Genomic DNA, 60948 nt, shown 5'->3' with positions numbered 1-60948 from the left:
CCAAGAACATCGATATCTTTATTCATCGTATTTGAGATTTGTGGTCACGAGTTGTTTTATTATACATCGTGACCAAAAATCCCAAATATGGAGAAAAAAATATTGACGTTCATTGACTATTTACATTGAGATTTAGCAGTTCTATTATGATTCTTGTACACATGTCTCATTGTTTGCATTATTTTGACTTTTCTTATAAATATCGGAAATTTCACAAAGAAATTTGCCAAATCAATTGGTATCATTTGTTTTTGGTAACTGAAACTGATTTCTGAAATGATGTTTCGGAATGTCAAATAATACACTTTTGTCAGTCATTGGCACGAGGTTTCATATATTTGTAGTACTACTAATCTCCCGATACTATACTTTCACATGGAGATAAGACTGGTTAATAGATAAGTCACATTACATATACATACATGTATAAAAGAGTCGCTATACGATGAACGAAATAGTTAAATTATCATTATATGTCTTTTTTCAAATTTACTTTTTTACAGGTAAGAATGTTTACTCAATAGTATTTCTTCAGACCAACAATTGTTTTAAACGTCAACTGTAAATACTTCACATTTTTATATACAAGCACAATATGAGGAAGACTAGAGATTTATATTACACATGTGTAGTCTCTGCACATGAAACACTATCGCAAATCAACAGAATTAAGACTGTTTCTTGCAGTCTAGATTAATTTTCAATAACTACGTAAAACAATATAAGAAAAACAAGGAATAGTTGAAGTTTTGACCGAAATGCAAACTCCCGTTAATTCATCATGTTTAATTATTTACCATGCATGGTTCATTCAATATATCTTGTTCACCGAATGGTCGTTTTTTCTGTTACTGAAATCAGAAACTGTTTAAATTTCTGTTTATTGTAAGCGTAGTATCATGCTGTTCATGGATGTAGCTACTTGAAAATAAATTAATAAATTGTAAGCAGGGTGTCTTAGGGGGTTGATTGGGAGATTGCCCCCTTCAGCTGAACGATTACAGTAAAACTATTATTGAAAACAAATGTTTCATCACTTGGTTGGAATAACTTGGAAAGATCGTCGCTGGATTTTACCTTGGAGGGTGGATTTGTCCATTTATAGGGTGTGACGCCACTATTGGCGTCTATTTGTACACCTTCAATGAGCCGCATACGATTAAATGTAATGTGTAATTTCTCACCTACATGTATGTGCAGCAGTTTCAAGTCCTGAACCTGACCTACTGTATGGAAGAATGAGAGAGAATTCAAGTATTCCGAAAAAAATAACGCGTCCGTTTTTAAGGATGTGTCGTCCACTTTTAAGGATATCCATCCATCTTGGCGATAAACTCATCATAGATGTACTTGTCCAACTAAAGGGTATGGTGTGACTATAAGCGTCCTGTGTCAACTTTCGAGGGTAGAATGGTCTAACAATATGGTATGGCGTCATTATTGGCGTCCGGTGTCCACTTTCGAGGGTAGAATGGTCCAACAATAAGGTAGGTCGTCTGCGTCCAGTGTTCAGCTTCATTGGGCCTCATTCGATCATATATAACTACTTTTGTATCTTTAATCATGCAAATGTATTGCAAAACTAATGTCCGAAAATCAGTCAGGTAATTTCTATTTGGAAATAAACATATTTGAATTACGATTAAGCAAGTGCAAAAAAGATCATTATATCCTGTGGAAAGTTCGAAACATGCCTATCCTTTATAACAAGGATTATTTGGTTGGGATCAAACGACTTAGGGTCGTCATATAGGCGAAACTACTGACTATCCGTAACATTTTTAATTATTCTTATTTCACATTTGTTTAATTCTATTAGTATTCTGTAACTGTCCAAGCGGATGGTCAAGATACGACCAATCATGTTACCACGTCAGTAGAGATTCAGCATCGTGGGCAGAAGCCATGGTAAGTATAATAACCACGAGGGAAAGTTATAAATAGTAGAATTGCATATCAATCATCAGAAAAGTTAACAAAACAATAAAATAAATAAAGCTATAACTTCCAAGGCATATAGCGGCCGTTTAATTGTTTCCCCATTTGTTGTCCCGGATATTTTTCTAATTAACTATAAGTACGACAAGGGCTTTACTCATTGTTGAAGGCCATGTAGTTATCTGTAGTCTTTTTTGTCCTTTTGTCATTGGCATGATAATTCACACGTCATTTGCCTTTTTTTATGTTATGATCATAATTACATTAGTAACCGTCTTCTGCTGCAAGATATCATTATCATAACTGTGTTTTAACAAATGCCTGATATTGATGAATTTTTAAAAAGTCATTAGATTCCATGACGCATTAAAAAATCATCAATCGGAAACTATCCGATAACACCAGAACTAAAAATGACAAAGGTTAACAAAATTCCACATATAAAGCTACAAAGTCAATATGAAACTAAAAAACAACCCAAAAGATGACCACTCACGTAACCTGGAAGGGAAAGGTTTTTTTATTGACAGTTACCAGTTTGAAGGGAATGCTACTAGATGCTTAGCACATACCTACTACAGAATAAGGACAAACGTAATCATTAGTGTAGAGGTATCAAGTATACTGCGATCATATGTTTAAAAACGTATAGAAGTATTTCTGCTAAATTATATATTGTTTTATTATTTATTGTTATCGTTTAGAAAATGTGTGAGATACACGGGAGTTTCCTTGCAAGCATTGAAACTGTTGCTGAAGACCAGTACATGAAAACCCTACTTGGAGCTCAACGCCATAGTAAGTAAATAATAAGAACATGCAGATCTGATGAGTTATGCTATTTCCAACTGGTTTGTTCTTATGTAGTTCTGTAACACAACTGAATGAATGACTCGATTTGTCGATTCTGAAGAAATTTGATTACACGGGTTAACTGAATGAGTAACTCAATTTGTCAATTTTCATAAATTATTTCAATCAAATATTAACTTAAAAGATTGTCACCTTAACTCAGTTCAGTGGCCCACATCTGGATTACATTGTGAAAAAAACCTAACGTTATTATCAACCGATAGTTGTAGTTCACCTTGTTAAAAATACTTTCAGCTTCCAGCTTTTGGTTAGGTGGATCAGATTGGGACAACGAAGGAGAATGGAAATGGGAACCACATGCAATTCAAATGAAGTTCACCAACTGGCACAAAGGACAACCAGACAATAGTGGAGGCAAAGAGCATTGTTTATCTGTACACAGATCCTACCGTTACGAGTTTGTCGATAACAACTGTCACGATTCACAACACTACTTGTGTGAAAAACCGTACGTACTTGTGCATATAGAAACTGATTATCCAAAATTTAGGGTGCTGTCAAAGGTTACATTTCATTTTCATTTTAGTTTTAATTCAGATATGAAGGACTCTAAAGTGCGATGAGGACACTAAAGTACGATTATCACGTTAAAGTGCGATGGTCTGCGCTAATTAAAGTGCGATATTCTGCGCTAATTAAAGTGCGATGCCTCTATACGCTGAAGTCCGATGGTCTGCGAAAGTATAGACATAAGAAACGTTGGATTATGACTCATTAGACACATTATTTGCCATGTCTGGTTTTATTCCATTCAGTAGTTTAAAAGACAACATTTATATGTATTACACAAAGGGACCTATGTTAAACTATTTCCACGCCGGCGGCCATCTTGGATGATTGATCGTCTACAAAGTTACAACACTTGGTCAGCACCTCATAAGGAACATTCATGCCATGTTTTATTTCATCCATTTAGTGGTTCTTTAAAAGAAGACGTTTGTATGTATTTAATCCCATTGGGTCCTGTGTTAAACAAAGTCCCTCTTTGGCAGCCATCATAGATGATGAATATAGGCTTCAAAGTAACAACACAGCATAAGGAACATTCATTACATTTTTGGTTTCATTCCATTCAGTGGTTCTCTAAAAAACGACATTTGTATGTATTGTCCATAGGGTCCTATGTCAAACGTAGTTCCCTGATGGCAGCCATCTTGGATGATTGATCGCCTACAAAGTTCCAACAATTGGTCAGCACCTCATAAGGAACATTCATGCCATGTTTGGTTTCATTCCATTCAGTGGTTCTCTAAAAGAATGCATTTGTACGTATATTCCATAGGCCGGTCCTATGTTAAACGAAGTACCTCGCTGGCGGCCATTTTGGATGTTGGATCGATTTTACGGTACAACACTTGGTAAGCACCTAATAAGGAACTTTCATGCCATGTTTGGTTTCATTCCATTAAGTGGTTCTCTAAAAGAAGACTTTTGTACCATCGTACTTGAGTTTAGACAATCGTACTTTTGTTTTCCCGTTTGTATGGTTTTAAACTACTAATTTTGGGTCCTTTATAGCTTGTTGTTCGGTGTGAGCCAAGGCTCCGTGTTAAAGGCCGTACATTGACCTATAATGGTTTACTTTTTTTAAATTGTTATTTGGGTGGAGAGTTGTCTCATTGGCACTCATACCACATCTTCCTATATCTATTTAGCGTAAACCATCGCTCTTAAGCGTGAGAAACGATTGTACTTAAGCGTAAACCATCACACTTTAGCGTGATCATCGCACTATAGAGTACCATCGCACTTTAGAGTCATATATATATACATATATATAGAAATACAACTCGTCTAAACATCATATATATATATAGCGTCTGAATAGTAGTCAACGATTTTCCCCATGAGGGCGCTGGATCGTTAGGAGTAACGATACATGTACACAATAAATAAATTATATAAACGCCTAAAAAAGTGTACAAAACAACACCAAATTCAAAAAAAGGTAACTATAAATATAATATACAATAAAAAAGTCAAACCGAATGTTCGGTTTGACTTTTTTATTGTATAAATTTCAAGATTGTAATAGTTTAATCTAAGAAGACTTAAAGATGATTCGTTTAACATCAGAATCTTGCTGAGGAAGGATATCTGTTATCCGAAATATTTATAAATAATTACATTTATAGTTACCTTTTTTTTGTATTTGGTGTTGTTGTGTACACTTTTTTAGGCGTTTATATATATATATATATATAAATATACTTTTTCACTTTTTTGATCTTTTGAAAAATGTTGTTTGTGCTGTATTTAGACCCTTCTTCGACGAAATTTGTTTTACAAGCACACGTATAAAAATTGCGGTTTTTATCCAACGCAAACATAGGTTTGAACGTAGTTTTCAATTTAGACTTGTTTATATTTTTTCGTTTGGGCTTGTATCATATTTTTCCTCTTATTCATATGATCCGTTCATCCTATATTGACTCTTAAAATTCAAGAGTCTATCTAAAATTGAGGGTAAATTATATGGCTTTCCAAATAACGTTTCGATTCCTAACATCACTGAAGAGACATTTATTGTCGAAATCCGGATCTGGTGTACAAAAAATATATTGACACCTTATGTTTGTGGCATAACATCTTGGCCACAAGTTAATTGTTTTCTGTTTAGTATTAAATTTATATTATGATCCGTTTTGTTACATCTTGTGATCAATTTTATTTGGCAATCGCCAATGGCAGTCAGCAGGGTTAAAGAACATCAGTTGTTCGACCTGTTAGTCAAATGCGTTTTGTTGAAATATACTTTTTCACTTTTTTGGTCTTTTGGAAAATGTTGTTTGTGCTGTATTTAGACCCTTCTTCAACAAAATTTGTTTTACATGCACACGTATAAAAATTGCGGTTTTTATCCAACGCAATCATAAATTTGAACATAGTTTTCAATTTAGACTTGTATATATATATATATATATATACATATATAAAGATCTACTTTCACACTTACCTCAATGAAAATTTTACACAGGATATCATGAATAAAAACGCAGGTGGAAGTTATTTGATAATTAAGTGTAAGCTTAACGCCCAACGTCATATATGTTTCAAGCATATCCAGTACAAGATAAAAAAAAATTAAAAAAACAACATGGGCACTATAGTTGAATCATCCCAAATATCTCATCTCATTAGAATTTGTTCCAAATTTTTAAATAATCTGAATTATTTTTGTTAGGTGACGTCAGTGACTCCCTGCTTGAAATTGATCTCAACTCGATTTAACTCTTAAAAGATGATTTTCGTGTGCTAGAAATAGCAAATGAGCTCATCATTTGCCAAGTTTTGTGAATTTTCACCTAACAAAATTATGATGTTTATAAGAGAAAAGATTCAGTAAGATACATTTGTAAGCATCACGTCTAACAAAGAAGTTAAAGGAGATCCTTAATTAAAATAACACCCCAACCATTTCAACAATAACATCATATTAATGTTTGTTTTTTTTAGGGACACCAATAGCACAGAAACAGAGGTTCTTGGAAAATGATAACACATTATTACTATAAATTATTTTTTAATATCTTACTTATTTATTGATAAATAAAGGCAACAGTAGTATACCGCTGTTCAAAACTCATAAATACATGGACAAAAACAAAATCGGGGTAACAAACTAAAACCGAGGGAAACGCATTAAATATAAGAGGAGAACAACGACATAACACTAAAATGTAACACACATAGACAAAATCCCACGAGAATAACAAATATAACATATATATATATATAACATCAAAACCAAATACATGAATTTGGGATAGACAAGTACCGTGACACGTCTTATCGCAATGTGAATTTACACTCAAAAATAAGAGAAAACAAATGACACAACGTTATAATGTAATACACACAGAAACGAACTATAATATAACAATGGCCATATTCCTGACTTGGTACAGGACATTTTTTTTTTTAAATGGTGGGTTGAACCTGGTTTTGTGGCATGCCAAACCTCCCTCTTTTATAGCCATGTGAAATATAACATTAAAATGACATGCTTCATTTATGGGCATTATGTTTTTTGGTCTGTGCGTCCGTTCGTCCGTTAGTTTTCCGTTCGTTTGTCCTTCCGTCTGTCCCACTTCAGGTTAAAGTTTTTATTCGAGGTAGTTTTTGATGAAGTTGAAGTGCAATCAACTTGAAACTTAGTACACATGTTCCCTTTGACATGATCTTTCTAATTTTAATGCCAAATTAGAATTTTACGACAATTTTACAGTCCACTGAACATAGAAAATGATAGTGCGGATGGGGAATCCGTGTACTATGGACACATTCTTGTTTTAAATCCTTATTTGGAATTATTTGCCACGAATTGGTACGCCATATTATCCATATATTTTATTGTGAAATTATAACTGGCATCACGTTTCTTAAGTAGCCGTAATATCGTAATATAGTATGGCAAAGCAACGACGATATCTTTATCCACCGTATTTAGGAATTTTTGTAAAGAGTTGCTTTATAATATATCGTGACCAAAAATCCAAAAATATGGTGCATAAAGATATAGAAGTTCTTGGTCTACATACCATGAGATATAGTAATTTTAATTTTGTTCTTCTGTATATTTCCCATTGTGTGAAATATATTTACTTTTTTTCTTTAATATAAATATCGAAGTTCCCAAAGAGGCCAGATTTGACAAAATAATTTGATATCACTTGTTTTTGTATAAACTGTACCTCATTTAAGAAAATGCTTCTGAATGCCAAGTAATACACTATTGTCAATCATTGGCCCTATGTTTCTTATATCTGCAATCCTTATCTCCTGGTGCTATACTTTCACATACAGATAAGACTGTTTGATAGATAAGTCGCACTACATTTATAAATCGTTATACAATGAATGGGATAGTTAAATTATCATTATTTGTCTTTTTTCAAATTTACTTTTTTACAGGTAAGAATGTTTAGTCAGTAGTATTTCTTCAATCAAGGATTGTTTTAAACGTTAACTGTTAATACTTAAGCATTTTATGTATAAGTTTAATATGAGGAAGATCAGAGACTTCTATTATACACTACGACTCATTGTCTGAGAAAAGACGCAAATGAGACACTAGCGAAACTTAAACTTGAAGATGTCTCTTGAGGGGCAATTTCTTTTCAATAACTACATAGAACAATGAACGCTGTGAATAACTGGAGGCCACATTAACAAATTAACAGACATTTGACCGAAACCCACAATCTCGATCATTTATCATGTTATTTGGTTTTGCTATTCAGGTCCAATTCGATAGCTTTAATAAGATTGGAGTAATAGTTACTTGTTGACTGAATTGATGTGCACCTTTTTAGTTTTCTGCTACTAATTTAAAGTTCTGTTAATCTTGAATGTATTGAAAAAAAAACAATCAAAGGTAACGGATTAATAGATTATGCTGCTTTGACGAAAATCATTGTTTCTCTTCCGATTATTTACCCGATGAGGTTAAGTTTTGCGCAAAAGTTCAAATCTAAGAAACTACTTACTTTTTATTTTTTTTTATAGAGGAACGATCTGTTGTCAGTTGAAGCAGAAGACAAATAAGCGAGCAAATAAGATAATTTTGCATTTTTTTCACTCACTTAAATGCATTTGGTTGATTTGTTTTGCGTAATGGGCAATGTGTAAGAGCTGAGTATTACTATTGAATTCTCAGTCAGTTTGTGTAATGCAGGTACAAATCAATGCGTTCATTGTTAATAAACAAATTCATCAAAGATACCAGGACTAAATTTTATATATACGCCAGGCGCGCGTTTCGTCTACAAACGACTCATCAGTGACGCTCGAATCCAAAACAGTTTTAAAAAACCCAAATAAAGTACGAAGTTGAAGAGCATTGGGATCCAAAATTCCTAAAAGTGTTGCCAAATACAGCGAAGGTAATCTATGCCTGAGGTAGAAAAGCCTTAGTATTTCAAAATATTCAAAATTAGATTAAACTCAAATAAGTGCGAGGGAATTTAAAGTTCTTCATTTTTTCAAATACAAAAATGTATATGCAGCTCCTATAAACAATTATCAACGATTATGTATAACGACCAGAACTTGTAATTAAGGTAGCAGGAATAATTTGAACAAATCATCATAAAAGGAAATTTATCAAGTCCGAAAATCAGTTAATAAATAATTTCAAATTGGAAATAAATATTTAGAGCACGATTACATACAAAAATCATAATAATGTTGTTTTTTTACGACGTTATAAGCCTTCAACCAAGAGTATTTAGTTGTCTCCAGAGCAGCGTATATCACTCTGAAAATCGAAACTATAGATAAGGCTTTTATAATTATTCTTATTTTAAAACTTCGCTATTGTTTAATTCTATTAGTTTTCTGTAACTGTCCAAGTGGATGGTCAAGGTATGATAAATCATGTTACCACATCAGTAGAGATTCAGCATCGTGGGCCGAGGCCATGGTAAGTTAATAAGTTAACCATAAGAACAAGTTATAAATAGTGATGTTGTTGTATCTTTTATAGTTGCATAATAATCACCAGAACAGTTATCAAAACATTAAAATTAATAAAGTTATGACTTCCAAACATAAACGCCCGTCGACAAGTTTACTCATCAATGATGGTCATACGGTATCAATCTTATTGTCCTTTGTATGGTCTTTGGTGTACAAGACCGTAAGACTTCACGCCACATCTTATCGTTTAGAATATTATAATGATATTTACACAAGATATACCAGAACACCAGATTCAAACTAAAACGACGAACAGACAAACAACAGTTCACAAAACACCACATAGAAAACTGTAAATACGGCAATATGAACTCCAACAAAAAAAAAAAAAAAACAAACCTGTGGTGACCACTCGGGTAGTCTGGACGGGAAAGCTGCGATTGTCAATATTAAGGCAAAATGGAACTTGGTGATGGTACAGGTAAATACTGACTATAATAGTTAAAACTATGATGCAGAAGCCTTTGGTATAAGAACAAGAATTTAAAACCTTTTGTCTTGATAAACAGTAAATATTTGTTTGTTTTGAGATTTTGACACAGTGATGACTGCTGTACCCATATTTTGACTATTTTATTATGTCTGTTTTGTTAACGTATCGTTGTAAACATAATGGAATATGATGCGACTGTCATACAAGTGAGAGGTTTAGCGCTATAAAACCAGGTTCAATCCACCATTTTAAACATTTGAAAATGCCTGTACCAAATCAGGAATGTGACAGTTTTGTCCATTCGTTTAATTTGTTTTATCATTTGATTTTGCCACTTTCCGTTTTGAATTTTCCTCGGAGTATTTTTGTTGTTTACTTTTTGCAAGTTTGAAGGGAATGCTATGTTTTTAGTAAACTTCTATTACATAATAAAGATAGACGTAATCATTAGTGTGTTGGTATCAAGTATACTGTGATCGTATGTTAAATACGCCCAGAAATAATTTCTCCTAAATTACATACTGTTCTGTATCTATTGTTATCTTTTAGAAAATGTGTGAGATACACGGGAGTTTCCTTGCAAGCATTGAAACTGATGCCGAAGACCAGTACATTAAAACCCTACTTGGAGCTCAACGACATAGTAAGTAAATACTAGTAATAAGAACACAGATAGGAGTGAACGGTATATTAGACGAATTTGACTCAAAACTTTACCTTACATATTGACTATTATTTTAAATCTCGTATTTATATTGATCTCAATATCTTCAATATTTGCAGGAAATTTCAATTCATTGGTTTTGGAAATTTAATATGCAGTGGCCAATATTTCAGACAAAGCCATGGCTAAGATCCAACATTACAAAAAAAAAATCAATACAGACATAGATTCTGAAGAAGGTCGGCTGGTTTTGTTGTTTTTTTAATTCAAAGATTTGTTGATTCAGAGACATATAATATTTATTATGTCTCTGGTTAATTTCATTCACAAATTCTGTCAAGCTGGTTTTCCTTCATGGCAGTTGTTGCTCATTTATGAAAATTCGTTGTTTTGAACTGTTGCCTGGTAAGCAATTGTCATTTATTCAGAAAACGACTTACATACATTCATCACGATTAGGGATCATAGTATCCTACAATTTCATGGTCGAAACCACTTTACTTTATGTGTAGGCATTATTTGTTCGACTAATATCAAACTTTAACAAAAACAACCGTTACAACTTATATCTAATCATATCAATCGTAACAGGATTGAAATGCTATAGTTTGAAACGGTAATTCATGAACCGGAAGCCATTTTAGAGGACTTCCCTTCCTATAAAAGTGAACGAAATAGTCATGTACTTTTAGATGACAGAAGAAATCTTAATACACAGATTAACAGAATATTCGAATGGACGATTTTTTATTATTTATTTCTGTCAAAGAATAAGATTTACACTGCTGTTTCAGCGACCCATTGAAGGATTGAAATGAGAAAAACGACAACTGCCAAAAAAACATATTTACCATCTTGACAGGATTTGTGCATACAACCGTCAATTTAATTTTGAATTTTGAAACAAACATAATATACTTTGAAGTTAAAATCAATTGATAGCAGTAGTTCATACAACCCCTCTGGTAGATAAAACAGTAATTTTGCACCTTTTATATCTAATACATTTAGCTGTAGCCTACTGGTTAGGTGGATCAGACTGGGACAACGAAGGTGAATGGAAATGGGAACCACATGCAATTCCATTTAATTTCTCCGACTGGCAGAGAGGACAACCAAACAATGGTGGAAACAATGAGCATTGTTTATCTGTCCACAGACTCCATCATTATGAGTTTGCAGATGACAACTGTCACTATTCACAACACTACTTGTGTGAAAAGCCGTATGTACTTATTATGTGTTATATTACAACTATATAGGTGCTGTCTCCGGTTACATTTGTCCTTTTCATAAAAGTTTTAAATTAGATACTCACACTAATCCCGGAGACAACTTTACCCATGCAGGTGGAATGCTATTGATAATTTTAAAAGTGTTAACGTTCTAGAAAGTTCAACGGCTTGTCTTTCATGAAACTTTGAATTTTTCGAAAATCTAAGGATTTTCTTTTCCCAGGAGTAGATTATCTTAGCCGTATTTGGCACAACTTTTTTGGAATTTTGGGTCCTCAATGCTCTTCAACTTTTTGTCTTATGTAGATGGAACGCGCGTCTGGCGTATTAAATTATAATCCAGGTACCTTTGATAACTACTTTAGCGTCCAATGCCATATATGTAATACACAGCTTAGCATCCAAGAGAAAAAAAACATGGGCGCTAGCTGAATCATCACTATTGTCTAATCTCATTTAAGTGTAAATAATCTTAATTATTTTTTTTAGCTAACGTCAGTGACCAGCCTGCTTATAATTTAATTCCACTCTATTTATCCCTAAAAAGATTATTTTTATAGTGAGATACAAATAGTTTGGAAAATGAGTTCTTCATTCCCAAAGATAGTGGTTAAAAGTAGTCTTAAAAATAACACCATATCAACAACATCATATTTATGTTTCCTGTTTTATTTTAGGGACACCAATAGCACAGAAACAGAAGTTCTAGGAAAATGATAAATTAATACTATAAATTATTTTTCAATATCTTACTTATTTATTTATAAAGCATTGATTGTTTTTTTTTTTGGGGCAGGTTTTTGATGTGTTGTTTTATGTAATTTCCCCGATTGAGGTAAAAATAAGGCTTAATTTAAAATTACTGGTACTTTCAAAATCACAACATTTCTGGCTAAGAGTGAGTCAGCCATATTTTACTTTTACTTGTACGTTTACTTTTAAGATATGCACATCTCCTTCCCTATAAACACATTGCAGCAGATAAAAGATCTCCTTCCCTATAAACACTTTGCAGCAGATACACGATATGCACAACACCTTCACAATTAACACGTTGCAGCAGATAAAATATATGCACAACACCTTCACTATTGACACATTGCAGCAGATAAAAGACATCTCCAACACCTTCACTACCCACACATTGCAGCAGATAAAAGACATGCACAACACCTTCACTATCAACACATTGCAGCAGTTAAAAGATATGCACAACACCTTCACTATTAACACACTGCAGTAGATAAAAAATAGGCACAATACCTTCACTATTAACAGATTTCAGCATATAAAAGATATGCACAACTTTACTTTTAACACATTGCAGCAGATAAAACATATACATATCACCTTCACTATTAACACATTGCAGCAGATAAGACATGTAAAACACCTTCACTTTCAACACGTAGCAGATAAAAGATATGCACAACACATTCACTGTCAACACCAAGTTTTTATAAAGGATAAATATAGTTCCATCACAAATCAAACAATATTGCCCTATGGTACAACTTTAATATTTGAATGCCATTGAAACAAGTGAAACTGTGAGCTACTCATATGCTACTGCACACTGATGATACCTTCACCTCAAGTGCATAATATTAATAGTGTAAAAATCGTGTGATGAATCTGAAAACTCATCACACAGAAGAGCTGACTTATATAAACCCTGAAACCAAATTTTAGAAATCCTTGTATTGCAGTTCCTGAGAAAAATGTGATGAAAATTTTCCACTTGGCTATCACGTGTAAAATCTTACAAGTGTTCGGTAAACAGGAAGTTGTCGAGTGATGAATCTGAAAAGGCATCACACGGTATAGCTGACATATATAAACCCTAAAACCAAATTTCAGAAATCCTTGCATTGTAGTTTGTGAGAAAAATGGGACGAAATATATTCATTGGACGGACGGACTGAGGGACTGACAGAAGGATAGACAGACAGAGGTAAAACCGTATACCCCCCTTTTTTAAAGTCGGGGAATAAGCCACCACAAATGTTTGTGTCTCTGTGTATATCCCACTATTTGTATGTTATCTTGATATACTGGTACAAAGAAAAGACAATCAAATAACCTCCCTGTTCTAATGTAGGCGTTGTCAAAAGATTTTAACATATATTGATTGAGTAGTATTTTATTGATACTCTTAGTAACAACAAATGTATATATAAACTATCAAATCGTAAAATTTATTTCGAAGTTTTACAACAATTTCACATTAACAACCTCTCATGTTATTTTATCTCTTTAAATATCAATATCAAGAATAATTTCTAATAAACAAACTTGTTCATAACCTCATTTTTTTTCTTTAACTTCAGTTTACATAATGTTTGACTGCACTTAATCTGGGGTTGCAACTCAATCAGGCAAGTTTCACCTTAGATGGTTTTGGCTGTCTTATCAAAGACTTTTTTGTAATTAGATTTTTATGTATCAAATCATAAACATTTTTTGAAGCAACTGCTTCCAATGTATACATTACAGTATCCTACTGGGAACCATTATCAAAAAATGTCTATATAGAACTTATATATAAAATATTTACTGTCAGAAAGACTGGGTTTATTCTAAAACAAAGAGCTGATATTCTGTGTTACTTGTAAAACTATTAAGAAGTGGAGAAAAGTGCCATATTATAAATTTCAAAAACGTAACATTTGTTCACTAAAATTATTTGTTCATATCTTCAGAAGAATAACATTAACTTATATTCACATACATGGATTTCTATATTACTGTTGGGACTTTTGAAGCATGATCAAAATACATGAAATAACAATTTATAAGATACAATACAATTCAGTACTCTTTTGTGAAAAAAATAATCTAAAAGTATAGTAACCTAATACAAACTAAGATGTGGTATGATTGCAACAACTATTTGCCAGAGACCAAATGATAGCAACTATAGGTCACTGTGCCTGTTCCAAGCCTTTACTTCATTGGTGTTTGTTATTGGCGTTTTTATTGTATGAGTATAAACCAAGCTGCTGTATTTTTTCCTCTGAATTTTTCACAAACCTTATATAGTTTACTATATATGTGTTTTGCTTAGTGTTGAAGGTACTGTGATCTAATAGTTGTTTACATCTTGTCCTTTGGTCTCTGTTTGGTAGTTGTGTCATTGCATTGGTAATCATACAACATCTCCTTAGTTCTATAAGGATGTGAATTTAACGCATGATAATTATAAATAATATACTTATTTATAGGAGATATATTAAATATTAATCGTTCAATTCAAATATTCACTGAAAGTTTTATTTTCATTCCTTTTATTATTGGATAAACCATAAAACAGGGCACATTATTGACTTGATTTTGTTAGCCACTATGACAGTAATTTATATTTGTCAAACATACATTTGACTTTTGTTTAAAAAGATAAATTAAAGGAAGTTATGAAATTATGAATATCACAAAAGTTGCCTCTCAAATATTAAACACAATTCACACAATAAATATATAACAGTTCAGTCTGTAATTGTTCAATATGTTTTTTTTAAACTCTAAATGGGCCTAATTCTATGAACTAGTGTTTTAAACAAATACAAGATAATTCTGACAACAATAACAATATTTATATGCCATTCTAGTACATGTATTAAAAATAACAACTCTTTTACATTTATTTTTTATCAATAAAACACAACATAATTTGTATATACTAGAAAAGATATCTGAGTATTATTTCACAACAACTCGGTTTTTGTCAAATCATGAAACTTTGTATAATAATGAAAAACGGTAATAGCATGAGTTTAAACATATGACTTGTAATTGCTTACAAAATAAATCATGATTCTAAGTATTTCACTTCAACAAAACTCTTGAAGTTTCAGAACTATGGACAGTAAAACACTTAATGCACAATCTCTTTATGGTGGTAGGATACAAATTGATAATCTTAACATTTCAGGAATTTTTCAAATCACAATGAATTTTTTTATTAATATTACTTTTCATAAAATTTTTATCAACATTGGTTGTTAGTATAAAAGGAAACAAGGGAGTATTCATTAAATCAAAGCCTTAAAGGCTGTAAAAGCAATTGCTGCCATGTTAATGTTTGGGGACTTTTATTTTTCATCCACATATATACAAGAATTAAACCTGACATGAGTGTTGTCTAGTTAAAAGTAAGAAGGTTTTAACTTTATATAAATAAAAGACTTTAGCAGAAAGTCATTTTTAATATGTTTTATATTTCACAAGGAGACAACACGTTTACCAGGCTAAAGTTGGGGTCAAATATACATGTGCTGAAACATATAACTCAAAAAGAAATCATCATGGATTATCCCCTGGTAGTGTTTGTAACTTCCTTGGCAATAATTTCCTTTATTGATTTAATTTTAACAGTTTTCATTATTAATTTATATTTAACCATTAACACAAATGATTAAGTTAAAACATTTCAACTTTTAACTAGACAACACTCATGTCGGGTTTAATTCTTGTATATATGTGGATGAAAAAACAGGAAAGAAATAAAATATCTTACAAGACATAAACATGTAAAGAATAAATGTATATTTCAGCTTAATAAAAATATTTTCATAATGTTACTTTGTCATCATTTTTAAAACTAAGTTCCAAACATTATTGCTCAGTTAATATGTGTCCTTCTGATACGAGCACAGGCACTTGTTTCTATCCATAGGAAGGTCGACTATCCATATAAATAGTTTTATATGGATAGTCGACCTTCCTATGGATAGAAACAAGTGCATGTGGGTACGAGATAACTACAATTCTCATGCAATCCCGAAAAGGGGGGGTCATCACAGACAAACATGACATTAAATCGTTATCACTGAACTAGTATATATATTGTATAGGGGCCAGCTGAAGGACGCCTCCGGGTGCGGGAATTTTTCGCTGCATTGAAGACCTGTTGGTGACCTTAATTCTGCTGTTGTATGTTTTTCTATGGTCGGGTTGTTGTCTCTTTGACAAATTCCCCATTTCCATTCTCAATTTTATTATACGAACAAGAACAAACAGCTCTACGTTGCTTTGATATTTATCAATTTTCAGGAAACATTGCGAAAAATGATCTTCAATATTTCGAAAACATGTGAAATAAAATTGCTAACACGGGTCAACAAACGTAGTAGACTTGTTCACTGAAAAGACGAGGATAATGGTTTCATCTGACATTTGTTATGCAAACCCAGTTTTGATCATGATATTTAAAAAGACGTACTTTTTTCAATCTATGTATTAATAAACTAGAAAATTCCAAATTGTAAATATCTCTTTATGTGGACCGACTTGGCATCTACTACGTTTGGACGGGTCCATTTCATTAGTAAGGTGATCGATAAATATTACGGAGTTTTGACAGAAAAGGAAAACGAACTTATTGTTATGTGTTTTCAACAAGGGTTTCGTTCCGCTAAATTATTTGCGCAAATAAAGTTTGTCTATTTTTAGATTACAGGTAATAATTTGACACTACGCATTAACCTGTGTAGTGATTTTTACGATAAATGTATGAATGAACGATAATTTTATGAATGAACAAGAGCACCTGACCTCTTAAAGAAACACAAATTAAACATAAAAAACCGTATTTATTAGGAGATAATTCATTTAAATTTTCAATACTAAACCAACAACTGAAATGAATCCATATTTTGTTGAAACATCGTACGAACGGCGGAAAACGGAATCGCATTTATAAAAATGTACTTTTTTTCACTCGTACTTCTATGTTATTTGATAGTCAAACGGTTGACCCTTTAAATACAAAAATACATCTTCAAGAACATATTCTGAAACTTCTTAAATCCACTAACTTTTTTTTAAAGTTTCAAGCTATGTATTGCATTAGAAAACATACATAGGTGTTAAAGAATGACTGACCAGGAGCCTGTTTAACAAAATACTATGGCTTGATCTGGGCGGAGTCTCTGATCTGGGTCACAAAGATGGCCATACGCGACGGCATAAAAGCAATTGCTTTAAAAATATGCTAAACAAAATTCAATGACGTCATCAACTTGATGATTTTTCTTCATGTCAACTCTTAATTTGGAACAACTTGAAATTAAAAAAAAATCAAATAAAAACCACACACACAAAAAACCTGTAAGAAAATCTTATAGATAAACAATCTTAAAGTCATGTTAGTAATATATCTGATGCAAACTAAATTATTTGAATTTTGAAAAATGTATTCTCTCATTTCTAAAGTGTTGTCCCTGGTGTTCTCATTCTAATACTTGAAACTTTGAATGGGGAAAACCTCAAGATTAAGATGCAATAGCAGATACTGAATAAGAAACATTTTACGAAGGATAACATAAAGTCTGTAACCAACAAATCTATCATCCAAATACACTTATGTACCCAAATAAATCAGCTTCAGTTCTGTATGCCACACAACAAGGTTCAGAAAAGTACAATATTCCTGAATTTTGAGTACAAGGGCTGTATTATTTATTCCTGAATTTTAAGTACAAGGGCTGTATTATTTATTCCTGAATTCTAAGTACAAGGGCTGTATTATTGTGAAAATGGTGTCAACAGTACTAATTGATTTATTTTTGATCTTCAACACCACTTTCAGCAAACATGGCTATATTCCAGTTATTTTCCGTGGATGAAGCAAAAGTAGCCTAAGTGAACCACCAATCTTCGGATGGAAAAAAGCCAATCATAGTCAATAAAGATCAGAGCAAAACATACCTTGATACATGTTTGGTTTGATCTGACAACCTCAAGGTTGACAGGCTTGTGATCACTATAAATAAACTACCCAGACCACTCGGTCCAAGAATGATCAGCAACTCATCATTATATACTAAGCAACCAAAAAAAAGATCAAGATTTGTAAGTAAAAATAAATTATGGAAACTATTTTATTTCTGAATGACAGAACTATGGACAGTAATAAAACTTAAATGCACAATCTATTTATGGCAGTGGGATACAAATTGATAATCTAATCATTTCAGGAATTTTTCAAATCACAATGAATTTTCTTATTAAATATTAATTTCCGTAAAAAAAATATATTTTCTACTCAAAAACAAATATACTATAAAATCTTGTGTTATTAAATGTAATAAAGCTTAATGTATAGAGACATCAAAACAATTATATAACAACAAATCTGTATGATGAATTTCTTGATTGAATTCTCCTGAGATCAAATTATCAATAAGGGTGTAACCTGCCCTTCACTTTCCCCCATATTTTGCCAGTATTGATTCTATTTCAATTTCTGCTGTCTTGTCCTTAAAAGAAATACACATCAATCAATGACATAGTAATTATATTTAACACTATAAAGTATGTAAGGATTTCTTATAAACCTATACAACATTAATGAAACAAGGAACTTGCACCTTTTGTATTTAAGAAGTAACATTTGTGACCTATAAGTATTTTTCAGGAAGCAAATAATAGAACAACACTTATTACCAATAACCACCATTATCTTCCATCATCAGCAACCACAATAAACATACTTAATTAAATAAAGTTAATTTAGATTCCAACTTATATTTTTTAAATTTCAGCTTTCTGACTGAAAGTTCATTTTTAGATTTTAATCATGGATGTATGTTTTCACACCACCTTAGTCTCAGAAGTATAAAGGTATAAACTGTACTACATGCTTGGGTCACAGTAATGCTGAACATAATGACATAACCGTAACATAGATATAGGGAGATGTGGTGTGAGTGCCAATGAGACACCTCTTCATCCAAATTACAATTTATAAAAGTAAACCATTATAGGTCAATGTACGGCCTTCAACACGGAGCCTTGGCTCACACCGAACAACAAGTTATAAAGGGCCCCAAAATTACTAGTGTAAAACCATTCAAACGGGAAAACCAACCGTCTAATCTATATAAATCAAAGACCTGAAAGCTCTGAAGAAAAATGACGCCACTGTCTCTAATATTGGGATAGTTTTTATGCAAGTCTTGATTTTCACATACCGTAATTAGTTTAACAATGCAACATGTCTCGTAAGCATATAATTGATATTCGTATATGTGTGTGTGTGAAGTGAAGGTGCCAACTGGCTGGTTTTTTTTAAGACAAATGAATAGGTCAAGACTACCTGAATTGTACAAATAAATACTGTAGAAAGGCTTCTATATTTCTCACTGGTACATAGGCTGAATCCGGGTCCGTTCGCGCCCATTCACGTTTGCGCCAACTCATGTTCGCCCCCTTTCACTTTCACACCCTACATGTTCGCAACTAATCTTAATTGGTTTTGTGTTTAATAACTCTGTAAGCAAGTGTTTTCTTATAAGTATAATTGTTGTCATTGTCTCAAAATAAAGTGAGACAGCATTTTTTTTTGTGTTGAATAAATCTTAATCATGTTTTGGATAGCGTATTGTTAAAGATAATAATAATCCTTTCTAAATAAAGTGGTATTTTGTCAACGTTTTATTTAGCGTGGAATAACTCTTAATCATGTTTTGGTTAGTGTATTGCTATACTTTGTTTCATTGACCTCTTTCATAATGAAGTGAGATTCTGACTATTTTTTTTTCTGTGTGTTGAAAAAATTTTATCATGTTTTGGTTATAATAGTGGATTGCTATATTTTGGTTCCTATATTTTATTGTTTCGTTGTTTCAGATCAAAGGGCTTAAAAACAATTATCTTTTGTGTTTTTCCTTTAAAATCTTCAATGTTTTACTCATACCAAGCTATAAATACATTCAGTATTTACACCAAAGCAATTTAAAACAACAATCATGATTTTCCAATTATTCAACTTGAATTTGAATTAAAATTGGGCGCGAATGAGTAGAGTGCGAACGGACCTTGGGTGTGAACGTGCGAGGTGCGAAAGTGTATTGGGCGCAAACAGACCTGATACCACATAGTCTGAACCCCCTTCTCCCACAAAATATGAAGTAAATTAAAAACAAATTGTTCAGAGAACAATTGAAGTCTTTCCACTAGAAAAGATCTATTTTTATATTGAAATATGAAAAATCAGTTTAAAATGTTAGTTCCTATGGCTTTATGACGTCCTATTAACCTATGACCTTGACCTCAATTTCAAGGTCACAAACCATGGACCTTGAATCAAAATATCCTAGGTCTTTAATATGTTTGGTTAATGAGTACTACCACTTGACGCGTAATTTTAAATGTAAGATGGACAAAAACTCCCTTTTATTGTATGCGCAGCCTTTCAACCAAAATATACAAGTAAGGACATGTCGCAACTAATAATTTATGAAGAATTATTTGTCAAAATGTCATACAGTATTTGAAAAGAAGTGAAAATAAGCCAAAATCAAAATTTATAATATGACCTTGACCTTTGACATTGACCTCATTTTCATTTTTAGTACCAATGACCTCATGAAGACCCTAGGTCTCTATCAGTTATGGTTTACCAGTTGAAAATGCATATCGCTTGAATCAAATGAAAAAGGGGGAATAACTCTCATATGGAGTCCCCATAGAGCTATGGTTCAAACAAATATTCTTATCCTAAATATGTAACGAGCAATTTGGTAAAATAAAATCTTTTACGGTTACGAAGGAGAGGTGGCCACAAGAAAAACAGTGTTTGGGGAGATAACTCTTACAACGTAATGTATTTTGTTATAACTACATTTGATATATGTTTCATTATAATACTTTATTCTGATTGGCTAACTGCACATCACATGTTATTCCTCAAGCAATTGCATCACTCAATAAAACTTTTCATTCATGATAACACGTGGTCCCACAATAAAGTGCACAGATGAATTGAATAAAAAAGTTAAAAAATTCGTGTTTTCATGATCCTAGCTAAAAAAAGTAATTATAAGTATTGAATGTTTCTTTTTGTAACCTCAAAGGGTTGCAAAAGCGTTGACCGTGTGCACATTTTTAGAATGAAGCGCTTACGCTTACGCGCTTCATACAAAAAGTACTTCGGTCAACGCTTTTACACCTCAATGAATTTACAAAAAAAAAGCATTCAATACTTAAATGCAGTTGTAAATTTTTAAAGCAAAAAGAGTTAATACTAACTTTCACTTTTTTGGATGTTCATGTACATTTTGTATGTATTTATTTTTCTCAACTACATGATTTTTTTGGTGTATTTTTAATGATATATATGAGTAGTCCAAATAATTATTACATCTGGCAAGGCTTTTTAAATTTTATTCTGGGACACCTTACGCCTTCTTAGGAAGCCTTCCTACGAACGTCTTAGGAAGGCGTCCCAGAAAAAAATAAAATAGCCTTGTCAGACGTCATTATTATTTGGACTAATACATGAGATATTGGATATTTTTATGCATTATTTAACCAGTTGAGTCTTTTACAGGATTGTTTGTTTAATGCTGTTTAAACATTACTGAAAAAAAACACCTTAAATTTGCTAATTATTTGGCATGAAAGTTTGATTTATTGAAAGGGACTCATAGTTTTCCATTTAATTTTAATAATTGTCTAATGGTTAAAACAATAGCTTCGTTGTTTACTTTTATACACAACAACATATTCACTTTGGTTTCGTTGTTTACCTAATATTCACTATGTACTTGGTAACAGTTATTAATTAATTGAATAGAAAATATTATAATAAATATTATTGGAAGCCGAATTGACGTCAAATAGGTGCCGATTTGACTAGATGCGAATTTAACCAGGTGCCGACTTGACTTGTACGTTTCAATTCCTCTGCGATCGTTTGCGGTATTTTCTTGAGAAAACCTATTTTCCATCATCAAAGAGAAGAAGAAACTGCTTGAAATGATTCCCGAACGCTTCGTGATTGTTAAAATAAGTTTAATTCACTCAAAAAACTATTTTAAAACTTGCGATGTTTAAACAGGAAGTTTCAAAAGCACGTGTAAAAGAAGAAATTAACCGGTGAGAGTGGAAATCCGTACATAACATATATCACTATAGTACGACTTTTAAAGCAAAACAGTTTCATCCTTTTGTAAAACAGTCTTTAATATACCTATCACATTAATGTTTGAAGGGTCTTAAGCTTATTCAAACCATATAAGTCGGTATGAAACACCAAAACGGAATGATAATAACCGATTACGTTTTGTAGTTTACAAAATTCTGGACTGGTTCCTGTCAAACTACAACACTTTGTTCGACTGTAGTGGAATACAAACAGGAACCAGTTAGTTTGTAAACTGGTTCCTGGCTGATTACTACACAATGCTCATGCATATTAATGATAACACAAGCACATTCCAGTTTGTATTGAAATTAGTAAATACGAAACCAAGCGCGGTAGGCAGAGAAATCAGGTCGGCAGTTATGGAACAATGACTGCGTCATTTTCCAAAAACGAGAAACGAGAAACACATATAAATTACATAAACAAACTACAACTACTGTACATGTATGAAGACATTAACCCACTTTAAAGGTCAAGGCCATAGTACAAAGTAATAATAAACATTCTTTAGTATCCACAGAAATTCAAATAATGAGGTGTACAAACAAAATAATTCACTTCATAACAACAAGTGTTAAACTTACATCTTGACTAACTACAGGCAGAAGACTGGCTTTTTCTAACCATTCTACAGCTTCAGGGTACTTTCCTAGTTCTACATAACACTGAAAAGAAAAGTCTGCTGTAATCACTCTTATTACTCAACCAGATATTGACCCCCTCCTTTTAAATTGTGATGCAGGGCACAATTGAAAAAAATAACATAAATACTGAACTCGTAGGCAAATTCAAAAAGGGGGAGTCCATAAATACTGACCAAAGTTTTGTTGTGTTTCATTATCATGTTTTCTAAATGCATTTATATAAATGGTGTTTCCTTAGATTGTTACTGGTATCTTATCTATTGGATTTCCTTGAGTTGTGGTTTTACTGCAGATTCATAAATTTCTATGGATACCAATTTTTTAGGATTGAGAAAATAAATAATGGCATTTTCATGTATATATGTATTCATGGGTTTGCCACATTCTGAATACAAGCTTACAGAAACTTACTTGGTTGAATATTTAACTTCCAGAATTACATCTTCTCACAAAATATTTAATCCTTCATATTATAGTGATATCAAAGTGCATTAAATATTGCAAACTTTATAATTGACTAAACAGGGAAACCTTTTATTTGCTATTAAAATTCATTTAATCAGATTTGTAACAGAGGAATATTGTAATTTCTTAATAATTTTGAATTTTCATAGTGGACGCTAACCTTTCCAATGTATAATAAATTTTCTTTCCATACACCTGGGTTGAGTCTGTCTGCCTGTAATAAAACATTGTATATATTTAATTCTCTAAACATGTGTGTGAATACTGTCAACAAGTCATAGTTTTGTTTCAAAGCTAAAGAACGGATATGGATTTTATAATTGCAAAACTTTTTGTATTTGTTTTAAAATAATAATAACTCCATTTCATTTTTTAAGAACATAATAAGAATGCAGCCTTTCCTGAAATCACAATAATTAATCTCACATTTTTAAAAGTTGTTCAACAATCAACACAAATATTGAACAAAATGATTAGGGGATATGTGCATGGGACACGATAGCATATCATATAAAGTTATAAAGGAACATAACTAACGAGGGAAAAATGACCAAAATTTGTACTTGATCTGAGTATAGTGGTAATAACTTAAATAAGTATTGTGTATAAGCTTCATAACATTTGGTTGAGGCAAACAGACAAAATTTTTCCATTTGAAAAGGGAAATAACTAGCTCTAGAATGGTTAACTTGAGGAAACCAAAATTCAAACTGTATCTGCGTTTTGCGGGAGGGCATAGACATTGTCAATAAGTTTCATAACATTTGGTTTGTACGGACACGGGTAAAACTTAATGCACCCTCCGCTACTGCAGGGGCATACAAAATTCTGAATTTACAGTATTACAAAGTTTACATTGCAATTACAATTATAACATTACAGACAACTATAATATAAGTAAAATTGATGCTTCAGGGTTAGTCAACAAAAGCAGAGAAAATGAAGGTCATTATGAATGCATTTTATGGAATTTTATCTATCTTTTAAATAAAATACTTTGGAATAGGAGTTTAGACAAGTGATAATTTTTTTATGTTAATTAAGTAAAACTTGTACAAATCTTATATAAGCAATAAAAATTATTAATAAACCTCATTGATATCGGATGAAACTTATAATCTTGAGGTATAATAAAATATTTTAACGCAATTAAAGAAAAGATATGATTAAGTTAAGTGTTGAATTTCTGGTTATAAACTACAGATATCAGAAGAATTCAAAAATCATTATATCATATGCAATGAATTAATAACATTGTCAAACATGATGTCACAATATTCAACTTTGCAATTTATCAACAACTAAAATAATTCTATACTTCTGTGATTCTCTATCGTAATTTACTCAATATAAATTAAGCATTCTTCTTCTAAAAAAGTGCCATGAAAAAAAACTGACATAAGATTACCTCTAAAAAGTGTGTCAAAGCTTCACCAGCTGTTGAGGTAGGTGGTGTAGCAAATAAAGTAGCTGCTGCCTTCCTCTCTAACCAAGATAACATATATACCTACAATCAAATGTAAACAGTAAATACATTCCTCTCTAACCAAGATAACATATATACCTACAATCAGATGTAAACTGTAAGAACATAATAAAGTCACAAATGCCTCTTCTAACCTTCATTCAATTTATTTCATAACTAAAGTAAACAAAAGCTACAAAATTATCCCTCTCTAGTTTCCAGACTATACAGGTTTATCTACTAACAAATTCTTAGAAAGTTCAGAATAATTACTGGCTATGTGTAAAGGAGCCAGTATTGAACAAAACACAGTTTTCTTTAATTTTGATATAATTTGTCCTATAAACAGTAGTACACTAATCTGTGAAAATATGATTTGGAAAGTGCAGGTGGAATTTTTTAACTTACATTCATTGTAAAAAATATATATGCTGCATATTAATTGTATTGTCTGGCAATATGACCTGTGCCTGGAGTTCATTTTTAAGAAACAAAAAGAACATTTTTCTCTCTATTTCAAAGAAAAAATTGTAAACTATAGAATTTAAAATAAGAGTAACAAGGACAAGATGTAGTACATGCAAGTGAGGTAATATGTACGTATATATATATTGGAAGGAGATATTTACAATTTTAAATATTTCATTATCAACTATATATATATCAACAGTGTTATAACTTACACCATAGCACCATCTTCCTAGTAAATGATGATTAGAAGGGTCTGTTTTGTTGAGTTCTATGGCTTTCTCTATATGCTCCTGTAAAAAAAAGTATCATAAATTATCAATCTTAATTATTGTGATTATAAGAAGCACCTTCACAGAGATCAACAGAGTATTTCTAGAACACCAAAAAAACTCACAAACTGCACAAAGCTTACCAATTTTTCCTAATCAACTATTGGCACATTACACCTTTTTGTTTGATTGTGGATTAAACTATAGCAGCAGATCCAGATGTCCTATGGTGGGTGGCACATTTTTTCGCCGTTTTACTATTTTTTTCTGTAAAATGGGTGTGACTTTACCCAATATTTGCATTCATAGATGTAAAAGGCTGTTTGTAATGTTTGAACAGCTTATATTCCTCTTTACGCCATTTCCAAGGTTATTTGCGTATATAAAGAAATATCCAGGTGTTTTTAAACTATTTTGGTAATTATGTGAGATTTATTTGGCAATCATGTGCAGTCTTAAAGTAAATATTTGTGAGAAAAATCCTATAGGAAAGATCACTCAAGCTAATCTATGTAATCTATGTAATTACAAACATTTGTTTTTATAATATACCAGGATAATGAGGATGGTAATATAATATATTGCGGCGAAAATGTGTCCCCAATTGTACATGATCAACTTGATTTCCTCTGGAGTTAGCTTTCATTTTTAAAATAATTAACCACGCTTTGAAGATTATTCCTTTGTCAATCATTTTTTTCATATAGTAAAATTTCTAAAACTTACATAAAAGGTTCAAAATATACGAATGTAGGTTGGATGTATGTCAAAATGAAGGAAATATGAAGCGAATACGGGTAACTCGCTCTAAGTCAAACAACTTTAAAATTATCATTTGAGGCACTAGTACTAGCACATGAAAATTTAGTTTTTTCAAACACCTTTAGGTTCAAAAGTGTTTCTATATAGTTGTTAAATTGAGAAAAGTTACATTTTATAAATATTTGATAGCTTATGTCTACATTAAATGTTGGTTTGAATGAAAGATATCTGCTCCAACAAAAACAATCTCTTGAAAAAAAAAATCAAAACACATTTGGAGATGGACAAGGAATTGCTCAGATCTTTTCAAGAACATTTCACAATTAGAAACAAAGAATTTTGATGCTTTTACGTTTAATCGAAAGGAGACCAAAACAAATCAATATCTATTTCTTTTCAGATTCCTCCACAAGCTTACCTTAAATGTGTAGCCATTCTTTATCTTGTTCTGTGTTCCTTCATAGTCACCAATACTTCCTAATGTTATGGAGTACCTTAATAAAACAAAATCAACTTGTGTGAGATTGGAAAGGGAATTTATAATTCATAAACATGTTTAAAACTAATCCTTTGTATAATGGTCCTGGTGATGGTTCTTATTTGATTTGATTTTTTCTTTTAAGTTGGCCTTACAATGTAAGGACATACTACTGTTGTTGTTAATCTCAATACGGAAGAACTCAAACTATTGTTATGGTTAACTAAATTACCACATGTAGTGACTGGAGATACAGATTAAATAATCTTTAAGGTTTTCTGTACAAAATAAAATGTTTATAATTCAAATGTAGTTATAAAAAAATACAGCATCTTAACTTGAAATGATGACAACATTGAAGTTAACCCATGCTTTGATAATAAGATAGATATGATTTGCTAACAAAAAGTGCAGTTGCCACTAGAAAAGGCTTAGCAATCTGTAGGCATTTAGCAAGTCCTTGGGGCCTTGGTTGCCGAGTGGTCTAAGTAGTTACTACTGTACTCACTAGACAGTCAACACTGTGGTTGTGAGTTTGAACCACACTTGTGAGGGTGCACTTGACTCCAATCTTAATTGACTAGGATTGTCAGTTTTCCTATCGCCGGTTTTCTCCATTTTTGTAGATATTTGTCTCCTCAGCAATCGTGCATATCTATATATATTTCATTCATACTGTATGTTCTTGAATAAATGTATTTTTTTTTAAATGCCAGAAAATAAGAAATAATCAATGTTTCAATCTTTGAATTGTTTTACATTTGTCATTTGGGGCCCTTATAGCTGACTATGGGGTATATGGGCTGAATTATCAGTATCAGAACTGTACCAAATAACCATGATGTATATTTGAAATGAAATCCTATGTTATTAGAATACCATTTGTGTGAATTAGCTGATTTCTGATTGAGATGTATGGCCCTTTCAGCTGTATCTTTGGCTGTGTAAAGCATTTCTTTTTTCTTTTCAATATTTCCTTTCGCTCCTTCTATCTGTGCTAACTGATATGTACACTTGGCTAATCTCCAATGGAAATCAGCATCAGTTAAATACTAAAAAATATATAAGATTAGTGGTATATGTGTTCACACTTTACGAACATCAATTTCAACAATTATACTTTGAACAAGAATGTGTCCATAGTACACGGATGCCCCACTCGCACTATCATTTTCTATGTTCAGTGGACCGTGAAAATTGGGGTCAAACCTTTAATTTGGAATTAAAATTAGAAAAATCGTATCATAGGGAACATGTGTACTAAGTTTCAAGTTGATATAACTTTAACTTCATCAAAAACTATCTTGACCAAAAAATTTAACCTTAACTTCACACTATCATTTTCTATGTTCAGTGGACCACGAAAATGGGGTCAAAATTATAATTTGGCATTAAAATTAGAAAGATCATATCATGGGGAACATGTGTACTAAGTTTCAAGTTGATTGGACTTCAACTTCTTCAAAAACTACCTTGACCAAAAACTTTAACCTGAAGCGAACGGACGCACAGACGGACGGACGAACGAACGAATGGAGGCACAGACAAGAAAACATAATGCCCCTCTACTATCGTAGGTTGGGCATAAAAAAAGACTCTTATTGCTTCGATTTAAAACCTGAACTCTGAACATTTTTCCTGAGAGGTATCAAACGTAATGTCTTAGGGGTACTGATTGGCCCATAACATATCTGAGGCAGACCCACTTTTTTTTTCTTTTTTTGAGGTGTCTTTTCTTGTTTTCATTAGTAAATATGGAAAAATCAAGAGTTTTCATGTAGCACAAGCAGGACAAGGAAGACAATTGTATTATTTTATTTTCTTCCTTTTTTCATGTGTGTTCTTGAATAAAATAAGTTGTTAATTGTCATGGAAAACTAAATATCATTGTAATGTCACAAAGGATAATAATGTTAATTACTATACTGCCCCATCCAATATTAATTTTGTTCTACACATCTAAATATGTGACAAATTGTAAATGTATAAATTTGAAATATAGGTGACCATAATGTTTCCATTTTTACATATACAAATACCTTAGTTTTGTTGCTTTGAAGAAGTTCATATGCTTTTAATTTTTCTGTTTCTCCCCCATCTATGAATGTATCAATCTCTGTATACAGAGCAGTAACATCAGCACTTTGTTCAACTTTTACTATATCTTCAGTATCAGAATCCCCTTCTGTTGGAGTTTCAAATTCACTGGAGCTACAATATAAAGCAAATATTTATATATTTCACTGTCATAACTGTTAAAATGTTTAAATCTAAAAGAAGATAGAACAGCTCAGCTCTGAAAATCTTGCCTGACTGGTCATTTTTGTGATTTAAAGTGTGTATTTATCTTCTATAATTTTCCTCATGCAAGGCAGAATGCAAAAGAAAAATTTTAAAATTAAAGGGCAATAAATCAAACAAGGAGTTGTCAGAAGATTTCCTCTATATTGTCTTCATTGTAGATTTTGTTTTGTTGATTATTTTTTAATATTTAAGATTCTATCTATCTATATATATTGTAACAGATTTTCTCAATTTGACAAATTGTAAAGGTTTGCCAAACAATAGTCAAAACTTGCATTTTACCTCTATGTTTTATTTTTAGCCATGTCGGCACCATCTTGGTTGGCAACTTGGCAGACAGGGTCATCAAACACATTACTTAAACTAGAATTGTCTTAAAACAGGAAAATTCCTCCACCTTTTTATGAATAATTTCATATAACTCAAAATCTGAATTTTAAAAAATGAAAGGAGCTAATGTCAATAGTGTAATATTGTAACTTTCATTTATTCATAAATATCTATACAGTTCAGAGTTCACGCACGTGTTGTGTTGATGGACATAGCAGATAAGGTCACGTCGTATTGCTTTATGTATTTGTGTTGATTACTTAGCTAGAACATTATATTAAAGTATGTTAATCAGTACACATGGCTTGTCTCTTAGTTAATATATATAGGCTACCAACGTTACATTGGCGACTAGGATAAAAACAAAAGTTGGAAATGTTAAAAATGTATTTCAATGGATTTATTAATTAGTGACACTGATAATTAAACCATGGCGGCATCTTTACCAATTTTTCCGAGTTTTCCGGTACATGAGAATAATGCTGAAATAAGGTGGCGTAAATGGATAAGAAGACTTGAAAATTTATTCATTGGTTTGAACATTAAGGACAGCAAACAACAAAGAGCACTCTTGTTACATTACGCTGGAGAAGATTTCAACTAAGTCTTTGATACCCTTGACAATACAGGAGAAGACTTTTCTGCCGCTAAACACAAGTTAACCGCTTACCTTGCTCCGAAAAAGAATACGGAATATGAAATCTACAAATTTAGACAAGCCAAACAAACATCTGATGAAACTATCGACAGTTTTCACACGAGATTACGCCAGCTAGTTGTAAACTGTGAATTTACGGAAACATCTAAAGAAGTAAAATCGCAAATTATCCAAGGTTGTCATTCAAATAGACTAAGTTGAAAGGCTCTTCGGGAAGACACGACCCTTGAAGGATTAATTTCATCAGCTAGAGCGTTAGAACTTTCCGAAAAACAGGCAACGGAAATTGAACAATCAGACAAACAATCCGCAAATGCTGTGAGAAAAGGAGTTGGAAATTTTCGAAACGGACCACGATTTCTACAGACACAAACTGACCAAAACGTAAAGAAGAAGACTACATGCAGAAACTGCGGAGGTGATTTTCCGCATGCAAACAAGTGTCCTGCATTTGGAAAAAGCTGTAACTCATGTAAAAAGTTGAATCATTTCGCTTCTGTATGTAGATCCAAACGTATGCACTTTCAAACGAAAAGTAAACAAAGTTGATAATTACGAACATGACGATGCTCATGATAGTAGTTCAGATGATGGTTACGTATTTGGATTGAGAGAAAATACTGTGAATAAAGTACAGAAAGGACAACCGAAAATAAACGTGAAAATTAATAATTCTAATGTGGATATCTTAATTGACACAGGATCAAGTATTAATTTTATTGATGAAAGTACATTCGAGAACATCAAGTGTAAACCCAAAGTTTCTCACGCCGACACTAGAGTCTTCGCATATGGTTCAGATAAAAACTTGAAATTAATGGGAAAATTTCATGCTACGATAGAGACTGACCATAAAATAACAACGGCACCAGTGTATGTGATGAAAGGAAGATACGGGAATTTATTGTGCTATGATACATCTGTTGACTTAAGCATAGTGCCAGTCATTTCGGCAGTAGCAGATAAACATGAAATATTATGTAATAAATATAGAGATGTGTTTAATGGAATTGGAAAATTAAAAAATGAAAAAGTGAAAATTCATATTGATGGAAGTGTAAAACCAGTAATTCAACCACATAGGCGTATACCGTTTCACATTCGCAAGCAAGTAGAAGCAGAACTCGAGAAACTCGAAAAACAGGATATAATAAAAAAGGTGGATGGACCAACACCATGGGTGTCCCCGATAGTTGTAGCCCCTAAACCGAAAAACAAGAACGAAATTCGACTATGCGTGGATATGAGGGAACCAAACAAGGCTATTTTGCGTTCACGTCATATTACACCAACACTTGATGACATGATCTTGGATTTAAACGGATCTAAAGTATTCTCGAAAATGGACCTTCGAAGTGGATACCATCAATTGGAGTTAAACGAAGAATCCCGGAACATCACAACCTTCACGACACACGTAGGATTACGTAGATACAAACGACTCAGTTTTGGTGTTTCTTCAGCCGCAGAGTTATTCCAAAACACACTGAGTAATGCAGTCTGCACCAAAAACTTTTGAGGGTACTAGTCCACTGGACTAGTAAATATTTAAATTTACTAGTCCTCAATAATTTCCACTAGTCTGACACCGGTGATGGCCGTGATGCCCCCCCCCCCCCCAAAAAAAAAATTTTGAAATCTTAGATGCAAAATCCTGCATTTTGAGCATACATGAAAGAGTTTTAGATTAAACAAGAAAAACTTCTGACACTATTTATTTTTAGTGTTGTGTACTGTCCATAAATGATAATAAAAACAATGTCACAGTTTCCAAGTAATTTATAGTTTTTTTTATTCCTCAGTCTTTTAATAATTGCTTCAGTTTTAACTTAGACGTCCCTTAAGCAAAATTGGTTTCCTTATTTTCTATGCAGTACGTGCAAAACATTAAGAATTCAGTTCAATTCAAAGTTTTATTGCCATATAAACTTTACAGTTTGTGACATATAACAACAACAAAATCAAATAAAGACAATAACTAAGTATTTCAATATATATATACTAATTCAGGTAAATATTAAAGGGTCCCCAGTCCTCAGTTCCATTGACTTTTTTTTATAAAGGATGCTAGTTTATTCACTTGTGTTGGTGTTGATGGGTTATCAAGTTAAAGTATATATATAACTTTGTCATTGTCAGTATATATATAACTTTGTCATTGTCAGTGAGATTAGCAAATGAATTATTTTCTCTGTTAATGCAATCAAAATATGTTAATCTGATATTTGAATCGTGAGAACAATTCATTAAGAAATGTTTCTCATAATCATGATCATCTAGTTTTTTGCATTTCTAAATGTTTGCAAAGTCTCTCTTCGCGAGGAATTTGAAAATGCCTTCCTTTTTCAATTATAAATAATGAATGGTCACTGATTCTAAGTTTTGTAATTAATTTTCTAAATTCAAAGTTTGAGTTAGAGGGGTAAGGTTTGATTTTAATTTACTTTTATCATCATTAGATCTCAACTTATCTATCAACTGAACAGGTTGTTGTAGTATGAGTTTATTTATCAAGGATGACGGTCTAATGGGGTTGAACCCTCTGGTCCTGGTTACATCGGATTTTATTTTGTTTAGAAACGTCATCATTTGATCTCTTTCGTTTCATAGCCTTTCCTGGCTTTGCCCCGTCGGTACATTGAAGCATTTTTCCGTTTGATTACACAGTCTCCGGTCTTTCTAATTACCAAAAAAATCGAAGTGTACCAACACCATGTTGTTAAGATAACTCATAATGACATAAATCTATTTTTATAACTTTATTGATTATGTGAAGTAAACTAAAACATTTGTATAACATAATCGGGGAAAAACTTGATAGGCTTTCCGTTTTATAAACAATTGCCGTCATTATCAGAAAATTTAATGTGTCCGTGTTGGTCCACTTTCTACTGGTTATAAGACAAATCGAGTTACCAGAACTAATGCGACTGGTTTTCGTTTCTGTTTCACTTCCTCGGGATAACTGTACAATTATCGATCTTGATAGTTTAGACTTCGCAACACATTGATTTGACGATCTTTTCTGCATTACTTGTCAATTTGAACTTCAAATATGTTCAAATTTCAAATAACATAGAAAGGACGTTTTATTTCTTACTAGTCCAGTCGGGCTAGCGATAAATAAAATTTACTAGTCCGAGCTAAAAATTACTAGTCTGGGGCATCGGGCTAGTGGTTAACATCGCAGACTGGTAATGCACTGGAAGGATTAGATGGAGTCCGAAATATATATCCGATGATATAATCGTATTTGGAAGGAACCAGGACGAACATGATAAACGATTGGGAAAACTATTTTCACGTCTTAAAGAGAAGAACTTAATATTAAATAAGGCAAAATGTGAATTTAATAAGAACAAACTTGAATTCTATGGTCATATTTCTAGTGAAGATGGCATATCAGCCGATCCAAGAAAAATAAGCGCTATCAGGAACACAACAATACCGAAAGACGTAGGTGAAATCCGTAGTTTCTTAGCAATGACCAATTATGTTGGACGTTTCATTCCAAATTACTCAACTATTACTGAACCGCTCCGCAGATTAACAAAGCAGGATTCCAAGTGGGAATGGACATCTGAACAACAGGGATCATTTGACAAGCTAAAGAATGAACTTGTTGCTGACCGTGTGATGTCATACTTTGACCCTAACAAAGAAACAATGTTGATAGTAGATGCAAGTCCCGTTGGATTAGCTGGATTATTAACACAAAATGGGAAAATAATCGCATACACAAGCCGATCATTGACAGATGTTGAAACACGTTCGCAAACAGAAAAGGAAGCATTAGCGATTGTATGGGCAATTGAACATTTTCATCTTTATTTGTACGGACAATCATTTACATTGGTATCTGATCACCAACCGCTTGAAACTATATTCAACAGTCCAAAGGCAAAAACACCAGCACGCATTGAAAGATGGAGATTAAGATTACAGGGATACAATTTCAAAGTGCAGTACAAACCAGGAAAGGTGAACGCGGCCGATTATTTATCAAGACATCCGACCCCGACTACATCTATTGCATGTAAACATTCTCAATTAGCTGAAGAGTATGTTTTCGATACTTAACTGACAACGCTGTGCCGAAGGCAATGACCCTATATGAGACAGCTGATAGTACACAATAGGACAGTGACCTGCAAACCGTAATTACTGCATTAAAATCAAACAGGTGGGACAAGTATGAGAGTAATACGTTAGATACATTCTTAAGATTACGATACGAATTAACGGTCGTTCCCGTTAATGATATGGAGATCATACTTCATGATAATAGAATTGTCATTCCGAAAGATTTACAGATGCGTGTAAATGACCTTGCACATGAAGGGCACCAGGGCATAGTACGTACAAAGCAGTTGTTACGTGAAAAGGTATACTTCCCTGGAATAGACAAACTTGTTGAACAAACGTGTAAATCATGTATACCATGTTTAGCGTCAACCCCAAAAAATGTTTTTGAACCGTTACAAATGTCTGAGATACCGAATAATGTATGGGAGAATCTCAGCATAAACTTTTGTGGACCATTTCCGAATGGATATTACGTTATGGTAATAATTGATGAATACTCAAGGTATCCTGTAATAGAAACCTTAACCAGTTTATCCGCAAAATCTGTCATACCGCTATTAGACAAAACTTTCTTAATTTTTGGAATACCGAAAGAACTGAAAACAGACAACGGATTGCTGTTTAATTCAGGAGATTTCCGAAACTTTGCAAAAAACATGGGTTTTAAGCACCGCAAAATAACTCTGTTATGGCCTCGCGCTAACGCTGAAAGTGAAAGATTCATGAGAACTATAGGGAAAGCAATTCGTGCAGCTCAAACGGAACATCGTAGTTGGAAGCAAGAAATACACACATTTCTTCGCAATTATAGAGCAACACCGCACTCAACAACTAATGTGTCCCCGGCAGAACTTTTATTTGGAAGGAAAATTAATACCAAAATGCGGAACATTTCAACAAATGACCAAGCCGACAGTGAAGTTCGAAAAGAAGACCACATGAACAAAAGTAAAATGAAATTATACTTTGAGAAAAAAAATTCAGTAAAAGTACCTGATTTTACAGTAGGAGATACCGTACTAGTTAAACAGGAAAAGAAAGATAACCTATCTACCCCGTATAATCCTCAACCATTAACAATCAAGAATAAAAAGGGTAGTATGATTACGGCAACGAACGAACAACAAAAAGATAAACTCGAAATTCGTCACATTTCAAAAAGGTTGGGAAATCTAAGCTAATGACTGATGAGGAAATAGAAGAAATCATTGATGATGACATTATACCAAACACACCATTGAGAAGATCATCACGAGAAAAACAAACACCGAAACATCTCGATGATTATGTGCGTTAAAGAGCTGTGTTACAGGCATAATAATCCTGTGCTCTTTCTGATGTATCAGTTAGGTTTGATGTTGATTTATATGTTTGTGAATTTATGATGCAAATCAATTTTGTGGAATTTACTATTCACACTCGTAATGATAGCCTTATCAGCTTGATCAGACGATCCACTAATTATATTGACATTACAGTACGCGTACCGAATAATTTACATTTATCACAGACTATAAAGTTCTAATTTTCTATTGATACAATTTTACGCATCTTATCACTTAATTTGTTTACACAGATAGTTAAATATTTTATGACTACACAGACAGTAATATAACTAATTAAAGTAGAACTTTAATCTGAGAAAAGAAGAGATGTAATATTGTAACTTTCATTTATTCATAAATATCTATACAGTTCAGAGTTCATGCACGTGTTGTGTTGATGGACATAGCAGATAAGGTCGTGTCGTATTGCTTTATGTATTTGTGTTGATTACTTACATGTAGCTCGAGCATTATATTAAAGTATGTTAATCAGTACACATGGCTTGTCTCTTAGTTAATATATATAGGCTACCAACGTTACAAATAGATATATAACAATTCACTGAAGTTTTATGAAAATTGGTTTATGCGTTTTGGAGTAATATTCTAACATAAATTAGGCTGTTAGTTTTTTCATTTGAATTGTTTTACATTGTTATTTCAGCCTTTTATCATGTTTATAGCTGAGTATGCGGTATGTGCTTTGCTTATTGTTGAAGGCTGTACCGTGACCTATAGTTGTTAATTTCTGTGTCATATTCAGGTGCACATTTTGTGCTATATCTAAATGTCTAAGCGGTTGAGCAAAGGAAGTACTTCTTTAGCTCAGTCTGTTTGTGCACTGAATTGTTAAACAGAAGTCCCGGGTTAGAGTCTCAGTGGAGACATATATAAATTTCTATGTAGAATCATGCTCTCCTGTTACATATGTAATATTTTCTACCCCTTTTATCATATTTATAACCTCATAAAATCGTACCCTCCTAGAGCATCTTCATAATTGTCAGTTTCATCACCACTACTTGCACTGATCACTGAATAGTATCCAGATCTCTTTTTTCTCCAGTTTGACTTTCCTTCAAGTTTCTCATTTAGGATACTGATTTCTGCTTTCAAAGTTTCTATTGACGACGACAGTCTATGGATTTCTCTCAAGAAAGCGCTCGTTAATTTGAAATAAAGAATGGTTCCTCCTACACCAACACATAAACCTGTACCTAGCACCATCATGAGGTTTGTATTATGTTTAAAAAAGGCTGACATTGTGTTTGTTTTTATGTTTTTAAGTATTTTTTTAGTTCGAAAAAATCAAAACTTGGGAGGGAAAACCGGAAGTATAAAAGTATTTGGATAAAAACCAACAACGGTCCTAATTGCAAAAACAAAGTGTATTAAATTATTTTAAGACTTTGGAATTTAAAAACTCAAATTAACTACTGTAACGTTTTAAGAAGCTATAAATAACTTGGATGAATATTACACCAATTAAAAAATTGAAATATCTGAGTTGTTGCAAATCCTTGAGACAGGGGAGACAACTAAGACCAGCAAGGGGGAAGGTCTAAAAACAGGACAGATAAAACCAGGACAGTTATTTTCGATACGTTTTTATCTGTAACTTTTGTTTTACCCAACATATTGTTGAAATTTAAATTGTATAATAAAGAACATGGTATTTACTTATATTATTTGTAAAAAAATTAAAAATGAATAATAATTAAGTTAAAAAAATCTGCCAGGACAGTTTAATTTTATGAAATAAATGGCTGAAATTGCCGAGAAAAGTTTACTTATAATTGAAATATTTTCTCCAAAACAACTGTCTGGCATTATATTTTTGTACAATTATAAAGATTATGAAATATTCATTCTAAAAATCTATAATTTAATATTTTTTTCAGCTTTTAAAGGTAAAAAAAACTGCCAGGACAGTAGCCTTTCACGTTGGAAATTTTGTTGAAATTATTTCAAAATACAAATACAAAGTTAAATATCTTCTTCAAAATAAATGTCTGGTAAACAAATGTTAGTTCATTGGAAAGTTTAGAATATAAGCTTTATGAAAATATAAAATTATATGACCTTTTATGTCATTAACACCCAAAAAATCTGCCAGGACAGTAGCCTACTCCGCTAAATTTTAAGAAAAAAATGGCTGAAATTGTCGAGAAGAGTTTACCTATAATTGTTATATTTTCTTCAGTACAACTGTCTGGCATACTATTTTTGTATGATTTTAAAGATTATGGAATAATCTTTCTAAAAACCTATGATTTAATATTTTTTTCGTCTTTTAAAAGTAAAAAAATCTGCCAGGACAGAAGCCTTTTACGTTAGAAATTTTGTTGAAATTTGTTCAAAATCAAAATATAAAGTTTAATATCTTCTTTAAAATAAAAGTCTGGTAAACAAATTTTAGTTCATTTAAAAGTTTAGAATATAAGCTTTGAGAAAATATAAAATGATTTGGGCATTTAATTCATTAACGACAAAAAAATCTGCCAGGACAGTAGCCTACTCCGTTTAAATTATCAGCTGGACATTAGCCTAATATGCTACATGTTTTATAAATGGCAGAAATAAACATTATTTTTTATCATAAATAAAATAGTATATTTATTAACTTATCTGGCTTTTTTTAAAATGATAATTAGGACTAAATCATTAAAAATAAAACTACAAATTAAAAACAAATTTGCCAGGACAGTACTATTACATAGGAAGAAATGAAGAATTCTCAAAGATTTTTTTTTATTCTATTCAAAGTTTTCAGTTTGAAATTTATCCGTGATAGAGTCATTAAAGTGAATATTTCTAGAAAACATAATTATATTGGTGTGGTTATTAAAACACTATTTGTTGATTTAATTCGATTTCTATTCATTGTATCAAAGGCAGAAGATATATATCGGAATTATGTTTTGACAGTAATAAAAACTTCAAAGTCACTGATTGGTGTCAAATACTCAAAAGGTGTTTATTCACTAATAAGTAATGTGTTTAGAGCACAGGAAAGTGTCACTTTTTTTATCCTCTTACATAAAACTGAAGAGTTTCCAAATGTTGCATTTTTTAACTTCTTTTTGCAATTTACACCTTTACATGTTTTCTAATGAATCAAATTTGCCATGCACAGTCACAATTCAGTACATTCCACAACACTAGTTAACCTTTTTCAAAAAAAAAAAAAAAATCACGAGATAATCTATACTAGTTCTAGTTGTTCTACATGTACCCAACATGAAAAACTTGTAAAAACAAAATTATAGAGCATTTGCAATTGCGAATATCCCACAATCTATTGCATTAAATTTTATCTTTAAATATAAAATCAATTAGTTTTCCTAAAATTAAAGCTAAATATCTTCATTACCACGGGAGAGATCCGTTTGCGCCAAAAATGCGTCCTTTTGCGCCACAACTTTTTTTGTCCAATGCTACGTTTGCGCCACCTGTTTTAAAATTACATGGTATCATTTGCGCCAAAAATAAAACATACGATTGCGCCATTTATAGAAGAAAAATCACTTCCCTCCTCCTTTATTCGGACTTGGAACCGGCAGTTTACACGGCAAATATTTCCTTTTCTGAAACATACTTTCTTCTTACCACCTTACTACTTCCCAATTTAATGTATGTAGTAGCTTGTAACTTCACTTTATTGTCCAAAAAGACAAACATTTAAAGATGAAATACATAAAACAGTTCATAATAATTCCTGTGAAATACTTCTGTTCTATTACTGATAGATAGAGTTTCAGCCCAAACGGATGGTGGGATCACAGCACTGTGTCATCAACATATGTGCATGGCTAAAAAAATTATCAGCAAAAGCTTCTATTTTCTTCTCTTTTTTTTTGGCATATCTTGTATTAAATATTCAGCAAAGCAATAATGTTTCTTCTCTCTCTGTACATGGACTGTCTAATGCACTTCAAGTCTCCAGAAGCTCATTTTCATGGTGAAATATATCTCCGAACATATAATACTTTTTAAGCCAAACATAAGAATAAATATTAATCATTAATATTTATGATATACATGTGTACAGGTAAAGTGGCGCAAATGAGTTCCGAATATTGGCGCAATTGATACATTTGGAAAACAAAATTTTGGCGCAAATGATACCCCTGAAAAACGGTAATTGGCGCAAAAGGAGTGTTGCCATTACCACACACTCACTTTACGGTTGACGTGACAGAATATACAAATACACAGATTCGATAACAGATCGTTAAGTTTAGCACGTGCCAACTAAATATTTAGCTATAGGACGACTCATGGGACACTTTTTATGAAATTCATCTATTATCGAATGAATATTTTTATCTTTTCCCAAAATTTAATGCTAAAACTTAACAACGAATTATAACAACATAAAGTAATAATCTATTCAACTTTCGATTTTGATTTGAAACAAATTTGTCCACAAGTTGAGACATCATAAGTAACTGTCCTGGCAAATTTTTTTATTCACTTTTTTTTTTAATTTTATGATTGGGTCTAGCTTTTACTTAATGGTAGTATCAAAATTGTACTTTAGACAATCGCAAAAAAGAAACTATTCCAATATTATATTTAAAAAAAAATAATTGCGTTGTTAATTTTTGCAATTAATTCAGAAATTTAACGGAGTAGGCTACTGTCCTGGCAATTTTTTTTGGCGTTAAGGAAATAAATGTCCATATTATTCTATATTTTCATAAAGCTTATATTTCAAACTTTTAAATGAACTAAAATTTGTTTACCAGACTTTTATTTTAAAGAAGATATTAAACTTTATATTTTGATTTTGAACAAATTTCAACAAAATTTCTAACGTAAAAGGCTTCTGTCCTGGCAGATTTTTTTACCTTTAAAAGACGAAAAAAATATTAAATCATAGGTTTTTAGAAAGATTATTCCATAATCTTTAAAATCATACAAAAATAGTATGCCAGACAGTTGTACTGAAGAAAATATAACAATTATAGGTAAACTCTTCTCGACAATTTCAGCCATTTTTTCCTTAAAATTTAGCGGAGTAGGCTACTGTCCTGGCAGATTTTTTGGGTGTTAATGACATAAAAAGTCATATAATTTTATATTTTCATAAAGCTTATATTCTAAACTTTCCAATGAACTAACATTTGTTTACCAGACATTTATTTTGAAGAAGATATTTAACTTTGTATTTGTATTTTGAAATAATTTCAACAAAATTTCCAACGTGAAAGGCTACTGTCCTGGCAGTTTTTTTTACCTTTAAAAGCTGAAAAAAATATTAAATTATAGATTTTTAGAATGAATATTTCATAATCTTTATAATTGTACAAAAATATAATGCCAGACAGTTGTTTTGGAGAAATATTTCAATTATAAGTAAACTTTTCTCGGCAATTTCAGCCATTTATTTCATAAAATTAAACTGTCCTGGCAGATTTTTTTAACTTAATTATTATTCATTTTTAATTTTTTTACAAATAATATAAGTAAATACCATGTTCTTTATTATACAATTTAAATTTCAACAATATGTTGGGTAAAACAAAAGTTACAGATAAAAACGTATCGAAAATAACTGTCCTGGTTTTATCTGTCCTGTTAATAGACCTTCCCCCAGCAAGGACAGCAACATATTTTGACATTTAGATTTACAAGCAAATATCTTCTCTTTGCAATGCCATATATAATCATCAGTACACAAATACGGCTGGTAATTTTTTTTCAAATATTCTTATTTCAATCATTCACTCCACAAAATTTTGAAGCAACATATTAGAGGGTGATATCCACATGCAGTCTTGTAAATTATGGTTAAGGATACAGACACTCTGTAAACATGTATAAAAATACCTTTTTCATGTTTTGTTGAGATTCTAATAATTGTGTACTATACCCTTAAATGGGTATTAGAATCCCAATCAGGTATCAATTTACATTGATAATTTATTTTAAAGTGCCAGTAGTAGGTAGTTCTTTGCATGTGACAATGATGTGAATTTGGTCAAAGGCAGTAGAACATCCATTTAGTTCTTTTTCTTCTCCTTTAGGTTTCTAGCGATCCTTTAATTATTGAACATTATTCGCCGGGTGTCGACTATAAAATTTATAATTTACACTATCAACAAAATCAAAAATAACAAAATAAAAAAATCAACATAACGTATGTACATTTGAAAAAATAAATTGTGATAAAACTATATACATTTGATAACAGAATAGTTAGGGATAGAATATATAATGCTAGTTAAATTATACTGTAGATTCTTATATTTTCATGGATACAAAATATTTTTGTTGATTGTTGAAAAGTTGTGTTATTATGAATATTTGATTTTGTGGTTAAATTGCCAATGACGGAATAAAATAGAGAAAGGAAATAGAGAAATTGTCGGAGAGACACCAACCTGACCAAAGAGCAGAAAACAGCTAGCTGAATGTCAGCATATATGGGTATTGAAATTTGTAGTTCATCTACGTTTGTGTAATCCCACAAAATCCACGAAAAATTGGTATCCTATGAATATTATTGAAACCACAGTATGGGACAATTCTAAAGCTCACTGCTTCAATTGGAAAGATTCAAGCCTAAATATCTTGTGAAGGATTCAAACTTTAAAGTATTACTGACCAAGCAGATTAATAATAGATTCTATTAAATTATTCTTGGCTTGGTGGGTCAGATTTGGAATGTAGTATACATATACAGATCTTATATAATTATGTCTTTGAGCACCACATTTAGGCAAGGTCTGCCATTGACACACAGCAGGACAGCATAACTAAATATTCTTTTGTTTTGTTTTGATTTTCTTTTTGATTTCTTTTTATCTAGAAAATGGCATACATGTATATTTCCTTTACCTGGTTAAAGTTTCCTTTGATAAATACTTACTGATTAGCAAGTGACTCTGATTACCATTTGGTTCATGAAAATGAAAGTCTAGGTTAGTAATGAGTAATTTTGGTGTACCATGTTTCTTCTGCTAGATATTTCAAAACTTGTTTTGTATGCCATTTAAAATGGTTCTGTATTGAGACTTTTAGAACTGCATTACCTCCAAGCTCTACCTACAACTTCTGGAGTTTTCATTCTTATATATATATTATTTATTTGTAGGAAAGTGGTCCAACATTTGTTGGTGATGAATGGAGTGAACCCAAGTTAATGGAATATCTTGGTGCTACCAAAATGAAAGCTCTCGGAAATAATTTGTAAGTCTTTATTTAAAATGCTAAACTTTAAAGCTGATTTTACTATTTTTGCTCAACTGCAAGAAAATCATGAATCACAAGACACTGGTATTACTTTTTTGGGTACAAAGTTATACACCTATTGTTTCTTTCAGAAGGGTATGAATGCAGCTTATGATGTGAACTTGTTAGGAGGTCATTATCACCTGATCTTGACTTCTTTCTTATACTAAAGTGACCATTTTAAAGTTACTTTGATTTGATAAATGTATCTCAATAGATTTATTATGTAACAGACACAATAAGTCAATACAATTTGAAAAATTATATGAAGTTCTATTGAGGAGTACTTGTCCTTTATGACCTATGAATTTCAAGTTATTAAAGCCAGCAAATTATCCTGTAAGACCTAATGTTCCATTGACCTAATTAATTATTCTTTATGTTTAGACTTTGAAGGACAAGTACTTCTCCAGATTTAGAATTAAATTATAAAAGCTCACTTAAATGTTGAGGTCAGCTATTATCGATGCTATCCAAATGAAATCAGCTTTGATATTAATACAGGGATCATACAGCCTCCAACAAAAATAAAGTAAATCATATAGAAATACTCCAGTAATTTTATAGTTTTATGGTATGAAAGTTTGTAAAGTGGAATAAAATTTTATCTTGTAAAGAATTGATAAATGTACCTGAAATGATCCTGCTTAATTTACAGCACAGAGTGGCGAAGTGAAGATTGTGCAAGAGTAGTGCTTAACAAACTAGAAAAGAAAGGTTACAAGGTAGTGTCTATGACTGGGGTTGGACAAACATGTATATGGACTTTAAACAAACCTGAGGAGAGTACAAGTTAACATACATGTATATTTAGTTTTAAAGAAAAGATGTCGGTGAAATTGAATAAACATTTGATATTGGGTTATATATACATGTCAATGTGAATGTTTTGATATTATGGTATAATTTTAAAGACTATATGCATCATTTAATAATGTGATGTGATTTTTTGTTTGCTCTATGTTGTTACACTGGTGTATCATCTGTCAAGAAATATTTATAACTAATAACCAGTGGGTGGATTCCAAAGAGTAAGAATTAAGATAATATTTGACCTGCACATGGCACAACTATACTGAAATTTTCAGTGTCCGTACAGAAAATATTTGACACAACAGTTTAAAAGTGATTGTTTTGGAAATGTCATTAGGTCAATAGATACAAAATGTATATCAGTCTTTGAAGTTGAGTTATATTAGCAAGAGGTCAACCAATACAGCATCTGTACAGTAATAAAAAACCCACAACATGGGATGAATTAATTATAATTAAGATAACTAGTTGTAGATATAATTGTTACAATCCAGTATTTCTTATGTGATAGTTATTCCTTATCAATAAACTAACATTCCAGTTCAATAAAATTCAACTGATTGGTAAGGAAAGGTCAATCATTGTTTGGTTGTTGGTTCAGTGTGTATCTGCTTTCCTCCTCCAAAAAAACCTGTCCCATAATGTAGCAAAGAGTGTTAAAAGCGGCATTAAAGCTGACAATCAATTAATCAATTAATTGTTGTTTACAATGTAATGAATAGAATGTCATTAGTTTACATTCTTATTGTTAAACTGAGCACCTACAGGGAAGCAAACTTGGATATGACACCGTTTCTGTATGGTTTCTTTTTTAAAAGCCTACCTTAATGGCATGAACAGAATGGCCAACATGAGACACTTTTGGTACATCATTCATTATAAATGGAAAAAAAATTCATCCTGAAAATACTGAATCATAGAAATGGAAATTTGGCTTCAATACTACTGATAATTATGTTTCAAATGTTGCTGCCATGTGACAAAGTTGCAATTGATAGTACAAAAAAGCAAGGGAAAAAACAAATTTAGTTTAAGACTTTTATGACTATCTCTCTAATATACATGTATTTACCATTTTTTAGTACATGTATTCCTTTGTGTATTGAACAATGTTGAAGGTTTTCTGTAAGACTCTTTTCTTGTGAGTTTCATGCTTATATGTTTTCTCTGCTCATTGCACTGATGTATGCTTATATAATTGTATGATAAGTATTTTTAGGTTTGTATGATTTTTTGTCACATATACTGTTGATTCATTTTTTTTTGTTTTCCAATTTTCGTGGGTTTTGTGGCTACAGGTGAATCACAAAATCAAATGTTCAACGAATTACAAATTTTCTATATGATTTGTATGCAGAGATTGGTAAAACCACGAAATCAAACATCCACAAAAATGCAATTTTTTTTGTCAATCCATGAAAATTAATACCCACGAAATTAAATGAACAACAGCAGTGGATCTATGTGATCTGATGAATGCAATTATTTACAGAATAAAATTTCTTAGTATTTGTACGTAAACTTTAAACATTTGCTTTGATTAAAATGATACTGTGAGGGAATGCATAGAAATTTAATGTTGTAAAAGGATGATTTTCCCCCAATATTTATAATGTTTATTGCTGAAATCCTTGTACTGATGAAGAATACATGTTGGTAATTGCTACCAGTATACAATTTTATTTGTTATTTGAGAAATATTTTAAGATTTACAGTCATAATATGCTTTAGTGTTGGGACTTTTTTTTCAATATCATTCCAATAAGAATTTTACTATTTTTCAATTGTGTATGCTACATTTATTGAATAATTGAAATGTTAGAGCTTATAAGACTGATCCAAATAAATGATATTCATATATATATAGCACTCAAGCAGTTTTTGTTCTGCTTTTATATGGTTTTAATTTTTACATATAATTATAATGTTTTATAATTTATTCTGTATTTACAACAAGTTGTGCTTTTGTATGAAATAGTAGGTTATTTTTTTTTCTATATGTTATTTATGATATTATTATATAATTAAAAGTAAATATGGTTTAACCTCAATTAAAAAAAAAAAAACAACAACAAATGGAGTCTGTAAATTAGATGAACTAAAATTATCACAGAGCATTTTGAGGAGAACAAACATGTGTAATTTTACTAGCTAAAAAAGAATACTGGTACATGATATCCATTCTGTTACCTGGCTTTTCATCAGTTATGCCCAATCAAAATAGTTGGAAGACCAAGAAGATCTGTGCCTTGGGGGAAAAGTCCTTAGTGTTTTAAATAATTCAAACATTATCTAAACAGTAAATTTATTCAAATGACTGTATCAATGATACTTCTTATCAACAGTATAACAGATATCCAACTGTGAACAGTTCTTACACAGTGCATATTAATAATACAAAAAGGAAACTAGAGGCTCCAAGAACCTGTGTCGCTCACCTGATATTTTTCGGTACAATTGATGCTTGAAATTATGCAACAATTATACTTTTACTTTAGATTCAGAGATATTAGCCACAAACAGCATTTTACCCCTATGTTCTAATGGTAGCTATGTCAGTCATGTTGGTTGGCAGGTAGGGTAATTCAACACATTTTTAAAAGTAAATACCTTAGTGATATTTGTGGCCAAGTTTGGTTGAATTTGTTTCATTAGTTTCAGTGAAGAAGATTTTTGTAAAAGATTACAAAAATTTACGAAAAATTGTTATAAAAAAATGACTTTTAAAGGACGAAAACTCCTTTAGGGGTCGATATACCATTTTGGTCATGTTGACTTGTTTGTAGACCTTACTTTGCAGAACATTATTGCTGCTTACAGTTTATCTCTATCAAAAATATGTATCAAGATAATATAAAAAAAAACTGCAAAATTTCATTAAAATTGCTTATTCAGGGTCAGCAACCCCAAAACGGATTAATTGATTCAACTGAAAATTTCAGGGCTGATACATCTAAACATGATGAACACTTTTATTCAGATGAGATTTACTCTAAATGCTTAACTTAGTTTCAGAAATATAAACCAAAAACTGTATTTTACTCCTATGTATTATTTTTAACCATGGCGGCCATGTTGGTTGACAGGCTGGTCGTCAGACACATTTTTATACGACCGCAAAATTCGGTCGTATATTGGCATCATGTCGTCGTCGTCGTTGTCATTGTCGCCCGAAGACGGATGGTTTCTGGATACTAACTTTAGTATAAGTATACAGAAATCAATAAAATTTTAACACAATGTTTATAACCACAAAAGGAAGCTTGGGATTGATTTTTGGGGTTATGGTCCCTAAGGTTTAGGAATTAGGGACCCAAAGGGCCCAAAAATTGCATTTATCTAGTGTCAGAACAATAAGTTGTGTATAAGTATTTCAATTGTTCTGAAATTGTACCACAATTTTTAATACCATAAGTAGAAGGTTGAGATATATTTTAAAGGTTATGGGGCAAACAGTCTAGGAATAAAGGGCCAAAAAGGGGCCAAAAACAAACATTTTTGTAGTTTCAAGTCAATAAATTGGAGTTATCTTTCTTTGGGCAAACAGTCTAGGAATAAAGGGCCAAAAAGGGGCCAAAAACAAACATTTTTGTAGTTTCAAGTCAATAAATTGGAGTTATCTTTCTTTGTCCAGAATAGTTGTTGAATCACCTAAAACCAATGCTTTATATAATCTTCTTTGAAAATTGGAGTTATCTTTCTTTGTCCAGAATAGAAGTTGAAGAATCAACTTAAATCAATGCTTTATACAATATACAATGCAATATTCACTTTATTACCAACTGGTAAATTAAAGCAATCTTTACCATTCAGTGATTACAAGCACTTTGATTACCATTCTAGGGTAATGCCCTTTACAAGTGGAAAAGTTGAAAAAAAAATTCAGTATCTGTTCTCTTAACTTTAGTTTGTCTCAACTAAATGTGATGAAATGTGTATATAATGCTTATAACCTCCAAACTCAGTTTAAGTTCAATTTTTGGCAGCTTCACTTTTACAGTTCTTGAGTTGTGTCCCTTTATAGCGTTATATGCTAGCGGGGGCATCATCTGTGTCCTTTTGGACACATTCCCCATTTATTTTTTTTAGAAGTTACTATTAATATTAATTTTAACCATGACTGTATGACATTTTATATTTTAATATTTTATGATGTATTTAAATGAATAGTTATTGTTGCAAACTCCATTAGAAATTTGAATTGAGATCATTTTTGGAATAAGGGAAAGGGGGAAGTGAAAATAAATTGGGGTGGGGGCCAATTTTTTTTTTCTCCTTTCAGATTTCAGAAAAGAAAATTTCTTCAAATATTTTTTCTTTGAGAGGATTAATATTCAACAGCATAGAAAATTGCTCAAAAGCAAAAAAAAATAAGTTCATTAGACCACATTCATTCTGTGTCAGAAACCTATTTCTGTGTCAACTATTTAATCACAATCCAAATTCAGAGCTGTATCCAACTTGAATGTTGTGTCCATACTTGCACCAACCGTTCAGGGTTCGACCTCTGCGGTGGTATAAAGCTGCGCCCTGTGGAGCATCTGGTTAAAACTGGATAACCAAATGATGATTGTACCAAGTGTGGTTAAATTTGGCTTAGTAGTTTCAGAAGAGAAGATTTTTGTAAAAGTTAACGGACACCTGATAAGAAAAGCTCACTATCAGATAGTTACAATATATATATATAAAGTTTATATTCAAAGTTATAATTGTAAAATTATAGAGAATTAATGTATTTAATGATAAACAATGTATAATGACAAATAATATATAAACTAACAAAATTATAAAAATACTACCTGAAGATACCCTGGTCTTAAGGTACTAACAAACAGGGATCTTAACTGAAATAGCTGTACCAGTGAAGAAATCTGTTAACAGCATGTGATATATTGTTGTTGAATAAAAAAAAAAAGAAAAAAAAAGAAAAGCTCACTTGGACCATTGGACCAGACGGGCTAAAAAGTGATATATTTTTTTCTTTCATTCTTCACTGGTTTAATAGTGAGAGACCAAGACCAGTTCTAGCGATAACATTTTCTGTGTTTGGATCATACAAGCTATACCCAAATTGGCCATATATGAATTCCAATACAATCTTAAATTTATTTATATGGAAGCTATGATTCATGTAACAAATTCTTACCCCCAAACACCTTATTAAACATGTTATATTTTATGATATTTACTTATTAACTAAAAATACATCATCGCTCTTAATTCTACTCTCAACTCAAATATAAAGAATCTCGAACCTTCAGCAGAGAAATCTATAGTGTCAAATTGAACACCAATATTCATGATTCAGTCTCAAATATAAAAAATAAGGAGATTTGGTATGCTTGCCAACGAGATATCTTTCCATGTAAGTTCAAATGAAGTAGTCAACTGTAGGGTCTTCAACATTAAGGAAAAAACCTACCTTATATTCAAAATTAAAGGCCCAAACATAAAAGATATTATATTAATTCAATTAAGAAAACTAAAGGTCTAATAAATAGTTTTTGAAAAAAAAAAAAAATAAGATTTGAACATGACAACCATTGAACTAAAGGTTCCTAATGTTAGACAGATACCTGTGGTGGGAATAAACATTTTTGTGAACAATCAACCCTCCCCTAAAATGGGACAGTTGTGTAACAACACATTATAACAGCAAAATCTAAAAATCAAGCAGTGCAAGAAACACTCAAGGTTTGAATTTTTGTCGCTCAAATTAAGTCATTTTTAGGAGATGAATGCAAATTCTTACACTATTAGTATTGTTTGCATTTGTGATGTTACTCGTGATATTTTACTGATTACTGGATAACATAAAAGCACATTTACCACGAACTATTATGATCTAAGGAGATTTTCAAAATTCTTAATCATTTGAACATAAATACATGTTGAGTTATTTTCACAACAATTTGCATTATCTACTAGCACCTCAAATGCTACGAGAGGAGGTTAAGATACACATTTATTTGCCAAGTTGGGATGTGCATGTAGTCAAACTCAACTTGTGATATTATTTACTAGTATGCTGTCTGCTGTCTGGGTGTCAGGACAGTTTGACTTTAAATTTCCCAATGAAACTTTAAGAGCCATTAACATAGTTTAATAATGACCAATTAGATAAAGAATCCATACCTTTATTTTGAGGCTACAGTTGCTTTATAAATTTATTTATTATGGCTGGTAAGCATAAGATCAAAGGTCAAATGCACACCAATTTGTGAATTGAACTTTGCACATTTAGGTTTCCAGATGACATCTTCTGAACCATATGTCCAATCTTGATTAAAACTAACCCTTGAAATAAAAATCCTATTTATTGAGGATCAGTAGGTCAAAGTTGATGGTCCCAGTAAGTATAATTAGACTAAAATGTTGGAAAAAATATCATTTCTTATTAATGTATTTTGAGTTTTCAATCAGATCTTTACCGTTCTTTAGCGGATTATGTGCCTTAGGTTGAAATAGCCCTCATTGATTTTCAAGACACTCAGTTAAAGGTCATGTCAATGAAGTAATTTTTGTACAAAACATTGCATTTTACAACTTTTATTGTAATCGAACAATAGAATGTCAGACATTTCAAAATAAAACTTAAGATGATTATTCACATCATGGTTGATCGTTATAGGCCAAAATATCAATACTTCGTGTAGCTCTCATTCACACGGACAACCGTCTCTTTACCTCTTCAGATCAGGCCTGCCACTAATCGACGAATGTGTTGCTGAGGTAATTGCAACAGTTCCTGGTGACGGGCATTGTTATTTCATGCAGCGTGTCAACTGGAGTGTCCTTTGGCACACTTTACGTCGAATAATGACCCATATATGCATTATATGGTTCAAATCCGGACCACTATTAGGCCAGGGAAGATAAACCGACATTCATTGGACCAATGAATCTTAATTAGTGAGTTCTGCACCATTGGATACGGGTCACTGTATATCTGTTCGTAAGCAAAGGTCTCCACAAGTGAAACTGCGAGCTACTGCTCACTGATGATACCCCCGCCGCAAGTGGATAATATTAATAGTGTAAAAATATGCAAGTGTTCGGTTAACAGGAAGTTGTCGAGTGATGAATCTGAAAACGCATCACACGGTATGGCTGACATATATAAATGTTGATACCAAATTACAGAAAGGGTGGATGTGTAGTTCCTGAGAAAAATGTGACGAAAGTTTCATGGGACGGACTGACTGACGGACGGACTGATGGACGGACGGACGGACTGACAGACAGAGGTAAAACAGTATACCCCCCCTTTTTTAAAGCGGGGGTATAAAAATGGTCTTCTCGCACGATAACCAGCTGCTATGAATCGATTTCGAACAGTTCTTGTTTAAAGTCTCCTGTATGACAACAACTCCTTCTTTAGGATTGTACTGTTTGCAAATGGTTTCTTTTTGGCATACATTTACTCTTATGCTTAGTTTTCCCTAGCTGATTTTTAAGAGGGTTTTCCTGATCTCGGTAGGTCTTTAACATCATTTGTTGCCTGATTTTTATTCACAAAACGACTTATAGTGGAATGGTGACGACCAACAATATGTGTAATTTGTCGCAGGACATACCGTCCTCTCTCATGCTGATAATCTGTCATCTTGCTGCATTTGAGAGTTGCGGAGGACCTATTACAGGGTCTTAATCACTTAACTTTACAAACTTAGTTATTTAAAGTGTTGAAAACAATGAGGATAAAAACACCTTTTTTATGGTTTACGGGTACAGTAGCTGCATGTGGGGATAAGAACTTATCGAGTCGTTATTTCTTGATTAAACTCAGGTGAGATTTAAACAATGTGTAACTAGTTCTATATCAATACATTATATGAATTTATATCACAAAACAATAGAGGGTGTTTTTTTAATTTGAATTTCAATTTGGTGTTGCAATACTTTTTTCCATGTGTTTATATGACTGGAAATAATACAAGGAAGATCCTCTACAAATGAAAGGAAGATCCTCTACAAATGAATGGACGATCCTCTACAAATGAAAGGAAGATCCTCTACAAATGAATGGAAGATCCTCTACAAATGAAAGGAAGATCCTCTACAAATGAAAGGAAGATCCTCTACAAATGAAAGGAAGATCCTCTACAAATGAAACGAAGATCTTCTACAAAAAAATGGAAGCTCCGCTACAAATGAAAGGAAGATCTTCTACAAAAAAATGGAAGCTCCGCTACAAATGAATGGAAATAATACAAAGAAGATCCTCTACAAAAAAATGGAAGCTCCGCTACAAATGAATTGAAATAATGCAAGGAAGATCCTCAACAAATGAATGGAAATAATGATGGAAGATCATCTACAAATGAGTGGAAATAACGAACGGAAGACCCTCTACAAATGAGTGGAAATATAATAAATGGAAGTTCCTCTACAAATTACTGGAAATAATGATGGAAGATCCTCTACAAATGACCAGAAATAATAGAGAACAATCCTCTACAGATGACTGGAAATAACGAACGGAAGACCCTCTACAAATGACTGGAAATAATACAAGGATGATCATCTATAAATGACTGGAAATAATACAAGGACGACACTCTACAGATGACTGGAAATAATACGAGGGAGATCCTCTACAAATGACCAGAAATAATAGAAGGACAATCCTCTACAGATGACTGGAAATAATACGGGGGAGATCCTCTACAAATGACCGGAAATAATACAAAGACGATCTTCTACAAATGACTGGAAATTATACAAGGGAGATCCCCTACAAATGACTAGAAATAGTACAAAGACGTTTCTCTACAAATGACTGGAAAATGAAGATACTCCATAGATGAAGGGAAATAATTCAAGGAAGATCCTCTTTTAATGACTGGAAATAATGCAAGGTAGGTCTATGTCCTCGAAAAAATAATGGAAACACTATCAACAAGATACTCTACAATGGAATAGGAATAATCTGCCAGGAAGATCCCCTACAAACGACTGGAAATATTACAAGGAAGATCCGCTACAAAGGATTGCAAATAAACAGGAACATCATCTACAAATGACTGAAAATAACGCAAGGAATGTTCTCTACACATACTGAAATAATACAAGGACGATCCTAAACACATGCTTGGAGTTTATCCTCCACAAAAGAAAGAATCTTCAATGCATTATTTTTTTTTTACAAAATACGGTTTAAACGGTCAAAGTAGATTTTGAGAAGGTGTTTACGATCCTAAGTCGAGCATATGAAAGACACGTTTTTTTAACAATCTTTTATTCTTATTTGCTATAGTTTAAACTTGAATTTTCTTTTAATTTTGTTTTTGATTGAAGTCCCAAAAGATTGTTTTTTACTTTGATGTTCTATCAGCAATCTTATTCGACAAAAGACGATTCAAACTAAGCTGGGTATGTTTAATCTTTGATCAATGTAATGGTTGAATGTTATTGATGGGAGTGATTTGCATTTTAAAGAACTTTAAACTGACAAATCAAATTTTATAATGTGTTTATTGGCAAAGAACTACATGTATATTAACAATAGTAAATAAGTTCATGGTACATCAGCAAAATCGAGACAAGTACATAAAGTTGATATTTTGAATCCTTCGAGATCTATAAACATATAATATTATTAATAATAATTTGAAAAAAAAATAGAAAATCTTAATCTGAGGTAGTATGGATTGGGTAGATATTTTTATTACGTGAAAGTTAACTTATAAAATCATTCTATTAGTTGGAGCCAGGGGTTCCAGCAGGTGTACGCTCTTTGCAGTGGTTTATTTTTATAAAATATTATTTTTTCAATAAACAAATTTTCTTTAAGATAATTTTTTAAGGCTTTACTATTTACTTGTCCACATTGCATTTTTGTTTTGTATATATAGTATTTAGTTAATAGTATGATGAGATTTCTTATGTAGTTTTTTTCTGTTTTTTCTAATATCCCAAATAAGACAATATCTAAATTAAGTGGTAGTTCAATTTGGACTTTTGAATATATCCATTTATTAAGTTCTTCCCAAACATCAAAAACTTTTGGACATGTCCAGAAAATGTGTTCAATAGTTTCTATTGAGTCCGAACAGAAAGTGCATTTATTGTTTTGTGAGACTTTAATTTTGTAGAGTAATTCATTAGTTCCCAAAATTCTGTGATTAATCCTGTATTGGAACCACTGTAATTTTGAGTTTTTAGTAATGTAAAACGGAAGTCTGTATATTTTATTCCAAATAATATTATGTCTATTTAAGATTAAGGAACACTTTTCCTGTGATGTGATATTTGTTATTTTTTCATTTAAAACATTGTACATGTCTTTTGATCCTTTTGTAGATTTCATAAAAATAGAAATAGTAGTTGGTATAATTGGCCCGTAAGGCTTGATAAGCTGATTACTTTTAATATTAAGACTTTTCATATAGAAATAAACAGCTGACATTACTCCTTGAAATATAAGAAAGTTGGTATCAATATCATATGTTCTTTCAAATTCCTGCCAATTCATTAAATGTCCATCATTATCAATTAAATCATTTATTAGCCAGACGCCCTTTTCAGTCCATTTTTTATACAGAGGGATTTGATTCCCAATTTTAATTTCTTTATTATTCCAAAGATTAGATGTGATAAAATCGTATTCGTTCTTAATAGCTATTTTGGTTTGTAGTTCAGTCCAAGCATTAAAAACCTCCTGCCAAAAGGATTTCTTACTTGTGTTCTTGGACCTACCAAGAATAATTCATTTAATTCAATTTTTTCAGTACAAGTTAGTAACTTACAATAATTATTAGTTTGTTTGATTATTCTTCTTATCCAAGTTAGTTTTAATCCTTTGATGTATTGTTTTAGATTTAACATGTTTAGTCCACCCAGTTCATATATTTGAGCAATTGTTTCTCTTTTAATTTTGTCTGGTTTACCATCCCAAATAAAATCAAATAATTTTTTTATGAACTGATTTAGTAATCCATTATTAAGATTTGGTAAAGTTAGAAATAGGTGATTGAGCTTTGAAATTATAAGACTTTTAATTATAGTATTTTTTTCCAATTGGGGATAAGTATTTGTTAGACCAGCTTTTCATTGTTCTTTCTATCTCTTTAAATTTGGGTTCAAAATTTAGTGTTTCCATTTCTTTTAAGTCTACTGAATATTTAATACCCAAGAGCGTAAATCTGTTGGAACCCCACTCCAATCCTCACTTTACACACATTGTATCTTGGCTATATTTCTTTTTCCCAATCCAGACTACCTTTGTTTTCTCTAAATTCATCTTGAGACCAGACCATTCAGCATATAGTTCTAAAACACAAAGAGATGCATCTAAGGACTCTGGTGAACCATCTAAAATAAGTGTGGTGTCATCAGCATATTGTGATATCAAAAATTCTGAGTCTTCAATAGTAATACCTTTTATATTTTCGTTTTTTCTAAGTAATATTCCTAAAATTTCTGCACATAACAAGAAAATGTAAGGGGATAAAGGATCCCCTTGTCTGCAACCTCTTTCAATTGAATTGTAAAAAAATCTGATTGAAAATTATTCTGCGTTATTGCTGATTTGGTATTTGTAAAAAAAAGTTTTAACCCAATGTTTTATGGAATATCCAAAGTTGAAAAAATCAAGAACTTGTTCTATGAAAATCCAGGATATTGTATCAAAAGCTTTTTCAAAGTCAATGAGGATGAGAATGCCTGGGATATCATTTTCTTCAGTGTAGTGTAGTAAATCGTATATTAGTCTGGTGTTTTCAACAATAAATCTACCAGGTATAAATCCTGTCTGGTCATTATTAATTAAGATTGTTAAAACTGACTTTATCCTTTCTGCAATACAACTTGATGCTAATTTATAAATATTATTTAATAGACTAATTGGCCGCTAATTCTTCATGTATTGTTTTGGTTTGTCACCTTTTGGTATGCAAGTTATAATACCTTGATTTTGGGTAATAGACATTTCCCCTTGATTATAGCCATATTTAATTGATCTATGTATGAATTTACCTATATCAATCCAAAAAAATTTTAGGAATTCATTTGTGTATCCATCCGATCCAGGGCTTTTCTCATTTTTCATTCTTTTAATTGCATCAGTCAATTCTATAAATGATATTTCCCCTTCTGACGACTCTTTCATATTTTCAGATAATTTTGGTATATCTTTATGGGGTAAAGCATTGCTCAGATTAATAGATTTTATTGTCTCATTTTTGGAATATAGATTTTTGTAATAATTTTTAGTTTCGTTTAGAATTCGTTTTTGGTTTTCAATTATATTTCCTGATTTATCAATTAATTTAGGAATTGTTTTATTTACATAATTTTTTGTCTCTAAATTTATGAAATATTTTGAAGGTTTCTCTCCTTCTTCTACCCACTGTGTTTTTGACCTTATGTATTGACCCCTCATTTTATTTTGTCTGAGAATTCTAAGATCTGTTTTTTTTTTCTATCTGTTCCAAAATTTCATCTGTTTGGGTTATTTCTTCCAACTTGTTTATATCTTCAGATAACAAATGTTCTTATTTATTTGTTTCTTTCTTTTTAAATGAAGCATATGCTATTGTTTTCCACCTTATTTCAGTTAACAATGTTTCTAAAAATAATTGATCACTAATTGTGAACTCAATTTCACTAGAGTCTATTAAGTTTAGGTTTTCTCGATTATATACAAGAGAAGCATATTGCTCTTTAGTTTTATTTATTACCTCTTTAACAATATGGACATAATTTGGAGCATATAGAAGAGAGTTGTTAAATTTCCATAAACCCCTCCCAATTCTGAAGTTATTAAGTTTTATTTGTAAAAAAAATAGGTGAGTGATCTGATCTATAACTATTTTGTATCTTTAAGTCATGTACATTTGGATAAAAGCTCTGTGAAACTAAAAAAAAATCTAGTCTGGCCTGTTTTATAGGGTTTGGTTTCCTCCAAGTATATCTTTTACTTTCTGGATATAGTTCTCTAAAGGGATCAGTTAAGTTGTAAATTTCCTTTATATCTAAAACTTTTTCCTTGGCTTTTGGATTATTTATATTTAAGTAATTACATGTAAAAGTATCAAGGTCTTGATTTTGCACTAAGTTATAATCTCCTGTCACTATGACGGTATGATTATCAAATTCTTCAATTATTTCACTAACTTTATCATAAAAATCAGGGCTGTCACTGTTTGGACCATATTAATGTAATTAAAGTAATATTGCTATCTTCAATTTTAATATTCAATCTTAATAGATTACCATTTTGATCTTTTTTACTTTGTAAAATCTTATATTCAAAATTATTATTAAATAAAATGGCCACTCCTCTTTGATTTGAAGAAAAGGAACTAAAGACACATTCTCCACCCAATTGATTCTTAACAAATTGTTCATCTTTTTCAGAAAAGTGTGTATCTTGAAGATAATACATGCTACAATCTTTTGCTCTTAGATAGTCTAAAACATCTCTTCGCTTTTCAATTGAATTAAGTCCTTGGCAGTTGTATGAGACAATCTGAATAAGATTATTTTTCATTTAGAGTATAAATGACACAAATAGTTTGAAACATAATTTATATATAAAATGACAGAAAAAGTCCCACACGACTGGCAATAAGTAAAGAAAAGTTAACATAATGTGTATTATGTAGTAATGGTCTGGTCTCTGATTCAAACATGATGTTAATAGTAATACTTCTGCTATGATTTCTATATCTTCATGTATATTTGCCAATGAAATAATAAACAAAATAAAAAAAACATTGTAAAGAAAAGAAATAAAAAAAAAAATTGAGTAAAAAATAAAGGAAAATAATAAATAAGAGCAAGTTAAAATTACAAGATGTATACCTGCAAATGGTATAGTCACCCAACTTACTGAAATTACAATTTATAGTCTTCTGTGGGGGGGGGGGGGTATTTGTTATACTTTGATCAAAGGTTAATGATCATTCATTGAGTTGAAAATATAACTTGATTTATGAATAAATCAGCTGTACTCATCACATCATTCTTTTGCAGTTTTAATTAGTTAATATTTTTTAAATATACTGAGTACAGCTCTTGTTTCAAACTAAAAAAAAAAAAATACAAATGCAATGAATATCTTTTGAGTTATTTCCCTTTGATTGTGAAAAGTAGATTTGTGTTAAATCTTGAAATTATTTTTGTCTTTACTTTTCCTAAATTGTCACCTAAGAATGTTTTAGCTAAAGTTTTTTTTCTTTATTTTCAAGTTTCACTGTCAAGGTTTCATTGCATGTTTATGAACATCTTTGGTATAAATATTATCCATTAAGAAGTCTATACTATAGTTCCTGAACATTAGTCCTAAAAGTGGAATATGTAAATGCAAACAATATATGCAACAACAAATTAACACCTACTACCTGTGTTTAAGGAGCAATGTAATGAGATATTGCAATGTTTACCAAAGCTTCCTATTCAAAATATGAAGTCATAGCTTATTGGACAATCATGACAATGTAAACTTTATGCTAATTCTGATCTCATCTACATTTATCCATGTGTACAGAAAAAGAAAGGCCTGCTTTAAATTTCAATATGATGAAATTAGTTATCACTGTTAATTAAGAAGCTACTTAAATTATTAAGTCTAGGTTATATGATTATGATAACATTGTTTTGTAGTAACATTAAAAATTGTGATTAATAATAATATATATTATTTCTGTTTTTACACATGTGTGTGTCTGAGTGTTTCCACATAGAATGAAATTTAAAACAGTGTAGCTGTGGCCATTGATTGACACATTAAAATCATCCATTGACTGGGACAATTTACGTGAACGTTTGTCTGTAACGACCACTGTTCACGACGTACCTACGATAGACATTTAAACTGTGGGGTCACCAAAGGTTTCTTAACGCCTTTAATTATAAAATAATTCGAAAAATTAATCAGGAATAACCTTTGTGTTTTGATTTATATAATTGATATAAATCAAAATGTCGTGTTATTTCTGATTAATTTTTCGAATTACCTTATTTAGGTGTTGAGAACCTTTGGTGACCCCATAGTTTAAGTGTCTTTAAAAAGTACATAGTGAGCATTGGTCGTTACATACAAACGTTCACCTAAATTGTCCCAGTCAATGGATGATTTTAATGTGTCAATCAATGGCCACAGCTACACTGTTTTGAATTTCATTCTATTATGTACATGTATCATATTTTATTATATGTAGCCGTCATTTTGAACCAATTAATTTTCATTACTAGGATACATGTAGGTAAGTCATGGTTATATAGCGAGAGTTCTTGTACATCATTACATGTGTACATAAGTAAATCTATTTTCTATGGAACCTATATATATCAGATAAATCAATATGAAATTAATTCGCCATCTCAGAATCTAACGCAATGTGAGTAAAAACGTACACCAAATTATTTTGATTGGTTTATGAATAATATAATGTAGCTTAATTGGCTTAAAGTTTTGTTAGTACATGTACATCTAAATTTCAAGAATAATCATTTTCAATTGATAATTGGCCTATAGCTTCTGAAACGGTGAATTGTCAAGTTTGATAACAACATGCTAAACATGCTAAAGGCATATATTTTGGTTTAAATACAAAGCAAAAGCAGGAAATTTGCAAATCAAAAAAAGCTAATACAATGCAACTATTTTCTCAAGCAAAAAAAAAAAAAAAAAAATCAAAGCAAAAACACAACATAAATAGCAAAAGATAAGCACACAACATAAAAAAAAAGATAAGCACACAACAACAAAAGATAGAATAAGAAAATGCAAAAACATCAAACAAGCGCACTTTTCACTTACTGTTCTTTTTTTTTAAACCTGAAATATATATAATAAGTACATAGTTTAAGAAACATGGATATATATATATATATACATGTATATATTCATTTATAGATCTAAATAGCTGGCGGGAAAAACATGAAACATTTAAATAAATAACAAGCATGCTTGTCAAGAGAAGAAATTATATACATTGTATACGCTTGTTATTTAAGCAACAGAGAGCCTCCCTCCTAAGAAACCAATTATCTTTTGAGTTTGTACGTGTTTGTAGGAGAATACGGGTTCCGACAACCTTGATTCTTGTTTGCAGATGTTCCTCATTCCTAATTTTGTAAGCCAGCTTTGCAAGCTCATGCCTAGATTCTTTCATGACTGGGGGTAAATCATCAACAATGCGCATGTGTTTGTTTGACAAGTTATAACCTTTAAATAGGGCGTACTGCTTGTCTCCATGATGGATAAAGCGGACAATTATAGGGGCAGGCCTTCTAATCTGGTCTGATGTTTGCCTAGATGGAATACGATGAGCATTGACGATAGGGAAGCTTTCGGCCTTTTCTTTATCTATTTTTAGATCTTGAATGAAAAATGTATTAAGAACCGCATGTATATCTTCATTATCACTTTCTGGCACCCCATAAACAAGGGCGTTGTATTTTCTCTCATGTTTTTCTAACAAAACCTGTTGTTCATGCAGAATAGAAATTTTTTTTTCTAGACTTGTTCTAAAAATATTCAACTTCTTATCTGCTACCCTGTTAATTTCTAGTTCAATGTTGCCTACACCTTTTTCTAGCTCAAGATGGTCCTCCCGTAACTTTTGAACCTCAAGTTTTGTGTTTATAACATCAGTTTTAACCTCATCTACCTCAGATTTTTTTTTCTGTTGCTATGCGTGTGAAGCGGTCCTCTATATTGTCTAGCTTGTTGGATAATATTCATACTTTTCCGTCTATACTAATAATAAGCTGCTTCAGTTCAGAAATAGACTCAACGGTAGCCATAGTCATAAAAAGAAAGTAGTTTTCAGTTATATAGGCGATAGGAGTCTCGTACCTTGTTACTTGTAAAAGTTCAAAAATCCCCTCTCAATAACATCTCATGCACAAACTTTGAATTAACTTTGAATTAAATCATCTTCTGGTCATTACGTGTGCATCAACGGTACACAGTTTTGTTGTAAATTACATGTAAACTGGGTGAAACTATACTTTTTTTACTCGTCAATTTTTTCCATGGGCAGCGCCATTACCATAAACTGACAAATCATGCTGTTACAACAACTCGCAGAAAATTTTAAAAATTTAACGTACTAGATCATACCATGTGAGC

General features: G+C 31.6%; 3 protein-coding genes across 5 annotated transcripts; 2 read left to right on the top strand and 1 right to left on the bottom strand.

Moving 5' to 3' along the window:
* The first annotated feature begins 374 nt into the window (after positions 1-374).
* Positions 375-12370, top strand: LOC143067970 (perlucin-like protein). 3 transcript variants are annotated; one of them, XM_076241646.1, is made up of 5 exons: positions 375-503; positions 1820-1908; positions 10274-10367; positions 11400-11613; positions 12301-12370. In XM_076241646.1, exons 1-5 carry the CDS (start codon positions 446-448, stop codon positions 12338-12340), a joined length of 495 nt encoding a protein of 164 aa, XP_076097761.1. In that variant the 5' UTR covers positions 375-445; the 3' UTR covers positions 12341-12370. The 3 variants fall into 3 exon arrangements, with proteins under 3 accessions (XP_076097761.1, XP_076097759.1, XP_076097760.1); XM_076241644.1 differs by lacking the exons at positions 10274-10367; positions 11400-11613; positions 12301-12370 and adding exons at positions 2643-2736; positions 3046-3259; positions 6268-6342; XM_076241645.1 differs by lacking the exons at positions 375-503; positions 1820-1908 and adding exons at positions 7591-7725; positions 9147-9235.
* Positions 12371-18691: 6321 nt separating this feature from the next.
* Positions 18692-37147, bottom strand: LOC143067969 (regulator of microtubule dynamics protein 1-like). The gene is made up of 9 exons (XM_076241642.1): positions 36790-37147; positions 29147-29318; positions 27987-28159; positions 27048-27123; positions 25811-25888; positions 25071-25169; positions 23823-23876; positions 23138-23218; positions 18692-18882 (listed from the first exon to the last, which is right to left on the bottom strand). Exons 1-9 carry the CDS (start codon positions 37071-37073, stop codon positions 18826-18828), a joined length of 1074 nt encoding a protein of 357 aa, XP_076097757.1. The 5' UTR covers positions 37074-37147; the 3' UTR covers positions 18692-18825.
* Positions 37148-41413: 4266 nt separating this feature from the next.
* LOC143067968 (GTP cyclohydrolase 1 feedback regulatory protein-like) lies at positions 41414-44886 on the top strand. Its single transcript, XM_076241641.1, has 3 exons — positions 41414-41505; positions 42913-43007; positions 43708-44886. The coding sequence occupies exons 1-3, from the start codon at positions 41470-41472 to the stop codon at positions 43844-43846; spliced, it is 270 nt and encodes an 89-aa protein (XP_076097756.1). The 5' UTR covers positions 41414-41469; the 3' UTR covers positions 43847-44886.
* Positions 44887-60948: the final 16062 nt, after the last annotated feature.

This window comes from Mytilus galloprovincialis, chromosome 3 (assembly GCF_965363235.1).
Source record: "Mytilus galloprovincialis chromosome 3, xbMytGall1.hap1.1, whole genome shotgun sequence".
Lineage (NCBI taxonomy): Eukaryota > Metazoa > Mollusca > Bivalvia > Mytilida > Mytilidae > Mytilus > Mytilus galloprovincialis.
Note: the sequence above shows the minus strand (reverse complement) of the source record. Positions and strands in the feature narration are given on the sequence as shown.

Coding starts and splice junctions, on each gene's coding strand:
- LOC143067968 (XM_076241641.1), top strand. CDS start 41,470: ATGCCATATATAATCATCAGTACACAAATACGGCTG. Junction 41,506..42,912: donor TCAGTACACAAATACGGCTG/GTAATTTTTTTT, acceptor ATTTATTTGTAG/GAAAGTGGTCCAACATTTGT. Junction 43,008..43,707: donor AAAGCTCTCGGAAATAATTT/GTAAGTCTTTAT, acceptor CTTAATTTACAG/CACAGAGTGGCGAAGTGAAG.
- LOC143067970 (XM_076241646.1), top strand. CDS start 446: ATGAACGAAATAGTTAAATTATCATTATATGTCTTTTTTCAAATTTAC. Junction 10,368..11,399: donor ACTTGGAGCTCAACGACATA/GTAAGTAAATAC, acceptor TAATACATTTAG/CTGTAGCCTACTGGTTAGGT. Junction 11,614..12,300: donor CACTACTTGTGTGAAAAGCC/GTATGTACTTAT, acceptor GTTTTATTTTAG/GGACACCAATAGCACAGAAA.
- LOC143067969 (XM_076241642.1), bottom strand. CDS start 37,073: ATGTCAGCCTTTTTTAAACATAATACAAACCTCATGATGGTGCTAGGT. Junction 27,124..27,986: donor TCAGCTAATTCACACAAATG/GTATTCTAATAA, acceptor TGTTTTATTAAG/GTACTCCATAACATTAGGAA. Junction 25,889..27,047: donor AGAATGGCTACACATTTAAG/GTAAGCTTGTGG, acceptor TTTTTTTTACAG/GAGCATATAGAGAAAGCCAT.